Here is a 67561-nt window from a genome sequence, read left to right as displayed (position 1 = left end):
AGGAAGCTGAAAGGGAGTGGGACGAGATGATGTATGAGTTCTCGTTGGAGTATCCAGACTCGGACTTGGAAGAGGGTTGGTGGAGGACGAAGTGAGAAGCTGGCGATGTGTGGCAAGAGGTTTGGTCTACAGGTGCAGGATATGTTCTGCTTTCTTCTTGTCATTGCGACGACGGCGCCCACGAGTTAGCTTCCAGAAAGCATGTGACTAGAAACACAATAGATACGGGATGTCCACCCAAAGAGAACCAGAATTGACCTCAATTACGGCCAATATATCATCATACATCAGCTTCATCCAGACGTGACGTGAAAGCCAAGCACGATGTCATCATGTCCACGTTACTTACTAGAGGAGTTGAACTAGGATGAGTGATTCGTCGAAGGGGTAGGGGAACATGGTCGATGTCGGATGGAAAAGAAGTATGGGTGAATGGAGAGGGTACGGTGGTGAGGTGGAGGAAGTGAAGGAGGCTGGAATAGAGAGGACTTTATACGTGAAGAAACTTCAGGTACCGCCACGACATCAAGCTAGCAAGACAATAGTATGTCACTACATAAGTTAATCCAACGCCCATTATTCTTCAAACAAGCAGACATCCATCTAACCCGCCCGGCCATCACCTCGCATTTTCTCCTCCATCAACGAAACCATCCATCGTGCCTTACTACATCAACCTCTACTCCGCTTGCGGCGTCTTCTTAGACTTCTTAGACTCGTTTTTAGGCGCATCTACCGCCCTTCCATCCCACGTCAGAACTTGTAATCTCAAGTTTCCGTTCGCCTGTGAATCATACCAAGCTGCAAGCTCTTGTACTTTGCTTAGAGGCCTACGTTCTTTCAGTTCGTGTTTGGTGGGAGAGGCTTTTGAGTCAGCGGAGTCAGCGGAGGTGGTGGCGTTATCTGAGTGGTCGGATGGGGCTGTTACTGGTGATGATGGTTCTTCGTGAGTACTCGTGGTATCATCGGTGTCATCGGAGTTTTCGGATGCGGTCGTTACTGATGAAGATCCTTCATGAGTAATTCCAGTCTCATCGGAGTGATCGGATGGGGCTGTTGCTGGTGAATCTGGTTGTTCATGAGTAATTTCGGAGTCTTTGGGTGTCAGATTGGGGGATGATGGAGATTGAGACATAGTGTAGGTTAGGAGGATATGAAGATGCGTGGGTAGGTATATAAGCCAAGAAGCGGGAGATTGAGGAGCGAGACTTCTGGAAGAAGGTGGAGGTTTTGCTGGTAAGGTCAATGATGAGAAGAGACAGAAAGTTGAGAGGGAGAGGTAGTGACTGTCTAACAGTGGTTTCAGTAACATTGTTGCGTGTCAAAGCCTGAGACAAAGAACGACAAAGAACGAGAGGCGCGATGCAGAAGATCTAGGTCGCGGGTTAAGACAATGTGTCTTATTAACAATAACATTCGCATTAACAGTAACAGTAACAACAGCGGCTTTGTATACTGCTGCGCCGGGGTATAAATGAGGAAAAGGAAAACGTGAGCTTTTGATGCCAATGGCATCGTAAAAATACATAGTGTACAGATGTTGTTGCTCAAGCACCCTTCTCGTTCTTCTTGAAAAGATAGCGCAGCGCCTTGACGCGCTCCTTGATGGTCTTCGACTGGGTAACTTCGTAGAGGGGCTTGTGCTCCTCGAAGATGTCGTGCTCGCTTTCGTAGTCGACGTGCACGTAGGCTCGCTCAACATCGGCAAGACCTGTCGCGTGTTAGTATCGGGTAGTGGATGTGAGTGAGTGACTGAGACATACCTTCGAGCTTCCTCTGGAGGGTCTGCGAGACGTCGTGAGTAACCTTCAGCGGCAGACCCTCATCCATGACAATGTCCACCTCAACGTAGTAGTTCTGCCCAGCATGATACGCGCGGCAAGTGTCGACTCTCTGGATCCTGTCGTCATGCGTGACAACCATGTAAATCAACTTGCTGATGTAGTCCTTGGGTGCGGACTTGCCAACAAGCAGCCAAACATGGTCAAAGGCATTGGCAGCCCAAGAAACCAAGATTAAGAGACCGATGAGAATAGCACCGATAGGGTCGACATACCAGACGACGCGGCTTCCGACGATCGACATGGCAAGACCAAAGGCATTGACGACAATATCATTGCGATGGTCGATGAAGAAGACGTGGACAGCGGGGTAACGCCGATAGATGAAGCAGTAGACGCACAGGGAGCCTTTGCAGAAGATGGCTGTCGCAACGAAGGCGATGGGGATGATGTGGAGTTCTTCAGATTCCGTGGCACCGCCAGCCAAGGAACGCCCAGATTCGATCTTGTTACATGTCAATAGCTGAGCCGGCCACACGGGAAGGAGTACTTACGATGAGCTGGATGGCTACCGTTGTCATCAAACAGCAGAACATGATGATTCCGATCGTCTCGATACGTGTCCGCCCCACGGGGTACTTGTAAACGCTTGGCCGTGCTGCCATGCGCGATGTGATGAGCATAACCACCGACGAGACCAAGTCCATGAAGGCGTCCGCAGCTGTCGCGAACAGCGACAACGAACCCGTGGAGATGGCCGCGTACATCTGGATGATGAACAAGCAGAAGTTGACGATGAACGAAGCGTTCACGGCGAAGCGGACCTTGGGTCCATTCTCAACCATGTCAAGAGCAGCCAAGCGCTCTTCATCTCCGCTCTGGAGGAACTGATCGATCAAGGCATTCTGTCTTGTGTAGAACTTCTTCATGTGCCTGGGCTTGGCGAGTGGATAGTCACTCTTCATCTGTTTCTGGGTCACATCGTCGCGCATGTGTTTGCGGAGATCGAGTGGATCGTTGTGGACGGTGATGGTGACATCGTCCTTGGCTCCCCGCGACGATGCATTGTCTACAGATGACAGCCGCTCAATGGCATCTGTCCTATGCTCGGCGCCGACATTGGCCTGGTTTGACGAAGGCGTAGTGCCAGAGCCTACTGGAGCGCTTGTTTGCCCAGCAGCTTGGTCGTGTGATGGGCCATTAGGTGAAGCTAGACGGACGGTCAGACAAGAGAACCACGGGCTTGGGTTGCCTGAGACATACTGTGAAGATCGGAAGTCATGGTGTCCGGACAATGGGCTGAGGGACGCGTATGTGTGTGTGTGGGCGATCTCTAGGATCTGCTACGGTGTGCGAGTTACGAAGTGGGTGATATATGCCTCAGCTCAGGGCATGCAATGTAATAAAGCACCGCTGCGAACGCCACCGCGGCGTATTTCCCGCCCTCCTCCGCACGAGTTTCTTTCTCTGAACCCTGAAGTCATAGTGGAATGGCCAGATCGTTTACTCGGTGCCACAATGTGTGAATACTGCGCGTTGGTGCAGGTGTAGGAATGCTGGGCACGGAGCATGAAACTCGCTAAGCATTTCCAACGGCTCGCTAGTACGTGATGGGTTAGCCGTGATACCTGTTATGGTATAGCTTGATGAGCTTGGCCTTATCTTGATACCTTATAAGGCTTGGCTGTCTGCATGCGCGGAGGCGTGGTGAAAATGCCCGCGCACGCGTGTACAACGTGGAGACGTTAGCGGCGATCTAAACTGACCGGAACTTTTACGATGCTAAGACGCGTTGGAAAGCTTGTCATCTGTGGACGAACGCGTCCCCACACACCCATCTCCATTCTTGAAGTGGGCTTGATGGAATTGTTGTTGGTGCGGTGGTTTGATGACTCGGAGGACGCGTCGCAAGTTCTCCAGGGTTGGCTATTCTTTCCCTCCGGCTAAAATCGTCACACGCCTGACAGATAGCGCAGCCTTGGAACGCAGTGATCGCCGCGGCAGGATTGCATCGGCTGCAGCGTGGGGCCATAGTGGACGCCATCTATATCCCCACGACGACTTTCTTTTACATCTCCAGGTTTCAAAACTCACCGAGTCGGCCCATGCCAAGCTTATCACGACGGCACGAAACTAAGCCGAGCTTGGCCCACACACGTCAACGCAATCGCGAAACGGCCCATTGGCCAACGACATCGGCATGCTGAGCCACTTCGAACTCCATCTGCACCAGATGGCAGCAGTCAAGCCTCACCCCTAATGCTTCGCACCTCCACACTTCGTCAGCTGTCCCACTCGCTTGGCCCACTCGCCGGAAACGAGACTTGAGCCGCATCACATCCCCACCCCTTCGCAGATCGAGCGTGCCTGCCAAGCATCTACGCGCATGACAGCCGTCTCCAATGAGCTTCGAAGGCTGGGCGCAGGCAATTCCAGTTCCTGCCTGGAAACCTCATGGCAATGCTTCTTTCGTTTTCGGCGCAAGGCTGGCTGGTCCTGACACCGTCTGGACCTCCGCGTTTGCTGCTTGGAGCACCTATCACTGCAGGCGATAGCTGAGGCACAGGCCACTTGTATCGAGGTCCCACTATCGTCTTCAGGTGTTCTGGAGACGTGCAGATCTGCATGATGCGGTTAGTGTCTCTTATCCTACTGGCCCTTAAAGCAATACATAGTCTGGAGTGCCGAGCCTGCTGCCCATATTCACAACATCACTTCTGTGCGTTTTCAGTTCTTGTTACTCTTTGAGAGAGTGTGTTGACTTCCTTTCTTTCTTCGTCTCTTTCTTCTTGTTCATCGTCGCCGGCGACGGGACTGCTGGCAAGTCTGGGATTATTCCACACATTCCTTGAACTAAACATACATTCTTTGTAATCTTCGCAATGTCCGACACGGAGAAGCCTCAGTGCGGCAGCGAGGCGGATGCTGCCGTCTATGACTTTCCTCTGCACGTTGCTGCAGTTTGTAAGTACATCCAAGCCGGTCATAGTACATCACTAACGTCTTCTTAGTCATTGTGTTCTTCGCTTCCATCTTCGGTGCTGGATTTCCAGTAGTGGCAAAGAAAGTCAAGTGGATGAAGATCCCACCGAAGGTCTTCTTCTTCTGCAAGCACTTTGGTACTGGTGTTCTAATCGCTACTGCCTTCGTCCATCTACTGCCGACCGCCTTTGCGTCGCTCAACGACCCATGCCTGCCGGATCTATTCACCGACGATTACCCTGCTCTACCAGGTGTGATCATGATGGGTTCGCTCTTCATTCTCTTCACGATTGAGATGTGGCTTCACGCGAAGACTGGCGGTCACAGCCACGGTGGCGCAACAGGAGAGGCATTCAACGGCGCACAGCACTCTCACCCGTCCACCACCGGCATCCAGGCAGCCTTCAACAACCCCATCCGACGAGTCGAGAGCTACGATTCGCAGAAGACAATGCTTGCTCAGCGCGACGAGAAGCGAGGATGGGTCGAGGAGTCAACTTACCCCGTGGACAACTTCCCGTTCCCCAAGAGCGGCAGCGACGAGCTCGAAGCCAAGTCCGAGATGCCCCCATGGTTCATCGTCTTCTACGAGCAATACGTGCGCCAGCGCGACGAGATGCTTGCCACGATCAACCGCGCCATGCCTCCTATGCCATCCTACCAGCAGCAACAGGCTCCTCATCAACCGGAGGCCAACTCATACTTTGACGACGACGTCGAGGCGGCTGTCGATCCTCTTGTCCTCAAGAAGCAGTCCATGCAGATCACGCTCATTGAGGGTGGTATTCTGTTCCACTCCGTCTTTGTCGGCATGACCATTTCCATCACAGCCGAGGGTTTCATCATCCTGCTCATCGCCATCGTCTTCCATCAGATGTTCGAGGGTCTCGGTCTCGGCACGCGTATCGCGGATGTTCCTTACCCCAAGAACAGCTGGAAGCCCTGGGCTCTCGTTGTTGCTTTCGGTACCACCGCGCCCATTGGCCAGGCTATCGGACTCATTACTCGTGGATCTTACGACCCCAACTCGGCATTTGGTCTGATCATCGTCGGAGTCTTCAACGCCATCTCGTCTGGTCTTCTCATCTACGCTGCGCTCGTAGATCTGTTGGCCGAGGACTTCCTCTCTGAGGAGGCTCAGCACACAATGACCGGCAGCACCAAGACTTATGCGTTCATCTACGTCCTCATGGGCGCAGCTGGTATGTCCATTGTCGGAGCCTTTGCCTAAGCGCGCTCGTCATGGGCTACTCTCTTCGAGTACTCATTGACCTTCAGCGTCGCCAAGCTCTCCTGCACTACGCGCGACGCTTTTCCTTCATGTCTAGACAAGATCTGCTACAACAGCCTGGCAGAACGATCAACTGTACGAGTATGGGAACAACACTAGGCGTCATAACGTATATGACGGCACATGTTAAACTGAAACAAGAATTACTTAAATGGGGCAGCCGTTCATTCTTTACGTGGTCATCTCTTCTTTTTAGTGCATAATGTCATGTTCACCCGTTGCCTATCATCATCATCATCATGTCTCAACTTTCACTGTATCTTTGTCGGTAGATTCCAATGTGTTGCTAGACTATAGATATCACGAATTCATGACTCTGATAAGGCGCTAAGCTAGAGATCTTGCGTGCATGCGATCTATGGTGATCAGGTTCGCGCTAAAACCTCAAGGGTGACTTTCATGTGAAGTACGCCCAACAAATCTCGTGACGTCCTCTCGCTGCCTTCGCTGACTTCGCTGAACATTTGAATCCGGGGATAAAGGGCGCGGCGCCTTCTACGCGCATGTGCTCGCGACGAGCCGAATCGGCAGAGGTCCGCCTCTGAAGAAGAATAGAGTGTCGAAGCAGAGGTTCCTTTCGAAAGCCAAGAATCCGGCAGAGCTTCGCTGTCGGCTTCAGAAAGCAGAAGTCGGCGCTACTCTCATTGTGCCCTACAACAGTGCGATGACCTATCGCTTTATACCCAATCTTCCACGGATTCCACGGCCTCAGCATACTAATCATGCAAGTAAGAAATGCACTTGCCGAAGCAGCGACAAACCACTTGCGACCGGAATCCGCAAAGACCGAAGGTACGTTTGTCACGGGATTTGCAATGGCGTTGTTGGCGGTTTGCTCGCCCTGTAATGCGGGTATGGCTTGGCTGGGTCAAGACGTCGCGGCAAGGTGTGAGCTGCACTGGGCAAGCGCGCTTTCGGCTGGATTTTCGACGGCGGATATGCTTGGCTGCGGTGTGGTATGCGTGGATGTGCGTTTCGATGCGTGGTGGTGTTGACGACGATGAGGGGCAGGCCCTGGCAGGGGGTGAAACGCGTCTCGAGACGTTGGGGCGCGTGGCGTTGCAGGGTGAGACGGGATGGGCGATATATGCGACGGAACTTTGCGATGTGAATTATTGTGTGTATTCGACTGAGAATGTGCTAAGAGTCCGAAGAACGGCCAGCGACCGAGTCGCTAGGAACGAGATGAACGCCTGGAAATGCTACGACCCACCATCGACACGACGCGCCGCTCAAATCAAGTTACCCCGAGCGTCCTGCTCCCGCTCAATCGCTTCGAACAGACTCTTGAAGTTACCCGCGCCAAACCCATCAAAGTTGTTCCTCTGGATAATCTCAATGAACACCGTCGGCCGGTCCATCAAATGCTTTGTGAAAAGCTGCAACAGGTAACCGCCCTCATCAAAGTCGATCAGGATATCCAAGCTCTTTAGCACCTCAAAGTCCTCGTTAAGCTTGAGCCCCGACTTCTTGAGCCGCATCTTCATAGAATCATAGTACGTCTCAGGCACCTTGATGAACTCGACGCCGCGAGCTTTCAGGTTGGTAATATCGCGAACAATATTATCAGTCCGTAGCGCAATATGCTGAACACCAGGACCACCGTAAAAGTCAACATACTCCTCAATCTGGCTCTGCTTTTTACCCTTGGCCGGCTCATTGATAGGCATCTTGACGACATCGTTCGGCGAACTCATAACAATACTCTTAAGCGCCGAGTACTCCGTGCAAATATCCTTGTCGTCGACGCTCCAGAAGCGGTGGAAACCAAGCACCTTCTCGTAGTACTCGCACGCGCTTTCCATCTCGTCCCAGTCTTGGTTGCCGACGCAGTGGTCGATGGCTTCGAGCTTGACTTGGGGTAGGTACTTTTGGAGGGGGTCGGCGGATGTGGATTCGGGGCGGTAGCCCGGGAGGAAAATGCCGGCGTAATTGTTCTTTTGGATGAGCGTGTGGGTTGTGTCGCCGTACGTGCGGATGGTGGCGAGGCGGACGGTGCCGTGGCTGTCGGAGATGTCGTGGGGGGCTGAGATGGTGGCGGCGCCTGATGAGACGGCCGCGGAGTATATGGCATCTACGTTGTCGACTTCGAAAGCGACATCTGGGATGACAAGTCAGTAAGGATGCTGAACGACGATAGGGGATAATATCCTACCTTTGACGGCATCACCGTGGCGCTCTTGGTGCTCATGGATCTCTCGCAGAAGCTGCTCATCTTCTTTGCTGAATCTTGAGCCCTGCTCTAGGCACCTCAAGGGCGATGTGAGGATGAAGGTCACCCTGCCGTTCCGGATGACATGGGATGCGGTCGTTCTTGAGCCAGTCTCTAGTCCGCGGTATGCAACACGCTCAAAGCCCATACGTGATACGTAAAACGAAGCTGCTTGTTTGGCGTTACCGACATACCAGTGTACATGATGATAGCCTTGGTATGAAGAGACATCCGAAGGGGTGGCAGCAGATTGCCGTGGCGATGCCGGTGGGGAGATAGCAGCGGGCGCCATTGTGAAAGTGATTCGTGAACAGGAATGAGCAGTTGATTAACTCAGATATAGTTGAAAGTACTCAGATCTCTGGCTAGCAAGTAATAAAGCAGTGCTGTAAAGTGTAGTGAACTGCCCACTAGGCACCGATGCGCAGCCATTCTTTATCTTCTACCGTTCTGCATCCACTTCCCTTCTCGAACCGATATCCGTTCACTCTTGCTAGCAATTACCATATTCAATCCAGGTAGCGTCATTTACTTGGTTATGCCGAGCTCACGTGCACTGGCCGCCAGAAGAAAGCAAGTGTTGTCCGCCGCTTTCCGCCAATGAATGATCCGCCTGCATCCGCCGTAAGAACGACGCGTCGCGGTCGTGTGGTTGTAGCAAGCTCTCGGCAAGCGATTTGCGTCAGATCGCGATTATGATGTTTGGGACTAGTTGCTCATACTGGAAACGAGGCTGTGTGGTTGTGATGTACGATGTTGCGTGTAGGAAGAGTGTTGGCCGGCCGCCTTGTTGTTGCGGCTTTGCGGGCCAGCCGGCAATTCCCTGGCGAGGCTGCCCTCACTGAACTCACAACCATGCGACTTCACCACCACCAAATATACTATGTTCATTTCTCATCTGACTTGATGCGATTTATCGCCCTTGAAGTTTAGCTTGTTTAAAACTAAAAATTAACATGGACATAGAGAATCATCGAATGGTGTTCACGTCCATCCGTGCATAGGCCGAGCCAGACAGCCTCTCGCGAGCCGCCTTCCGCAGCCTACCTGAACTTTGCCGTGGAATTCCGCAGCTTAAGCCGAGTGAAAGAACGTGACATGCAACACCGCGATGATCAGAATGACTTTCACGTGAAGAACTTGCATGTTCTCTCGCTGAGTCCACATGCCAACCTTCTTCAACCATCTTCAAAAAGATTTCAGTTCCTACGTGGCCAAATCACTGCTTCAAGAAAGCCATCTATCCCACGACCAAACCCAACACAACCATGGCAGTCACCCTCCCCAACACCTCGTTATCAGCAAACGACGCACGCATCCTCAACGCGCTCTTCGACCCAGAAACCCTCCCTTCCTCCGTCGGCCAACAAAAAGACATATCCTCATCAATCGACCCATCACTACCCGCCCATCCCATTCTTCCAGACACACAGCTCACCGCACTCGAGCGCCAACAAAGCGACATCATAGGCCGCATATCAAGCACATCAAGCGTCAGCGACATAGACTCTGCAATCGAAGAGCTGAATGCGGTGGTAGAGCAGTGGCCGGCGTATGCGGGTGCGTGGGTGAACCGTGCCATGGTACGGCGAATGAAGCTTGAGGCTACTTTGGAAGAAGGGAAGACTATCTTCGCGACTACGACCGAGACATCGGGGTCAAACACTGAGGCTGTGTTCTCTGATCTCGCGCAGGCGATTAAGCTCTCCTCCGCAGCTTCCTCATCGACACAAGCCGTATCGCCGCATGCTGCGAAGATCCTACGGACAGCATATTCGCACCGCGCGTATCTTTATCTCAAAGCTGTGGAATCGGAAGTGCGGTTATATGGCATGACGAAGTCGGAGTTGGAAGAGCAAGCGAGTAAAGACTTTGCGGCTGCGGCAAGGTATGGAGATGAAGTTGCGAGAGAGATGAGTGTGAGGACGAATCCGTATAAGAAGATGTGTGGGGTTATTGTGAGGGATGCGCTGAGAGAGGAGATGGGTATGAATGCTTCGGGTTGATAGATTCAATTGCGATGGATTATCGCGTGGCTCATTCACTGCGCCACATGTTATGGTTTGCTGCTAGAGACACGATCTATTAACCTATCTTATTCGCTCTTGAAAAGAAGCTAGCCTCCTCCGAGCTGAGGCGCTACGCTATCGGTAAGCGCCCGGGACATGTTTCTGCAAGCAAACATCGATCTTATCTTTGTATGCGATGCGGCACGGTTTCGCGAATCTTAAGCGGCACATCATCGCCCGCCGATAAGGCTTTGTCTGCATACTCAGTCCACGAACATTCCCCTATCGCTACCATACAACTCAGCATACCATTTTTGCATGTCTATCCACGCAACATGTCCCTCGCAACTACCATAGTCGTGTTCGTCACTTGCATGGCACCGCTATCCCTGGTCTACTTCGTCATAAATGGAATCTACATGCTCCAACTCGACAAGACTACCTACATCAGCGAAGATCCAGAGATCCATGCACCGGCGCAGTTCAAAAGCTACATCGTACTAGGCGTGGCATGCGTGGTAGCTTGTGCACTGCTGTCCGTATGTCTTGCGTCGTTTGGCGGAAGGAAAAGAGCCGAGGAATATGCGCGCCAAAAGACCATGTCCGGGGACGTGAGACAACGCGACGATGGAGGAATGGAGTGGTTCAATATCGATTTACTGAAGGACGATGTGGATTTGGGTGATGAGGAGGTGCAGCGATTCCACTTCTTCGACGTTGACGACGAAATTGGCGATATCAGTCTTAAGAGCGGAAGTAGAGAAGACAACATTGGAAAGAAGTCTTCAGGAAGCGCAAGTGGTTTTGGATAGTGCATGTTGACCTGAAGTCGGTGCGAGATGGGCTGGGCAAGGTGGCAACAAGACCGAGAGAAATCAATGGATAACTCAGGAGCAAATCGTATATCGAGGTCACTAACACTCGCTCTCACTATCCGCCGCATAACCCTCCTCATCCACCAGCCCATCCCATCCGTGAAACTCCTCGCACGTTTCCGTCTTCGTAGCGCATTGAGGAACGATGTAATTGCATGCTTGGAGCGCGTCACTGACGCAGCTATCGTGGTTATCGACGCGCATGTGGTAGATAGACATGAAGGCAAGAAGCCCTATGATTTTGAAGGGCTTACGGATACGCAGGAGAATGAGACCGGAGCAGGATAGCGCTAGGAGGGCGAAATCGAGGGATGGGTATGAGGACATGTTTGATTGTGGGGTTTGGAGGTGGAGTCTTGGGTTTTGGAGGTGCTGTAATAGTATGGTATTTTTTTTACTGTGATCTGAAGTTTGCTGCTCCTCTTCGAGGTTTGATACCTGCTGGTACAGAATACACGAGAAAGCTCCGATGCAGATATTGTGTATCTTATGCTCTTCCTAAAGATTGTCTACACGACCTCTTCAATAAGAGCGAGAATGATCTCCAGGTAGACTCCTTACACCAGTGTACTTCTTCATATCTCTACCACACCCATCTCGTCCACCACCCCTACATAGGCAAATTCCAAATAAAATCCAACGTCCCATCATCAAACCCCTGAAACCCGCCCTGCAGTCCCCCATCCAGCCCAAACGGCGCCATCGCCGGATCAAAAGGCAGTGCCAACCAATCGTCATCCGGCATATCAGGCATGAGCCCCGTTACATTCTCCGCTAAGCTCGACAAGCTAGACTGGCCCGCGTTGTGGTTGTTCAAGAACGCCATGCCTTCTGTTGCAGATGCCGATGCGGCGTGAGAAGTATTATGGGACGTATTATGGGGGGTGGAAGTGGCGCGCGAGGGCAGGCGAGGTGGGCGGGATGACACGACGAAGGATTCGCGGAGGCGGGCGACGTGGAGGTCGAGGAGGGTGGCGTAGCGGGATGCGAGGTGCATGTCGTCGAGGGTACCTGGGATGTTGTGTTAGTGACCGCAGAGCGAGATGCGCGTTTGTTGTGAAAGGTAGACTTACTAGCACGAAGAGCCCTGATCGCCGCATCCAGGATATCCAGACAGCTCTGCAACTTCGCATTCCTACTACCCAGACTCAGTCCTTTGATCAAGTATATCGAGCTAGTTGTTATCCGCAAGAAGATCCTGACAGGCGAGTACCGCAGCGCCCCTGTTTCAGAAAGCTGGCAAACCTTTTGCAAGATCTGACAACTTCCGTCGACGACTTCTTGGATGAAGTCGTAATCTCGCGGCTCCAGATTGAAGGGGAGATTGTCTTCCTGTGGCACATCGGGATCCGTTTCTGCGAGTGTACGTTCGACGACGGCTTGCATACCGAGGGAATTAGTGTATATGCGGACGTATTGGTATTCGATGTGGAGCATGTCGTGGAGGCCGACTTTGAGTTTGCAAGGATCGAGATACTTCTTCCGCCATGATACGAGCAGTGGCTGGAAGTGTTCGAGCAGCCCGATGTAGCGACCGGTGCGTAGTAAACTTCGTGTCGTGGCGGTGTTTGGGTAGATGGTGTCTGAGATTGAGCGAGCGAGCTTGGTGAGTTCGACCCAGGCGCTCATGAAGGACTGCCACTGCTCGACTGCACCGGTTGCGGAGTCGACTGGTATCTTCTCCATCAGAGCATGATTAAGACTCTGCGGGATCATTGATGTGCAACCCAGCCTCCATGACAGCTGTTCGAGCAAAACGTATAGTAGCTTCCGAGCCCGAATCCTCCGTAAGATGAGATACTCCGTCGTAAACTTTGGGTAAGAGACTTGGTCCTTGTCGATTCTAGCGTTGTCTTCGAAGAGACCCAGTTCTTGTGCCAGTGACAGCGCGCAGCCCATCAACATCCATGACATGCGATCAGAACGTTTCGCAGGCTCAATGACATCTTCAAGCCATCGGTTGGATGTTACATCCCCTTCCAACAGCTTCGCGCCTTCCTCTGTGGTGTTGTTCGCGCCGATCATGAGCTCGCAATCCCAGCCATCAGCAGCAGTGGGGAAATGCAGCGCGCGAGGATGCCATTCGGATAGCAAGAGAAGAGCCTCTATAGATCCGATGGTCCGACTCTGTGCTTTCGACGGCTTGACTTGTCCGAGCATAATCTTCATGATGAAGCGCTGGCATTGCTCCCAAAGCCTGTCATGCACAAAGTAACCTCTGGATGCGCCGCCTACACCAGGAAGAATGTTGTACCTAGATGAAATCATGAGTATGGTAGTGCACAAGAATGGATCCAACGCAATGAGCGTGTAGTGATTCTCATGATGAGAGTAAAATTCTCCCAGTATCGGCGACAACGGCGAGCAGTTCTTGAAGAACAGATCAACGTAGGTAACCGCCTCATGCGCGGAGAACCAGCCCATCTGCACGAACCGGCATGACGTCCATGTCTTCAGCGTCTCTGGTGACGGGGTGGACATCTGCACCGGCTGCGCTCTGAAGGTATGGAACGGCGACGACGGAACACCCTCATAGCCCGATGGCCCCGACCTAGGAGTCTCATAGGCTTGCGACCCCGACTGTTCCTGGCTATCGATAGCATCGCGATGATGCGCAGCTTCAAAAAGCAGATTCAACGCATCGCTCCCACTCGACACCACGGTCCGCATAACCGAATGCGCAAGATCCGGCTGGCTCGACGAGATCCTTCTCAGATGCCCATGAGGTGACTGAAATTCAGTGCGATTCGTACCATTGACATGCGGACTAGTCCCCGGCGTGAAACCATGCGTCGATATGGACGACCTATGAGCTGGCGAGGGCTGCACATTTGGCGCAGGATTTGACTGAGGGCGATCATGAACAGCCTCATCGTCTTCCTCGCCCTCGCGCGCCGCTTCCCCCGGTTTACGTCTCTTAACCCAGCTTCTCTCGGAGCGAAACACACACTCGCGCATCTCGCGCTTGCATCGCTGACATGGTGGCTTTAGTTCACCACCATCTGGCCCGGTTCCCAAGATGCACTTAGCCTTGCGTTGCCGGCAGTTGATGCAAGCCTTGTATGCGCGCTTGAAGTCCTCGGGGTGGGTCCGCTTTTTGCTCGCAGACGCCGAGTTGGCATCTTGTTGGCCTGTGCCAGTAGCGGAGTCGTCCATGGTAATGGGATAAAAGTTATAGATGATAGGGTGATACAACGGATGGCGCAGGAATTGGTGGTGGGCGGAAGCCCGGGTATGACTGGGTTTTGCGCCTCGGGTATCGGCGGTCTGGTGGCGGGCTTATTCTGCAGCCGCCTGCGCCCTACGAGGTAAGAATGACGGACATTGTCTGCGACGCAGCTTCCATGATGTGTTGAGAAGCTTCGTTCTGTCTTGGTATTTGCGCACGATAGGAAATTGTTTGTATTGAAGGCCCCAGTCGCTGCTGCATTGCGATGGCACTCGTGTAGTGACCGGCTATTGGTGGGGATATGAGCAAGCATTGGGAAGGTGCAAGCATGCATTCGGTAATCACTATCGATTGTAAATCATTTACCATGAGGTGCTATCGGGAGCTTACTTACTAGGCTGTACCCGTAACGCCGCTTGTCTGCGCCAAAGCAAGTCCTGGTCGATTCTCAGTATCCTCATCTCGTTATTAGCCACAACTCGTCCGATCGCTCAATCTCAGAGGCTTTGATCCGCGCGAGGATGATTCCATATCAGGGAGGCAGTATTGCTACACCTAGAGAGTGAGGAGGTGTTAAGGGCGACATTATAATGATGTATAGCTAGTGTGTAAGCAGTAGAAATTAGATAGTTTAGAGTGCAATAAAAAAGCAGTTAGAAATTTACAGTACATTATATATACAAGAGCATTAAAGGGCGCTTAAAGGGCTACAATAGATAGTGCTGTAGTCGCGATATATGCGATAAACGGTTGTATGGTAGCGATGCTACACCTATCGATATCTCTTCGCACATGGGAACGAGCTTTAGTTATACAAACCTTCTGGAAAAGCGTAACATACTCTTAGCTAAGCGCCCGCATGCTAGCATGTTTCTTGGAAGTGTATGCAACTTCTATCACCCTGCTTTCCTGCCATCCGACTCAGCAATTGGAAGTGTCGAATCACCCAAACCCCAACCATCCACTCGCAGAGTCTTGTCCACAGCCGGAAGTTCAGACTCGCCACGCGCTTCTTGACCCATACTACAGGCCACGGGGAGATCCGCACCATATTGTAAACCCTGCGCCGTGTTCAAGATCCCTGCTCTTCGTTTGTAAAACAGGAATAATCCCAGTGCGATGAGACCGACACCGAATATAGCACCAATCACTGCTCCTGCTATAGCGCCAGAGCTCAGTCCATTTTGAGGAGAAGGAACGGAAGGCGTTGACCTTGATGATTGCGTTTCAGTGGCAGTGGGTAGAGCTGGACTTTGGAAAGGACGAAGAGACGTTGACTGTGATGAGCGATCCGAAGTACGGAGGCTAGACGTTGAGCTTCTGGCTCCTGTGCTAGTGTTGGATGGCACGCTAACTCTAGTGCTAGACGTATCAGGTACAGCAGTAGCTGGTCGCGGTGGCGTAGGTAGAGGTACAGTAGTAGCTGGCTGCGGTGGTGTAGGGAGGTTTTGAGTCGTAGTATCTTCAAGACCGGAGTCTCTGCATTGAGCTTGATTAGCAGCATCAGTGAAGCAATCCATGCTCGACGGGCAGCAGAGCCATCCATCGAAGCCACATGGGTTTTTGCAGTCACGTTTCTTCAGCACATGGATGGGTGTTTCAATACGTAGCGCTGTGGCGACAGCGCATGCGAGTGGACCAAGTGAGACGAGAAATTGGAGAAACTGCATTTTGGTGCCGGGAAAGGGTCAGGAGAAGAACTTCGAAGTCCTTGTAGAGCGGCCTCGATAGAGATCGATCAAGGCTGAGATACGCTATTCTGTGTCGAGCTATGTCTTGCATACCTGCCAACTTGGCACCTCAAGGCTGAGGCAAGGCTGAAGAGACAGTCATATTATGGCGGGGAGAAGGGCGGCATGTCGAAGCTCTCGAGGGCTTCTCCGCGCACTTGGCGAGCTGTTCAAACCACCCATATCTCGTGATACTGTTCCTCTGGTACCGTTCCTTTTGTTCCATCGACTAACCTCTCCATCCCTCAAACCATCAAGACCGTCGCGACAACAACACCAACTCCCACAACCCCATACCAACTCCTCTCTACCCTTCCACCCAAGCCCGTCGTCGTCGAAACCTGCGCACCAGACGCATCAGCCAAACCCGTCGACGCCGTCGACAGTGCTCTGGTAGTCGATGCCGTCTCCTCCGCAATACTCGCATCAGACTCGGCCGTCGACTCTGCGCTGATAGTCGATGCAGTCGACTCCGCAATACTCGCATCAGAACCTTGCGTAATGCTAGAAGACAACATGCCAGTCAATGCGGTAGTTCCACTCGCGTCTCCACCATCCGCCTCAGACGACGAGCTTTCCAGGACTGTAACCTGCGTCGGCGTCGGCATTATTGTTGTTACTGGGACGGACTGCATGCTGACCACCAGCGTCAATGTTGAATTGACAGAGTTGAGATCAGGAACAGAGCAAAGCGCTTGATTATTCTCGTCCGTCATGCAGATTTCTTCGGCGGTACAGCACAGTTGGGCGGCGTAACCGCATGCTGTGCCGCTGTCGCATGTTTGCGCTGATGCGACGCAGTAGTAGTAGTAGCAAGCGAGAAGAATGGGGATTGGGATGGTGAAGCGCATGATGAGTACTAGTCGCTGGATTGTGGTGGTTTGGGTAGGAAGGTGGTGTCGCGTGTAGGTCTTTCGCGGGTTGTTGTTTGTTGGGGGTAGGTAACAGAATGCGGCCGAATCCTTCAGTCGGCCAGACTAACCTCATCTGCTGTTTCTCGTATTTGATATCTCTCGTATCCCAATCGCATAGTTAGCCATATTTGAAGATCTCTTCTGGATCACGCCAAATACTAGCAAATAAACATCCTGTTGTGATGAGAATCGAACAGGATACTTCATGATCACTATCTCCCTCCGCTCCACCACCATCTCACGCCAACGCCTCCTCCTTCCTCTGCGCTTTCCTCTCCTCAATCGCCTCTCTCCATTCTCTTCCCTTCACAGCAGTCAACCACGTCGCCCCCGCCCCCGCCACCAGAAATCCCGCGCTGATGGTCGAAAACCAACCCACGCCAATCGCCCTAACAGCAGGAAGGCAAGCAGCGGACCCCGCCGCCGCAAACATATACCGCATAAAATAATTCCCCGCCACAACCTCCGCACTCCGCCCCTGCATAACATCAAGACAATACGTATTCAGTGACGGAAAACAAAACAACTGAGCCACACCCTGCAGAAACATCATAACAACCGGCAGCGCGATGCCTCCCACCCTTTTCTCGACGCTCCACCCGTAGATGAGCATGCAAGCGGGAATGACGCCGCCGAGGAAGAAGACGCAGGACCGGAGTCTGTCTTCGGAGACGCGGTGGCCGCGGCGCTGGATGTATTTCTTGACGATGTGGTCGGCGTAGCGGCCGCCGAAGAAGGTGCCGAGGAGGTAGCCGCAGCCGGGCGCGATGTAGAAGAGGCCGGATTGGAGGGGGGATTGGAGGTTGAAGCGCGGGTTTAGGACGTAGCGGATTGGGGTTAGGAGGGAGTACATATTCCACACCAGGGAACTGGATGCTAGCGCTGTGAGAAGGATATTGGGATACCGGTATAGTTTGATGACGCGGAAAGGGTTGAGCCACTGCCACATTTTGTGTGCGCGTTCTTTGGTGGGGAGGCCGACGAGTTCGTCGGCGCGTTTCTTGTGGATGGTTTCGGGTTGCAGGAAGAAGCAGAAGAGGGTTGCAGCGCCGGCCAGGGCGGTTTGTAGCCAAAAGATGTCGCGCCAGGAACGGAATGTGACGATGATGCCGCCGATGAAGGGGCCGAGGGCGGGGCCGATGAGGGTGCCGCTGAGGAACCAGCCTAGGGCTGTTGCGCGCTCGGTCTGCGTGAGTGTTAGTAGGGGAGGTGGTGATGGTGATGGGGTAGGTGGTGTGGTGTGTGAGAGTGTGATCTGGACGTATCATACGCAACTCTCCAAGTCGACCTGGAAGTCACCATCCATGTTTAAGAAAGGGCATACATACCGGTTTATACACATCCCCAATAACCGCACTCCCAATCACCAAAAACGCCGTCCCCTGAAACGCAGTCAAAATCCTAAACACAAAAAAACTCGCCAAATTCGGCGCCAACGCCGTCCCAATCGAAAACGCAGTAAACAACCCCGCGCTCACAACACTAACCCACTTCCTGCCATAGATATTCCCATACGGACCATAGAAACAAGGCGACAAGCCCATAAACAACATATACAAAGCGTTGGAAACATTGATAATACTGCCATCCGTATCAAACGTCTCCGCAACTTCAGGAACAGCAGACAACACCGTGGTACTCGAGATAGGAGCCAGGAAACTGCAAAAAGAGACTACGGCTACAATGACCATTTTGCGGCGCTCGGTGAATTTGTTGTAGATGACGTCGTTGTCGCCCGTGGCGATGTATTGGACGTTGGCCATGTCGTGGTGGCTGACGGAAGAGACTGTGCGTTGGAGTTGGAGATGGTCTTGGTTGTTTTCATTGATGCTGCGTGGTTGGGGGATGATGGAGGCGTATTCGGTCGTCTTTTCAGGTTCGGCAAAGGAGGTGTTGGGGGGTAAGGGTTGGCCAGCGGGTGCTGAGGAGGATGTGGAAGAGGGTGCCATTTTGTGTACTCATAGAAGGCGAGATTGTAGAATATCAGTCGAGGAGGGTTGAAGAGTCTGGAAGGGACTCGTGCTGCTGGTTAGAGTGTTTGCAGCGACATTCGAGTTTGTTGGAGAATGGAGAGGAGAGATTGCAAGTGACGAGAGACGTTAGATATGTTCACGATTAGAGTACATGTTGGGTTATCTTCGTGCATTAGCGCTCCTGCAACGGCTTCATATCCGCGGGTGGAGACTTGTCGCTGCCCAAGGAGAGACTTTTCCGTGAAGATTTTCGCGTATATGGCGTCGAGAGGTTATATCCGGTGAGTGGAGTAGCCGACATGGGTGTCGGGCTAAGAATGTCCGGTCGGAAACTTTGCCGCCGACGATGGAAATGCTCCGAAGGATGCTGCATCCGCGTACCAAGTATGTTCTCGAAGATGTCGATGCACGACTAGAGTAGTTGTAAGATAGTGCACGCCTTATGAGTGCTAGCCAATACTGACCTCGGCACATGACTCCTTGGCACACCAGACTTTCACATGCATGATGCAGACGACCACGTCGAGTGAGCTCAGGCGAAGAGCCCGCAAATATATACGTGTATTCGTAAGCCATGCGACAGGCCAGATTTGTACGGTGAAAGATTCTAGATAACCCAAACGTGGATCTTGCGGTGAGATCTCGTGTCCTGAACGCCGATGATGCAGTTGCGCTTTTCAAGCAAAGTAACCTTCTCCCAGTTCATATACTGAGCTTGTCCAGACTCAGGCGGTCGGCGCTTCTGTGTCGCTTGACCATGCCCAGCTTGTAGAACTTCTCCTCGCCCGTCGCTGTTCGCCCGCCGATGTACCACTTCTCGGCGCCCATGGCCTCGTGGAAGCCTTCAGATGAGCTATCGGAGCCCCGTCTGCCTCGACGCGACGCGCCTGGTATTGGGAAGGCTTGGGCTTTCGGTGATGTGGAGCGGTTGTAGGGGGCGGTGTGCTGTCGGGTGGGTTGGAAGTGGCCTGTCGCTTGGACGGATACGGTTGTCGCACCGGGCGACGGTGAACGCGTCTTTGTGGTGATGGTCCGCGACGACGCGGCTGTTGTGTCGACAGTGTTGTTTTGTTGTGAAGTGGTGTTTTGCGAGTACGAGGCCACAGACGCTGCTTGGGAGGCCGTGGTCTTCTGGAGGCTGGGCTGTTGCGCGCGGAAGGCGGCGAGGAAGCCGCCGAAGAATGGGCGGTTGGTGGTCATGGTGGTGGTGGGGGGTGTCTGATCTGGTGAGGGTCGCTGGTGGCTCTGGGGCATAAGATGGCGTCTATAAACGTCGAATGCTAGCGGCGGTGTAGAGGTGTGTGGTGTGTTGGCGGCTCCGCAACGGCGTTTCGTGCAGCGACCAAATAACAACAGCACAGGCGGCGCTCCGACTGCGCCGTCAAGCTCGGGCACTGCGACGTTTTCTATTCCATGCGCTGATCCAAGGGGGAGCCGCGGAACAGGGGCGGGTCGTGAGTGATGGTTGGTGATGGTTGGCGATTATCGGCGCGAATGTGCGTGTGACGTAGGCGAGCTGCAGCTGGGGCGGGCGTCTACGCGTCTATACGTGAGGGTATGCGGTGCCGTTGATGTCAGCGGGGTAGGCGGCGACGAGGTCTATTATAGGAGACTGGGGAGATGGCGGGGGGAAGGAGGTTTGGCAGGTTTGGCGCATCGGACCGTTGCTGGAGAGGAACATGTCGGAACCCGCGACGCACCTGACGAGCTGCCAGTGCGCCTCCCCCGAGCCTTGACCGAGGCCATCCCCAATGCCTACCCTACTAACAACCACCATTCCAAGATAGCGGAGCCATCGACTTCACCCACGATGCGCTGTTTGGCCTGGCTGTCTGGGTCTCGCTTCGCCATGGTGTGCAGCTCTGACAGATCCACGGCCGCTGAATGGCCGCCCACATCGCGACGGCCACCTACGCCGCCAACCACGCACATCTCCAGAACTCGTTCGCATGCCGTTATCCCGCTTGGCCTTATCGAGGCAAATCATCGTGCACCATCAAGTAACGCCCAGTAGTGGACCACCATGCTCGATATGCGATCGCGATGCCATGTTGCGTCGCCGGCTATTATCTGCCGCATTCTCTTAGAGGTATGACGCATCTTGGGTCAGCTCCGAGTGGTTCCGATAGCCCGGAACACCCACGAGGAACATGCGCTTTGCAACATGTCGCATCTCATACGACGCACGACGGTTGAGCTAACCCTCGTCATGTCTATCCATATCCACCAAAACGCGGGGTAGTCCGAGAATTAGCCCGTCGTCCCCAGATCTGGATATCACATAAAGAGTGACACGGCATTCTTCATGGCGCCGGTGCTCACACCTTCGTTGACATGTGCGAACGCATATGATCGGCATAGCATCGTCACGTGTTAGAGAGCCGCTTGGTGACGTAGCCATGTGTAGACTCTCTCTGACCACAGCCGGCAGATAGGTCGAGCATAGCGGCACATCGATGCACGACAGATATTCATCAGCCTCTCAGAATCATCTCATTGTACACGAGCGTCATGGCAAGCCAAATGCTTCTGCCATGTGCTCCCAAGGCAACCAATCAGCCCCGTCAGCCTTGTGCACGGGCCTCTCGTCCCCTCTATCAGGCAACCCTTTGAGTGGCGCAACTATCATCAACACCCTCCTCCTACTGATTTCTTGCGACTGCTTTCTTGAAACTTTGTGTAGCTATTCCGAGACTTCAGTCATCGTACGACATCTTCTCACTAAATCGCTATCACTATGGCGACCTTCTCCCTCCTGCCCACCGAGCTCGTGGAGTACATCGTAGCCTATCTCGCTCAACACGATATATACGCTGTTTGCCGAGTCAACAAAAGCCTCTCCAATCTAGCCATATCATTCCTGTACCGCCATGTTGATCTCTTCATACCGCCTGGCAACAAACTCCCCAGGATCGATCGCTTCTGCCTAAACATCATCAGCGACAGCCGCAAAGCCAACAATGTCGAGTCAGTCCGCCTCGGACTATCCCCAAGCGAAGATGTCAAACAGGGTCAGCGGTGGCTGGCACCGGACAAGACCTTTGACGATAAACAGATGTTTCGGAAAGCTATGGTCGCGTTGAGTGATGAGACGTTGGTGGCTGCCGGAGACTATCTGAGAGACGCCATCTACATGCGCGAGTACTCTGCCTATGCAGCGCTCGCCCTTCTCGTCCTTCCAAACCTCCGTCGACTCGACGTAGCAGACTACAAGCAGGCCACCTTCGACCACCTCCACAATGTCCTCCGCAATCTCGACCCCGGAACTTTGTGGAACCGGCGCTATCCATCGCAAGTCCTTCTTGATCGCCTCTCATCCATCAAAGAAGTATCCCTCATGGTTGATCGCAAGACTGGAGTTTGGTATCCAGGAGACAACAACCGCAATCCAATCGGCCACTTTCTGAACATCCCGGGCATCGAGAAACTCGTACTTTTCAATCTAGGCGGCCAGTCGCATGCACATGGTGTGGCTATATCGCACTCACTGATAGCTTTTCCGACAGCTACTAACATCACTACGTTGGTCTTCCGACACTCCGGTGCCTTTAACCGGGGTCTGAAGTCGTTGTTCCAATGCACGCCAAAGCTACGGTCTCTTACGTACGATTCCTACTTCAACGCCCAAGCACAAACTACCCAGCGAGGTGATCTACTCATGGTCGACGCTTGGAACGAGCACCTCAGGCCCCTGCAATCCACCCTGGAAGTCCTAGTCCTCACCGCGGAATACTCCGACCCAGACGCCTTCTTCTTCGCCCAACCCCGCATCGGCGATCGACTCTGCGGCTTCCTTGATCTCACCGACTTCACCGAACTACATACCCTTGAGGTCGCCTTCCCCTTCCTCACTGGCGATGTCGACTTCTCCATCACCAAGGACATCTACCCTCTCTTCCCGCCAAACCTACGCCACCTCACGCTACGCCCCGATCTCTCGCACGCCCAACTCCCCTTCCCCTTCGACTCCTCCATCCTACCCAACGGCCTCACATTTGAAGAGTCAAAACAGGAAGCGCAGTGCCTGATGAACGCCCGCATGGACGTATCCTACATGTTCCAAGCCTCCCTCTCCCTCCTCGAATTCTGGCCAACTCTAGAATCCATGTCCGTCTGGCAGCCTGCCGATCCGTCGCTCGAGTGGTTCGACGGCCAGATTGAGGACTTTGCGACGACGTGTCGGAATAAGAATATTACGGGGAGGCTGCTGAAGCCCATGTTGCTGAGGTGGAAGAAGGCCGAGCATTGGGATTTGATGAGGGAGACGACGCTTTATGATCGGGGTGATCCGCAGTTGGGGGTTGTGGATAGGCTTTGGAGGGGGGAGTGGGAGGGGAGGCCGCTGGGGATGGGGTGTCAGTATCATTTGGGTGCGCTGGCGAAGGGGAAGGTTAGGTTGCGGAGGTAGGGCTTTGATGGACGATTCGAGACATGTGGCTGGTACATCTTTCTCGCACTTTCTTCGGCAGAGGTATTTCGCTTTCTGGGTCTTTCCAATACAGTCCAAGACAAGCTCTCACACAACTTCGGTTGCTCTCACGCAAACTTTTGCCACATAAAAGCTCTCACCCCAACGCACTCCAACACACTCCACCCATCTCCCAACCACCACCACTATCAGCAAGACAAAACGACCATGGCAACCGACTACCACCCCTCCGAATTTGGCCCAACCCCATACCTCCCCTTAACCGTCTTTACCCTCTTCCTCCTAGGCTTTCTTACACATTGCATAGTCCTCATCAGTAAATGCTGGCATGGAAATGTGGACAAAAGATCGGTCGTCAATGTTCTGATATACGGTGTCTGGTCTTATGTTGTTGGGAAAGGGATTTGGGATGTGGCGTGGTTGCAGGTGGATTTGGAAAGGTGTTTGAGGCCGCCGCCGAGGAAGCCGATGGAGATGGCTTGGATTCATGACGAGGAGTAGGGGGAGGGATGGGGGAGGGAAGGGGGATGTGGGAGAAGGGAGCGTGGGGAGGATGGAGAGGATGGGGGTGATGTGTATGTTGGCGTGGGTGCGTTGGAGACGAAGTAGTGTTCTGTGAATGACACTTAAGGACAGGCTCTTAATTGTGTGATATATCGAATCTGTGCGCGCGCGAGGCAGCATCATCTTGCACGTTTATGTTCTATTAGTATTGTAGGTACATGACTAGAAGCGTCTAACATACACACTCAGCGGGTTCATCTTTCCTAAGCCTGTCTCACACGTTCTTAGACACACCACTGTCTGAGGCGAGCTGTCTTACTATGTTTCTTGTGAGCGGAAGATGATCTTTCTGCATGTCTTAATTCTTAATGTTTCTCGAGACATATATGCCAGTGCGGTTTTGCGACATGTCGACACAATCTCAGTCGATGTTTTACATCCATCACGATGAGCAAGCCCCGCCAGTCTTCTAGACAAGATGGCAACTACAAAAGCAAGCGCTCGACCAGGTATCTCCGTCTTACACATCCGTCATCGCAGCGTCAAACATCCGCATCGAACGTCCATACAAGAACGAAGAACCCATTAACGTATCTTACACATCCAACCGAACCTAGCACATAATGCCATCCTACCAGCACATCCTCCAACAGCTCCCCTCACTCATTGCGACCATTCTGCTCGCTTTGATCTTCCGGAAGGTGTTCTACAAGTACCTCAATACTGCTAGGAAGCGCAGGTTCGCTGTCAAAGTCGTTGCGGCTCATGTTGCTATCACGTTTCTCATGTATATCGTCGGTAGGAATATAGTGATGGTGGCGGAGATGCAGAATCGGCTCGAGGTAAAGGGTGTATTAGGGAATTGGAGGTAGTAGAGGTAGTAGGGGGATTTGTGGGGGAGGTCCAGATAACGGGGCTTGAAGAGGGATCGCAGATGTGTAGGAAAGGGTGTAGAGAAGAAGCGGTGGTTGTTCGAGAGGATTAGAGAGATAACAGGAAGAGTTCAGACCGAACGCGCGAAAGAAGTCAAAGTTACTTTGTACTAGTTGCCTTCCCCTCAGCAAGAATGCGAACATGCGTCATACTCTCTCCTGCTTGTGCGACGCCCCTAATCGCCTTCACGTACCCCAGATCGCCCTCAACACTCGCATCCAAAGGCCCCAATATCCCATCTCACAACTCAGCAACATCTGCTCCGTCTCAGCTAACTGAACGCGCAGTTTTCCTACTTCTAGCATCCCGTGAGCAAAGGCGTAGATGGTGATCGCCATGACACAGGTGCCATTGAGCGCACCCTGATTCGGCCCCTCGTCCCGCAGCCGATAGAGGTAGATGAATGCGAAGAAGTAGACGAATAGAGAGACAAGTACGGCATAATCGAGGAATAGATGGAAGAGTTGGGTGGTTGTCATTTTGTATCGTGTTTTGGTTGGGGTTGCGGAAGAATTTAGATACCTAGGTACCTAGGTATGCGAGATTGAATAGCCCGGGCTGTAGAGACGGGCGGTCGTGATGATGGTGGTATTATGCCGGGCGCTCACGAACTACCCCTTTTAATGCGTGCGACAGTGATGCAAAGTTTGCTAAGTCATTGTTGGCGGTGTCGTAGGATACCCGCGAAGCGGTTGTGAGCCGTTCCGGCGTTTGTAGAGTGTCAACTTTGAGCGGATATCTTTGATGGGAACAAGGAGATGTTGTTTTCTTGAGAACCACAATGTCTGACAAGGCGGATATGCACGGTAGTTTGCTTCCGAAAAGTAGCTACCAGGTGGAAACTACCTAATGCATCGCAACTGGAAACGAGTTGCAGCAAGCGTCGGATTGACGCCGTGTTCACACAAACGAGTTCTTGGTCGTCAGTCCTAAACGCGACCGTCACTACGAAGCCACATAACCGCCCACCTTGATTCTCTACCTACCGAGTATATCAAAAGCTTATTCGACATGTTCAACACAATTATTTAGTCCCTGTGGTACTTCTCCTTATTCTCCTATTGAACTTCCATTAGCTTCCGCCGCTCTTCTTCGCACATCCTACACCTAATCCCATTCTCATACTTGTGATGACATCTCGTGATTTCCCTATCCGACCACGCCAACTGGTGCCGTAGCTCCGTGTCTTCCGATAAGTCACCTACATAAACGCAGATAGCGAGAGCAGATGCAACAGTAGCAAAGACCCATACTACATCACGTTCCTGAATAGCTTTTTCGTAAAGAGAGATGAGCATGACGAAGACAAGGAGGAGCCAGAGGAGGACGATGGTTTGGAGGAGCTGCCAGATGAGGTGTGTGGTGGGCATCATGTTGTTGGTTGGCTGGATGGGTGGTGGGAACGGTGGTGGTTTCACTGGGTGCAAGGGATAGTTGGATGGGTGGATGGCGGTTTGTGGTGGTGGTTAAAATGAAGATGAAATGTTCGTGTTCGACGGTCTTTATGGATGTGACGACAAGGGAAGGGGTTTGCTGGCGTCTCTTTCGCAATGGTGTAAGGTATTGTTCAGCTTCACCACTGTACGGCCTAGCAATCCGTCGATCTTCCAGGTTGAGCGTTATTCTTTGAAAAGAACAAGAGATCAAGGTTCTCTCGCTAGCTAGAATCGCTTTCTGGTGCAACAACGCGCGCTAGATTGCTCCCAGAGGTATCTGCAATACAAATCGCTCAAAGCGAAGGTGTTTGCGAATGACCGAGAACAAGACATCGCAAACTGTGGACTGATTCTAAATCTATACCATTGTCTCAGTGTCCACCCGTCAGCATCATCCATCTCCCTCTCTCCCGTCGAAGCCAAGTACCCACCCACACGTTCATCTCACCTACTCAAACACACCACACACCAAAGTCCCATCCGAAATGTCAGATACAACCATCCACTTCCTGATCTACCTCATGTTCGCCCTAGCCACACTTTCCAGAACCGTCAGACAAGCTATCTCCAACGGCCACACTTACCAACAGACTATGCAGAACCTCAGAATAGACTTACCCTATGTCGTGGCATGTGCCCCAGCGTTTGTTCTGTGCTACGTTATCACTATTGCTGTCAAGAGAGCAGTGGGTGAAGAGAATATGGGACTGAGCATGATGCGTTGGTTGTAAGATGAGGGGGGAGGTGGTGGCATGTCGGATGCTATGGAGGACCGTGAGATGGAGGATGTTTACGGAGGACGATATCGGCGAGACGACTGGAGAATGAGACTTTGCAAAGTCATACGGCGGTTTACGTATGCAAAGGTCGAGTCTATAGCGAAGTTGAGACGGATTGAGACAGTTTTGGGGTTCTGCTGTGCCTTGCCGTCTCTATGTAATACACTGGTCTGTGATGAGAGTCTCTGGTTGGAATCAGTTCGTAGCTCGAATGTATACGCTGAATGAGTTGTGTCATGTCACGATGAGACTCCGACACATCGTTTCGTCCTACATCGGAGCGAGGAGAAGCTTCTGGTGATGCGGGAATTGCTGTGGAATTTCAGAATAACTTCTAAAGCAGTTGCGTTCTTTGATCTCTCTTGCTCAATTGAAGTATGTAGCAAACCCAAACTCACCATTCTTAGGTATATCCACACAGTGCGCGCGAGTAGATCCGCATCACACAACGCAGATTTCGCTACATCATGTCATCATATGCTATCACCGGACTGATTGCTCTGGCAGTCTATTGCGCCCCCTTCGCTATCCTCTCAATCATCATCTATCCCGCACCCATTACACCAGATCCGAAGTACGCTAGGTTTGCCTTCATAAGCACATCCGTCCTCGCCGTCCTCGCAGCCTACCAACTCTATACCACCAATCAATCCTTCCAAGCATGCAACCTCACCTTCCATACATGCGAAGACCATCTCAATAACGCCACACAACACAACGCCATATTGCAAAGCAAGCTAGAGAACAGGCCCATGAAAGGCGTCGCCGCTCTGAGGGCTGAACTGAGCAAATGCGAGATGGAGAAGAGCGGGCTGAGATGGTTTCGTGATGATTGCCGTGCGCATTGCGAGGAGCATGGGCGGGATGTTCCGTGGGATATTGGGATGAAGGTAGATGGCTTGTTTTGGGGGATGAGGGAAGTGGCGTTGACGGGTGGGGAGGAGGATGGAAAGGACGAGAAGGTCGGATAGCGGGGAAATGCGGGGATGAGATGATAGGGATTGGGTGGGCGAGTCAGGATGTTGTGTAGGCAAGGAGATAGGTGAGATATAGAACTTATGCTTGATTAGAAGAGCTATATTGTTTTCTGCACTGACGTCGCTCATCCGGACGTTGTAGAAGAGAGGCTACTATCTCAACGTAGTTCTTTGTTATGGTTCCCTGCTTCGTACTTTGTAGCAAGATAATTACTCGGGCAGCCACCAGTACTTCTGAAGTGAGCAGAGGATGCGGAAAGGAACGACCATTAAGTTCGAATGGCTGAGTTGATCTCCTGCACTTTGCATCCCGTCGGAGGAGAGGATGAGGTGGAATAGGAGAGGAACGTCGGAAAGTCATGATGAGGATAAGAGGAGGCTGAGTGAACTTCCATTTTGTCCTGCGTTCGGATGGAAAGAAGGTCCTGGTAACGCGTGAATTCTTCTAGAACGCTGGAGGAGCCTGTCGCGTTCTTTATTCTCTGGGGCTTGGACTAAGTGTATAGCAAACTCAAATTCACGAGTGAATCTATATCAGTAGAAGAAGAAGAAAATAACCGGAACCCCTATCACGCAACGCATACCGCCCCATCATGTCACGGTGGCTCGAACTAGCCGCGTCAACACTGCGATTCGAAATAGCCGCGTCTATCATTCTAGTCCTCTTGATCATCGTCTTCATCCCCCACCACTTCGAACTCAATCGGCTCCTCTTACTATGGCTCCCCATCATCGCCGCACTTACCGCCATCGAGCTCTATTGGAACGACCAGGCCCTGCTAGCACACAGCCAAGCCCTCCACACATGCAAGCACGCCCTTAACATGACCCTGCAGGGAGGGGTAGTACAAGCGCACAGATACAATTACCATATGGCTGCTGTCAGAGCTAATTTGGACGAATGTCTCAAAGAGAGAGATGTGCTGAGACGGAACGAGAAGGACTGCGACGCGCGTTCCAGGGCGCACGAGGAAAGCGTGCAGTGGATAGATAAGATGGTAAGTGGTTTGAAGGGACAGATGAGGGAAGAGGTTTGTGCGGTTAGGGAGGAGGGAAAGGTAGAGAAGGGAGAGTAGTGGGAGTGGAGGGTGGGGTGTGTGGAGATGGATGTTAGAGTAGTGCGAAGGTGACGCGATGGAGGCATCTCGCCACACAATGTTAGAATTCGGCGGTGGCTTGGAGATGGCGTATGAAAACATTAGAGCATTTCCAGACTTCATAAAGGTCCAAAAACGTAGCCTGCAACGTAGAAGAATGGTCACGATGAAGGTGAATGTTGCCATCTTGCACGTGCCCTCGCGTGTTGTTAGCGCGAATGGCGCGTCATAGCGACTTGCATCCCGCGTTACCTGGCCCGAACACTTACATTAACATCCGCAATGACGGATATCTGGAGCGGAGATATTCTGCTACCCGACGGCAATGTTATTAGGGGTACTGAGTGTCATCAGCCGAGAAGATACAGTCGCTAATGCCCTACAGACGTCGGCCTCGCGTCGCAAAATGTCGCGTCTTCCCCAGCCCTCCCCGCGACGGCTCTGCGCTTCCTCACCACCGTCGATACCGCCAAGATACCGCTATACCTTGCCGCCGGCCCCAGTCTAGACGTATGGACGACAGAGGAAGCTACCCAGGCTTGGTTTGAGGCAGTCCTGCTGAGTAAGCCTACGTTGGCGGACGCGCCCAACACTGCCACGAAGAAATGGTGGGACCTGGCGCGATCACAGTCGCCAATTGGTTTTCTTGTACAAGTGCAAAGGGTTGAGGAAGACGGGCGGAAGCCCAGAGTGACCGAGATCCTCTTCTACGGCACCGTCGCTCCTCCTACCACAGCTGGGCTACCCACACCACCATCCTCGTCCCCATACGTCGACAACGCGCACGCCGAGACACTCCCTGAGCTTCGAGTTCACGCACTACCTCTTTCGTCCGATCTTCTAGATGTCACCAGCATCGACCTGCCCATGGATGCCGAGCCTCAATTCCTTGCGCCGCAGCATGATTTCCACAACCCCCCAACATCACCAAAGCGAACGAGAGACATATTTGAAGAAGCGACCATAGCCAACAAGAAGGCACGAGGAAGGGGCGGAAGAGCAGTGTCGGCAGCAGCAGCCCGCGTGAGCGAGTCTCAGCAGGCATACACCCACCGGAAGTCATCGCTTTCTATCGATTTGAAAGCCTCGTCTTTGTCCGACTCCAGGCCAACGTCTGCTTCTGACCACCCAGCTCGCCCTACTTCACGCCCACTCTCCCGATCACCGAGCATAACCTACGATTCACGACCCCTCAGCCGAAAGGGTCAATCCGACGCGCATGCCAGGCGATCGAACCTGTCACAGGTCGCTACAGTACCCATACAGCCTGAAGAGCCAACGACTGAGTCGCGAAACAAAGATGCACTGGTCAAGGTGGTCATGGCAGCGATGCGCATGCATGGCTTGCAGCAGCGGAAACAGAACAGGTCTCGCCGCGCCTCCATGGCTGGTGCCGAGGAGAGTCAGCAGCGGAGTGAAGAAGCAGCCGCTGAAGAGGCTGCGAAGGACGACGAGTACAAGCTGATATACCACCAAACCTTTAAAGGTGCACAACTGGCACTGGTAAGACACATGAGCCGACATCTAAGACCTTCGCTGACAACTTTACAGAGGAAGCACATGTCCGAGAAACCGCTACATGCCACCCCCGACCGAATGCGCGACATCGTCGAAAAGCTACTGGCTCTCTTTCTCTCCGACCCGCTTGCGGAACCTCCGCCCCCCGAGATACCCGCGGACCCAGTTGCCACACCTGGTAGTAGACCTAGATTCGTGATCCCTGGATCCACACATGGCCATGCCAGCCCATTCGACTTGCCTAGTACACAACGACGTCCTGGTATGATGAGATCTGTTACTGATAGCCATGTTTATACGGGATCGCCAGTGAGCAAGAAGAGGGTTACCACGGGCGAGACGTTGACCGTGCCTACGTGAGGTGTTGTGCGAGGTGCCAATACTGGATACGAGGACGACCTCATCACTGTCGGCCATGTGATTCACTCCCATCGGGACTAAATACGAACCGTGGACGCGTCACTGGGGTTCTGCAGTTGATCTATTCTTGCATGTTTCCTTTCTTGGCACCTGTTGCCACGCTTGTCACCATCAGTAAGCACGGTGGAACATTCACCAACCCTCCCAAAGCGGCAATTGTTAGAGGACATGCCGCAATGCCGTAGCCGTCGTACAGCGATGATCTACGTGCCCTTGCAGCGAAGTATTGCGCATACGAGTGGCGTCAGGAACCGCGAAAACCGATCTCGACCCGGATCAGTTGCCTCAGATACCTCGAAGCACCGTGGCTATGTAACGTCACATCAGCTGCATCATCATGAAAGCGACACACGTTTTATGCTGCCACGATCGCCCCACACATGATGGGTAAACCTATAAAGCCCCCTCGTCGCCTGGTGGGAGAGGAAACCAACACCAACAAGACCAACAAACTTCGCAAACACCCATCCCAAACACTCAACATGCTCTCAAAGATCACCGCCCTCGCTCTCCTCGCACCCGGCGCATCCGCAACGGCCCTCCCCCGTAGCGCAGACTGGACCTGGTCCGTCACCGACTTCAGCAGCGTTTGCTCTGCATCAGCATGCCGCTACTCCTTCAATGTCACCACGCCCACCGGTCCCTCCGGCCAACCAGCCTTCAATGCGGAGTTCCGCTCCGGCACTAGTCTCCAGGGTGGCTACAAATCTTGCGGTGTAGTTGGGATTGATGTACCGGGCGATGTGCAGACGCAGGAGTTCAACCGCGGGAGTGATGTCGGTGCGACTGTTAGTGTGCAGTACACGTTTACGCAGTGAGTATACCCTATGGGAGGAGGTAGGGGGGTTGAGGATGGTGAGAGCTGACAAGTGATAGGGGTGAAGTGAGGTACACGTACACGGGTAACGAGACTGTTAAGCATACTGGATTGGGTCCGGCTGTGGGGTTCAGCATTGTTCCTACGGAGGTGACTGCTGTGGCTTAGGGCTGTTAGGAGGTCACTGGACACGGACGTACAACCCCGGTTTCTCGGCAAGATATTCATAGGAAGCAAAGCTGTGGTCCCGTCCACCACCGAGGAGTAGCTTGATTACATGGCGGTGGTTGGAACATCTGATACGTTCAACAACATGTTCTTATGTCTACGTCACCTATATACTTCCTAGAACCAAGTCAAGCGCGGACCCTCATAAGAGCAGGTCCACTATTCACAGAACCTAGCGCGTCCATCTCTACCATCCTGCCTTTTTCCGTGCTCTTCTATTGATCTGTTCAGCGTGCGTTCTGCTACCCTCTTCCCGAACCCGTTCCTTCCACATCCCCGAAAACATTGACAGTCAACGTTCCGCCCTGCATCGTGTTGATGTACATGCTCCCACCCCGGTGTATGTGAATGTTATTCTGCGTTGAACGAATTTGGTCAGCAGCTCCCTCATCGGTCTCCGCTTCCTCTGGCTCCTCGCCGTGCTCTTCATGTTCATCCTCCTCATCGTCATCGTCGTTGCTGTCCTCGGCATCTTCAAATCTCCCCACATCATCAACGCAACCCTCGCCATCTCCGCCCATGTATTCAGCAACCATGCTATGACCTACACCCTCTCGCAGCTCAACAGCATCATCTCCATCATCTCCATCAGCTCCCCGGGCTGCCGCATTGGTGTTCGCAAAATAACGGACCCCCAGATACAACAGTGCGAACACCACCGCTAGAATATTCGCTGCCAACCAAGATGGGAATAGACCAAAAACTCCCAACTCCAGGAATGCAATGGTACAGTAGATTTTGATGATCATGGACTTTTTTTCAGCAGCGTGGCGGGCAGCTGGTGTGTTGGGGGGAATGTTTTGGTCGGGCATGATCTGGATGGTGGAGGTTTTGGGTTGGGGTGAGTGGGTAGTTTGGAGATGAAGCGATTCGGGATGGTTGGTGAGATGATGGTTTCGGGTTGCTGGAAACGAAGAGTGGAGCGGAAAGTGAAATATGGCGAGGATTGATGTTTGCTGTAAGGGAATGGTTGGCAATGTTGCTTTGTTGCTTGTGCAGAGAAAGATCTAGTATTTGCGTTTATTTATTGTGCTGCCCGACTATTAGATACAAAAGAAAGCGCGAGCTACTAGTGCCTTCCCATGTGCTTCGTACGGTAATCTCAAATGCAATTTGTTCCTTTCCATCCCTGTCAATGTCTACCAACTTTTGTCCCAATCCCCTGTCCCTCCCTCAGCATCCACGTTTGTGATAATATGCCCGAATATACCTCGGTACTCCGTCGTAATGTGCTAAAGTAGTAATAATACAAAATTAGTGTATGTGTCGACTGTAGTTCGTACGGACCTAACTTACCTGTATGGTATAAAAAGAAGCCAACAACCCTTCACAGATGATATCCCAGCGGACTCCTTGACACCGGCCTCTCTTTGCCCTGAATTTCAGTCACAGTCAAGGTAACAGTGGTGTGGACCGTAGTCGCATACGGCGTCTCGGACGTCGTTACCGTTGTCGACATGTCCGTGTCTACCTTCACTCCTTTGATCCCAAATCCTAGGGCATGAATGAGTGCAAGGCATGCGACCCGACCAAGTAACTTCATCCTCTTATCCTCTTCGTGTAGCGTCTCGTGTAGTACCGTACAGATGAGCAGGACCGATGCCAGGACCACTGCCATAATAAAGACTCTTGATATCATCCACCATGCGACTCCGAGTATTGTGTTTCGGACCCACGATTCGAAGTACATCGTATTCTTATTCTTTCCGCCGTCTGCGGCACTAGCCACGTGGTAGAACGTGCAATTCGAGATCTGAATGGGTACTTCGCCAGGGGAGGGCATAAGCTTGAGGGCGGAGGTTGCAGATGCGGTTATCCATGTGAAGGCGGAGGAAGAGGCGAGAAGGGCGAACAGTACGAATATGGTGAACAGGACGAGGAAAAGCTTCCTTGCCGACGGAAGTCTAACGTTCGTGGCACGAAAGGGAAAGCTAGGACGAAGGGCAACGTCGGCATTGTCTTCCATCGTGAATGGCAAGATGCGGTGTGCGAGGAAGGGCAGGTGGGCTGACGTTGGGTAAATGATGATGATGGCGATGTGATGAATGGGTAGGACTATGTGTTGGCGAAACTGGGTCCCATGGAGAACGAGCGGAACTATTTATAGCGTGTATATACAGTAAACAGACACGCGAGAACGTAGGGCGAGTGCCGTTGCTAGGAAAGAGGAGAATGTCTTACATTTATCTGCTGGCCGTCATCGCACGCGTGTGCCCGGAGATACGCGCATTTGGTTTCAGATGAGTCGTGAGGTTCTAAAGATAATGCGCAGAATGAATGATGTGTGCCGAATGTCTAAGGTGATATGCTCTGTGTATTTTAAATTCATCGAGTTTGTGTTGCAAGCAACAGTATATATATATAAGAATAAGTATAAGATGCAGGGCCCCTGCAGCCTGCTTGCAATTAGATAGTAAATTTTGTAGGGCTTAACGCGCTAAGCCTCTAGCTAATATTTTAACATTTTTAATTTTTTGCTAAAGGGACACTTTGGTACTGTGTGATATGCTCTGTGATGGGTCTAATGCATGTAGCCGTGGAAGGCTAGCATGCTACGTGCCTGCATACTCAGGCACGGAGGGCGTTCTCGGCTAGAATAGACGCAGCGGCAGTAGTGACTCGCGCAAATGGCAAATACAAGTTTATACCAAGTTCTCCAGTCATTCCGAGATGTGTCGTATCTTCTCCACGTGAGATGCAAGCGCTCCTGCTAGCTGGGTCGGCGGATGCAGCGACACGGCCGTGCGGTGATAGGAAGGAAGCCTTTCCGGGGGTCCGTAGCGGTTCATATATGGCAAGAAAGAACATGATATGAAGTCTATGTGTATAGCTACGCGAAACGATGCTGAGCCAGGCCGGCTTGTGGCGATGTCGGGGGCACCGCGGGGGTGCGGGGAGATGGCTACGCGAACACCGGCACTGCTGACTAATCATGTCCCACACACGCCGCTTGACGCGTCGCGTCTTCTGCATCTCACTCATCACGTCCTTGGCATCAGCACACGCGCTTTCGGCGACATCGCACTATGACTAGCCCGGCATCATTAGCAGCGCAGGGTCTATTACTCTTGGGTCATATGCGACACGTCGTGGTATTTGCCTCCCGAGGTCGTCCATCGCGCATTTGGCGATGTGTGAGACCTCCATGCGGCTTCCTCAACTACGTTCATCACGGACTCGCGATTAAGAGAGATCTGGTCAACAAGTTTCATATTCACCAGTGTCTACCTAGATATGCATCGATGCGTTACCGCATACAAGGGAGAGATAACACACCGAAAGTAAACAATCCAGATGCCTACATAACATTGCCTCAGCATGTCGTCGAGTATCGTCCTCTGTACTAATGTCGCCTGCAACGCGCCTGCTCTATCTTCCCTTCTCGAGGCCTTCCAGCGAATATGGCACAACAACATCCAATCACCCAACTAAGTGCGCAGCTTAGTACTCGACATACCACGCGCGATGCAACCTTACATTATCCAACCGGCCCTGCACCGCTCCGCAAGTAACAGTCTTATCACCCTTTTGAGGATCGGCCGCGAAGTCCAGTTCTAGACCACCTCCGCACTTGAGAAACCCAGGACTGTTAGCGCTGGATTCGAAAGAACAGTCTTCCTCGCCATCGATCTTAAGAGGCCACTTCTTGCCCGCCGTCACGTAAGGTGGATCGTGGATATTGGCGTCGTTCTGATACATGTCCTTCTCAAATTTTTCTTCGTCAATGACAGCATCCTTGAAGCGGCCATCGTCGACACAAAGTTTGACTGGTACACCTAGCGGGCCCTGGTAGATCTGCCACCACTTGCTAGCACCGTAGCCAGCCAGCAAGATCTGGATCGAATGGGTGGCCTTCGGCTTTGGTGGAGTCGGAGCTGGAGCAGGTTTAGGTGGGTAATCGATCTTGAGCTTCTCTTTCACTTTCGCCATGATCGCCTTCGCCATCTCACGGTAGCCGCTCTCGGTGGGGTGAAAGGGTCGAAGAGTCAACCCGGGGTAGTTTTGCTGATACGGGCCGATCATGTCGAGCCACTGCAGGTTATCCGGGTCATCTGCGACGGCTACATCGTTGCCCGACTGGAGCGCAGAAGTTAGGTTGAACTCGATCTCGCGAGGGTCGTCGGTAAATCTACCGGTCTCGAGCCAGTGCTCGAATTCAGCTTGCGTCGGCTGGCGTCCTTCCTCTGCGTTACCATCGCCATCGTCTATACCTCCCACCATTTCGCCCTGCCAACTGAAGATACCACTCGGAGACATGTTCCAAAGATACACATTGTCGCCAAAGTATTGGTCATACAGCGTATGACCAGGCTGGCAGAACCGGTGACCTTCAAGATGCTGGTCGGTATCGACAAAGGTCGCCCGTTCCGGATGGAAGCTGCCCTTGACTCCATCCTCAATTGCCTTGTTCAAATAGCGAATAAGCGCATTAATGCGCTTCCGCAAAGCAAGGGTAAGCCTTGGACGATCACTCGACCGCAGACCAAAGCTCACATTACTACACCAATCGCCCTCGCCACCCTCGTCGTAGAAGAACTGGAAGTATCCAACCACGAAGAGCCGGAACTTGGGATTCTTCTTGATCTTGGGATGGTCAAAGACTTGATTGACGATCCACCGCGCGTCTTGGAAAAGCTGGTCGCGTCCAGTACCGAGGATGTACTGCTTCGTAGCCTCGAGTTCCTTGAAACATTGACCGTTCTGATCGGGGTACTCGGGACCGTAATCTGCACCTTGCGGCGCAAATATACACGCATATGCGACGCGAGCGAAATTTGCGTTGTTGCCGCCAGCCTGCAACACGATCATGTCGACGTTGTCAGGGACGTCGTTGAGTTGGATATGGCCCAGATGCGGTTCGGCGTCGATCTGTCGCCAGCGGGTGCCTGAACAAGACTGGAAGTGGAACTCTTGCTCGCGGCCTTCGGGGATCCAGGAGTTGTCGTGGCTTATCTGTGGGGCGTACGCATGATTTATTCGGAGGCAGTGGTCTATGTTTCCGTCGTAATCGGTGGTTCCGAAGAAGCCGTATGAGACGCCGCTCTATTCCAGTTCAGCAAATGTCTTCGACGATGCGACCGCGCGTTTAGGTACTTACTGCCCAAGAGTCGCCGAGACCAGACCAAACGTACTTGGTGGAAGCCACATTGACTTCGGCTTCGGCTACCACTGTTGTGTTCTCATAGAGATCTGGAGTCGGGCCATCGAGAGGTGCTGCATATAGTGTAGTAGCCATGGAGCCTGTCAATAGAAGAAGGAATAGCCAATGCATTTTGGCGAGGACTTCGAGTTTAATCGGATGGTCGTCCACGCGTCTTGTTGAACATCTAATGGCTCAGTTTAATACTAACAAGTAGACTAAAGTGCTGTCAATACTTGGAGTAGTGAGGGGTGAGTACTCTTTAGTATCGAAATTGTGGGTCAACCTAATTGCATTAGTGAAGGAGTCCAGTCGACACCACCAGCAGAGTGCTTCGCCGCACGGATCAAGACCATACTCAAGGCCCAAGCACGCTTGAGACGTCGACATAGCTTTCGATCCTACACAAGCATTGAGTGATACAAGGCCATGAAGATGACAATGAAATTCTTCAACTACTTGAAGCGGACGACGATATCGTGAAAACTGCAAAGTACCTGATCCGCCATCGATCACCGCTATTACAGCCGAATGCAGCCTGACGCAAAAGACAAAGATATGAGAAAAGCGGGCCTCACTGCATCTCCTTCCCCACCGCTTCCCCGACCTGATCGAACGGTCCAAAAGGATGCTGCTTACGCTTGAAGCCAATCTTCACGCGACCAACACGCTGCATCTTGTCTTCGAACTGGGTCCCCATCCGTAACACAGTCTCTCTGTACATCGTCGCGGTGGTCCAGTCGTAAGAACAGCCGATGATGCGCTTCATGCCGCCTTCAGAGCCAGCCATGAGAAAGCACACGGGTGGACGCTCGGCGAGGAAGAGCGTTGCAGTCATGTTGCCGGTGTCGACGAGTGTGAAGACGCGTTGTTCGCCTGGTCCAGCAGTCTTCGCTCGTTGTACGAGAGCTGCGACAGCAGGGTCGGAAGTCGGGTCAACGGGGACGCACTCGCCGTGAATGTTGCGATGATGCCTCGACAACGGGCTAGCTGCTGCCTATGAATTGCGACGACAAGATTAGCACGACGTCATTAACAGGACGAGAGCATACATACGGTCCACTTCATGCGCCCAAGCCTGCCACCAAAGATCTGGCTCTCGATCGTGTCTAGGTCCATGTAACCTTCGAAGCCAAAGAACCAGCATTGCTGTTCCCAGAACTTGCCAAGGAAGAGAAGGCGAAGAAGCCATGGTGATAGGCCCATGACCACCAAGGAGTATAGTAGCAGGACGATGCCGATAGTGTTTGTGATTCCGGGAATAGCTACGAGTACGCATGCAGCGATGAATATGATACCGCTGAGGCGAAGCATTCCCTTCGCGAGGAAGCGCTTCCAGGAGTCACGCCGAGTGTGAGCGACAGGTGTGAAAGACTTCCACCGAACGTTCGCAGCCCGACAACCATCAAGGATGATGCTATCGTCTTCTCCAACACCGGCGATGCCGACATCTTGTGGCAGTATGTCCCAGAGCTTGGCGTTGTATGCATCGTCCATGGAATGCCAGGGCTGGTCTGGATGTTTGGGCAACATGCAGATCAGGCGCTCGAGAAGCTGATCGCTGCCGTTCGCAAGAGAAAGTCTGAGAAACATCAGTAACGAACCAAGAAATTGTATTCAACGTAAGACATACCGGGCGAACGCTTGGAAAGCAGAGTCCGTGCGATCAATTTGTGGTCTGACACGAAGCAAGCCCATCAATGCGTAGCTGTGATCTCCGGGAAGATGCTCAGTGGTGTCGCGGTTATGCAAGCATTCCAGAGCAAGCGTGACCAGCTCGAGCTGGCTGAGGATCAAGTTCCCCTCGTAATGGTCGATGAGCTGCGCGGATTAGCTGTCATGTGTATGTCGGTGTTGGAGGTCATCTTACCTGTCGCGCGATGTGCGCATCATTCTGCCAGACTCGTGCAGCGAACTGGTTCTTTGGCACCTGAAGTGGTTGCGACAGATCGCTGTCGCGCACGTAGACGCAGATGTCTTTACCAGCGGGCGCCAAGAGGACTTCGGGGAACGTCCACACTCGGTAGCCCCATTGCTGAAGCATGAGATCAGGTGTGTTGATCTCATAGCGGTTGTTTGCTGGAGGGCACACAGCGATTGCGAGAGATTGCGCGCCTCGGATGACGTCGCATATGCGGTAGACCTCCGAGAGTCGTTAGCGAGGCTTCGATCTCGTCGAATGAATAGTGCACTTACATCTTCTTCCAGCTGGTTGTCGGGCATGCAAGAGCATCCCACCCAATACGCAATAACGCCAGCATTGCGCGCCGCGACGTCAGCCATTTGATGTAGAACTCCAAAATCCTCGGGCGTGTTGAACTGCTCAGCTGTATACGCGATGAAGACGTACGAGAGGTCATGAGCATCATGTTGAGCCAGCCTGCGGATGTCAGAGATGAGATAGAGGTACAACATTATTGACCTACCAATCGTCAACCTTAGTGATGATGGCCGGCCTTCCTTCCTCTCGCAAGAAGCAGAGATATCGAGGACGCAACACACGTTCGGCAACAGGATTGGCTTGGCTCGAAGCATGACCTTGGGGCCTGTGCATCTCGATCGCGTTCTTGGCAACCTTGGGATATCCGAAGTACTGGTATGGCAGGCCATCGTAGCTTCCACCGTTGCGAGACGCGATCTCAGCGGGGCTTGGACTGGAAATCTAGACGCGTCGTCAGCTGGGTGATCAAATTGCGGATGGAATGGACTCACAAAGATCGTGATGAAGCAGGATGCGACGAACCACTTGAGACAAAGCATCGGCATGTCTTCACTAGGGATGTGACCGCCATGGCGCGAGAAGTCGATGTGATTGAACGGCCAATTCGCTAATCGCATGTAGATAGGCGCGACGTTGCGGACGAAGGTTCGCCTGTAGGTAGATCCTGTATTATTCTCGTAGATATCATCGACAGCTTGTACGACAAGCTTGGAGACCTTTCCATCCCAAGATGAGATGTAGCGGTCGTCGTAGTCACCAGTCCATTCGCGGTCAAAGATGTCTCGATGTCGGTGCTGGCTAAGCTTCTGGTACGCAAGACCGGGCTTGCGGTAGAAGTTGGGGCGCTCCCACTTCATCGTAGTCCACGGGGAGAAGATGTGTGCGTATCCCTTGGGTGCGATCAATCCGTTGCGCTGAATTGCGTTAGCAGATCCCAGTACATGGGGTTCCAGCCCACATACCTCTATCACTGACTGTCCTAGACGCCTCTGGTTGGTTTCATGGTCGTCTTGGGAGGCAGGGGGATGTCCATATGGTGCGACTTCGCGGACAGACGCCTGAGCGTCATTGCCTATCATCTTCGCCATCGCGTGAGTAATGCTAGGCAAAGCAAGCACACAGTCGATTTATGAAGCTTGACTGCTGGTTGGAATGCTGGAGCGGCGGTTGTTGATACTGTTGATGTGGCTGATGATAATATTCAACTGGTGCCTGTGCATCTATGAGAAAGGCATGGAGAACGGAGAAGCGGAACGTACTTGCGACGCGAGCGTGGGCTGAGGGTGTGGGACTGGTTGGTGCTGCACGAAAACTGCAGGCTTCAGAGTAGTGTTGTTTGGGTCGTAACCACCTCCGTGATGCGATTGTGTCTGATGAATGAGGTCAGGCGGGTATCATAAATCATCAGGACAAGAGCAAATACGTACCGGATAAGATTGCTGATACGACGGTGCTTGTACAAAGGTGCCACTGCCGGGATCAAAGCCACCTCCGTGTCTTCCAGAAAGATTTGGAGGGTAAGCCTTGAGATGGTTAGCGGGTGATCGACGTGGAGGCCGAAGAGTCTTTGTACCATTCAACGTCGGTTTGTGAAACTGAGCGGCGGTAGTTTTGAACCTACACTTTGGAGACCTTGAGGCCGGCGATCGTGTCTAGTCTTATCAGGTCCAGGTCCGTTAATAGAATATGGTCGGGTGGCACGAGGGTAAAGCGCCTGCCTGAACGCGCGCGTTGCTGGAGTCGTTGCTTTTGACTCTATCCTAGACTTCAGCTCAACCTTCACCTTTCTTGGATTGGCCATTCTCTCGCATTCGGACCCTCTAACTTCCACTTCACGATATCGTGGCGTTTGCTGTGGACCCTGTATGCAGGAGACATATCCGGAATGGGTCGAGGCCCTATCGATGCGGCCTTCAGTACTACATGGTGGTGACCCTCCATGTAGACATCAGTCGTCGGACTGGGTGGTATCCATGCTTTGGCTTTGTTGGCACGGTGGGCAACCTCGGGGACTTTGCATATTCGCCTACCCTAGTACGCTGGTGTGGCTTGAAGCATTGTTCATGCGTACGGTACGCGGTGCTTGCCGCTCGCCATACAAACGGTGAACAACATGAGGCCATTCGTTGAAGTTCAGCTTCTCAAAAAGGTAGGTACCCTTAACATCCACTACAAACGTTCGCGGAAGGTTGTTGTATTTTTCGAAGCCATGCGTGCATCTAATGGGTATAGCAGCGACATTCGCCCGGCGGAGAGGTCTGAGGGACGTACTGTCCTTGGTGCGCTTGAATACCGACGTGCTGTAAAATTGAACTTGACAGGTACCGCTTTTCGCATTCTCGCGTACAGTACCACTTCGAGGGGCTCGGCTGTTTACCAGCTGCCATCTTGGCATCCTCAGCCTTGCGCCACCAATAGCGTAGCGCTGACGGCCTCTGCCGATAGGCTCGCTCGGACACTCCCTTCAGCTCTCGAAATTGCGTTTACCGCTTCGGACCAAAGCTGAAGAATGCCAAGTGCAGAACCGCTGGCCCGTGGCCGCATGCTCCTATGTATCACACCATGAGTGCGATGTTAGGCAGATTTTCGCTTGACAGGGTGCGCCGTGGCCGTATCGTCGAAACCTGTGGCGCTGGCTCTGCCCGCATGATTGACGAGGGCTGATAAACGAGCAGTGCAATCGGACAGACGCCCTGGTGTTGCCGCTATCAGTAAGTACTCATGCAACGTAGGCAAGTGCTGGAGTATTGAGAGCTCTCTGCAAGTCATAGTATTCGCACTTTCACTGTCGCATTTGACCGCAATGAGACCAATTAAGAAGACGCCTTTGTGTCGGCAACTGAATGCTGATCGCCAACCTTTTGACGAGTTCCGGAGGAGAGCTGTGGCAGCTGCGGCGAAGCAGCCGGACGCCGCTGGCATAACACTAGACCTTTGCGAATGGCTTGATGACGCTGATGAAGGAACTGAGACACTTGGCCTGAAATCCGTACCAGATCTCGAGACAGCGAGTAAAGGGATGGTTCGCGTGATGTGAGTAACTCTGTCAGAGGCATCCGAGATACTGATCAATCATAGAATTGCGCCTCGCGACACACCAACACCGGGAGCAGACGCGCTGGTGGAGCTTTTCGATTCGTGCAGTATTCCAAGCGCCTTTGTGGACGAGAGCCTGCGAGACGTTTCTCAATCTTTCGCAGCGCGCGAAGACGCCGATGGCACGACGTGGATCTGGTTCCATCTCTTGTGTAAGACGTTGGCAGTGATCGACAACAAGATCGCGCCGGGCCCAGGCTTCACGGAGGTCGAGGGCAAACAAGCTAAGAGCCGACAGGCTGCGCAAGCTCAAAGCCAGGCAAATTTCTCCTGGATCAAGACAGGCATCGTGTTAAAGATCCGGAAGCAATCAGACGACCCGCCTCCGCCTGTACGAACGTCGAGTTCTGACAGCGATAAGACGTTGGCTCCTACCCCGACCAAAGCCGCGGTAGAGCTGATATGTTTCGGCGCACCTAGCACCCTACGGGACCGCTTCCGGGCACTGACGAAGACGACATCATGCGAGGCATTGCTGGAAGATCCGCATATGCTGCTCGAGCTCGTGTTTGAGGAGATGTACAAGCTTCTGGACTGGACAGCCTGGGCTGTGTCAGATACGTTCGGGCCTTTGGAGGCGGTGCGTGCGCTCCTTGTTCGATTGAATGTCGTGCTAATGTACTGTCAGCAAACTTTGGGGATAGCCAGTAGGGTTGGGAAGGCGACAGAGGAACTGCCGAAGGACCTCTTCACTGGGCTCCACAACCTGGCCAAGCATGCCATATACCTCCACGAGAACTGTGAAGCAGCATTAGCCACACTGAACGATCTGTATACCCACCATACAACACTGATGGGCAATGACCCGAGCACCGACCCGAGCACCTTACGGAGACAAACCCGAGAGGCACTCAAATATCGACAGACTCTATTTGAATCAACGCAGCGACGGCTGGCAAGTCTCAATGCGCGGATCTCGAACATCATCGGCTTGTCGTTCAACATCGTCACGCAGGGCGATAGCAAGTTGATGCAGTCGGAGAACCAGAGTATGAAGACGATCGCGGTCATGACGCTATGGTTCATGCCGCTGGGCACGGTGGCTTCCATCTTTGGTAGCCAGTTCATGAAGCTGCAAGATGAGTGGCCGCATCATATTACCGTATCGCAGGACTTTTGGCTGATGTGGGGTATGTGAATTGCCACAGCCTGCTCGTAAGATGCGCGCTAATCCTTTGTCGCAGTCATCGCGGTTCCTTTGACCCTCGCGGTCCTGTTGAGTAAGTGCAACCCGGATCCGGGGCCGCTGAAGACGTGTACTGACCTAACCGGCAGTTTGGCGGGTGTGGTACATGGACGCAAGGCACAGATTGATAGACGGAGTAGAAAAGAAGCAGGGTGAGCATGGCTATATGGGATGGAAGTCGTTGCCTCAGACGTTGCGCAGAGGAAAGGCGAGCAAGAGCGTGCCCGATGTGTGAGCGCCTGGGTGGAAGGCCGATGACGTAATCTGGGCGGAGCGACCTCGGCAGCCGCCGCCGCGGCTCCATCGGCCCTTCCATCATGACCTTCTTGCTGTTGCTCCAACTGAGCCAGCGCGCAGCAGTGTAACAGATCCTGTATATACATCATGGATAGTTCCGCGCGAATTCCCCATAATAACCCCCCTCACATCATCCCATGATCCACCCCCAACCCCAACCCCACCATCGCCTCCCCATCCCTCTGCGCAATATCCACCGCCCCACTAACCTCAATAAAGTCCTCCAACTCCTCACTCGTAGTCTTCAGTTTCTCCTTGACAGCCGTCACCCCCTCCGTCCCCACAATATGCCTCGCAGGAGGATTATCATGCCCCCCAATCGCCGTAAGCGCATGCACAGTCTCCGCAATCAAATTACTCTTCACCCCCACCGGCAACGGCGCATACAAACTCGTCACCGTATCTGAACTCAACAAATCGCCCATGGTGGGTTCGGCGTCGGGGTTGGTGTCTGACATTACGCTTTCGTCTCCGGGGGATTTTGTTGTATTGGTTGTGTTTTCGTCGAAGGGGGGGTGGGCAGACGGGTTGTCGATTCTTTCTAGTTTGTCGAGGAGGCCGGAGAAGATTTCGCGGGCTAGGGGCGCGGGGTTCTCGCCTTGCAGGTATTCGGACATGGGGGGCACGGAGGTTATTCGGTTGGTGAGGACGTTGACTTCCATGTTGGCTTGGACGAGGGACATTTTTACGTTGAAGGGGGCGATTTCGTAGGCGAGGGACTGGGGGGTGTTAGATGGGGTGGTGGTAAGGGTTGGGGGTGGTGCTTGAGTACATCGCAGTAGCCTTCGACGGCCCATTGGGAGGAGCAGTACATTCCTAGGCCTGGGGTTCCAAGGTGGCCGGCTGCGAACAGTCAGATAAGGACGTCTTGATAAAGTGATGTTGACTCACTGATACCAGTTATCACGATGATGTGGCCATTCTTTCGTTCGCGCATGAACGGAAGTACGGCTTTGATGATGTTGACATTCGCGAAGAAGTTGATCTCGAAGATCTCATCGACCAGACTTCTTGTCCGGCTAGTCTGCGCAAGTTCTTCTACGGACCCGATCACAGCTGTACACATGGAATGTCAGTCACACCCAGGTAAGCAGGGCAGGGTCATAACCTTCACTAGCTGCGCACAACAACACGTCGATGCGCCCAAACGCCTCCACAGCCTCAGCAACAGCTGCTTGACATTGGCCGACCACCCTACAAAACAAAACCCGTCAGCAATGCGCAAAGCCCCACGATAAATACCGGTATCAAATACTCACCTACTATCTAGCCCAACTACCCTCAAATGCTCGCGCCATCGGTCCGTTTGCTTCACATCCTCCAAAAACGTCCGAAAATCCTCACTCTGCCCCTCTCTTTTCTCAAACTCCAGCGGCATGACGCCCGCAACAACATAATCGCCATGTTCCAGCACTTGCCGCGCTAACGCAATGGCAATAGGCGATGCGCCTCTTGTGATGAACCAAACGCGCGGAGCGTTGTGGGGCGGGAAATGCGGGGACTTTGGCCGTGGCGGCTTCGACGACGCAGAAGATAATGGCGCATTGCTTGTCATGTCGAGGTCGGAAGGAATGGTGTGTCCTTCATGTTGACTGGCGGGCGCGTGTTCATGCTGCGGCGATGGGATGCGCGGTGGAGACCGGGTATGTGGGGCTTGGAGGGCGCAACGCCGCTAGTGGTGAGCGTTAGCGTGGTCGAAAATGACTGAACGAGCAGAAACACCATCACGACTTTGCCAAGACTTTGAGATATTGCGCATTTGACAGTCAGAGCCAGCGGAGTCTTGAAAGGACATACATGGAGATACTGGAGATCTCTTTCCTGTCGTTGCTCTAATATCCAACCTCAATCCACCTACCGTACACCCACAAAAGCCGCCCTTTCACCTTCACTTCAGGTATGTCAACTCAGTCGTCATCGGCTGGCCATGAACTAGCCTCCTCGATTAAAACTCTTCTCGTTACTCCCAGCCCCCTGCCGCACAGATGAAGCAGAGTCTTCAGCTCCTTCGGTCTCAAATCCTTTTCTCCAACCTACACTCAAGTACTATACTCCATTTCCCCAATTCTTCAATCAATTCCCCAAAAGCACTTCTTTCCATAAATTCAAGAACCACACCACCCACATCATGAGTCTGCTACTAGACCAGTTCACCAACCACTGGACTGACCAGTTTCCGGACTACAGCAATCAAACCACCTACACTCTGCCTTCAGACGGCACTGTCCAGTTGGATCTGGCAAAGTGGTTGGCGAACGCCCAGGAAGAACTAAGAGTCGAAGAGGATCGCTGGCTCGCTGACGACTTCGACATCAACGAGCCTGCTCCGCGACCGGTCAAGATCCGAGCTAGAGACTCCGCGCAGTGGATCAAGAAAGACAACCGCAACTTCACTGGCCGTCGCAAGCGTAGACGTGAACTCCCTGTTCCGCGCGCCTTCAACAAGCCATTCACCCTCATGCAGCACCAACGCCATTCCATCCACCTCATGGGCAGGGTCCTCAACGTCCGCACCAATGGATCGCCCTTCACGCTCGTCCTTGATGACCTCAACCAGCGTGCCGACATCTTTATTAGCGAGATCACCCGCCGTGCCCTCTCTCGCAACGTCAACGTCGTCTTTGTCACATTCGAGTCTGGCCAGGCCATGGCACCAATCCGCACGGTCCAAGGCTTCGGCATGACGAGCGACGAGATCCTGAAGGCTTTGCGCAAAGCCATGGATGATGCCAAGGAGAGTATCGTCGTCATCGACAACCTCCACGAGCTCCTCTACACTTACGGCGTCGACATGACCGCGCTGTTCCAGCTCGTCGTCCACAAGTACGCTTCCACTCTCGTCGGCATCTACCACCAAGACCTGCTCGACAATCCCACAGAGTCACCATACGCCCCACAACCCCTGGAGCTGATCAAGTACATGGCCACCTCCATCATAACCTGCAAGTCCTTCGCCCACTGCCTCGCCGCCAAGGCCGCCGCAGAGCGCAGCCTGCCCGAGCCCACCTGGGGCATGCTGGAAGCCGCCGAAGGCATCATCCAAGACCTCGACGCCAACGACAACCGCGGCATCGTCATGGAAGCAGAGTTTCGCCGCAAGTCCGGCAAACCAGAGGGTGAGACCTACTTCCTCCGCACGCCTCGCCCGGAAGACTACCACGACCCCATGCCTGGCATCCCCAACGGCACTCTCAAGCAGGAGTACGTCATCCTCCTCGACATGCAGCCCGCATACGCCGGTAACGTGTCTGGCCTTATTCAAGATGCCGCCGAGAACCCCAACTCGACTTTCAACCTTGCTCTCACGGAGAAGCAGAAGCAGGCTCGTGAGGAGGTTGTGCTGCCTTACTTTGATGCGCAGAAGGGTGAGGGTGCTGGTGAGGGCGGTCGCATCCTGTATGACATGGGCTCTGAGGATGACTTTGATGAGGAGGAGGATGAGATCTGAGGAAGCTTGGATTGGTCCTTGGTTTAAGGTCATCGGCGCTGGTCGCAGGTTTGAGTTGAGCTTTTGAGATACCCTGTCTGGTAGGGCGACGGCGTTACGGCGATCATTGATGGGAGAACGAGATGCGCGATGTACAGGCAACGTGACATGAGCAGACTGAGAGGAAGCTCTCACCTTGGAGTGGGACAAGTTCTCACGGACGGATGGTTTTGCGTCTCCTTAAGATGCAGCAGTCGTACATGACGAATAACATGACAAAACTCATTGATACTGCGCTTTGCTTGATATCGGTGAAGTGGTACCCTGCCTACTAACCCAGCTCTTCAACCTCCATGTGCCGTGATTGAGCCTCGCGCATAGCACCTGCACCATGGTAGGGCCTCGCCCTCAGCCTTGGCGCCCAAACTCACCCAACTCACCAAATAATTCCCTTGCGCCAACCACACCCACACCCTCCACACCCCCCTCCACACCATGGCAGACAACGAGCGACCACGCGCAGCCTACAGCGACCCCTTCGAGCGCGAAACCCGTCGCGCACCACCCCGCGAAAGTCGCGATCGAGGCGGCACACCCACCGAGCGCCGCGGCAACCGCTCACGCAGTCCCCAAGAGCGCGGTAGCCGACGCGACAACCGCTACCGCTCGAGATCGCCGTTCCGAAAAGACGAGCGCGACGGTGGAGTAAGGGGAGGAAGAGGACGGGGACGTGGTCACGACCGCGGACGGGGCCGCGACGACAGAAGAGGAGGTGGAGGTGGACGAGACGAGCGCCCCAACTTCCGCGACCGCTCGCCCCAACCGCCCAAAGGCCCGCGAAGTGACAACGCGCCTCCTGCTCGCGGCGCAAGAGCGCCTCCTACCGGTCCCCGGTCCTCCACCGTCGACCCCATCAAGAAGGAAGAAGAAGGCACACCCGATGTCGAGATGAAGGACGAGCGCCAGAAGCCAGAGGATATGGACGACGATGAGTGGGAGATGCTCAAGATCATGGGGTTCGGCGGGTTCAAAAGCACGAAGAACACAAAGGTACCCGGGAACGATAAGAACTTTGGGGTGAGGAAGGATAAGCAGTTGCAGGCTAGGCAGTATATGAATCGGCAGGGTGGATTTAATAGGCCGTTGAGTCCTGGTAGGAGTTGAGGAGGCGGATAGAGAGTGAGACTTAGGATCACAGCGTTGGCAAGGATGGAGGAGACCGGGGGTTGGGGTCGGATATGGAGAGATCGAGGAGGAATGGCTCATTTGCAGAGGGTTTGTACACTACTTGGCGGTGTCTTTGGGGTTGTGACAGCTTTAGCCATCCACCTGAAGCACAACCGCGCAGAGCAGGACGCACTTATGCCGCCTTGGGTGACTGGTTGAGTTGTGAGATGCCATGGAAGGGTCTACATCTATGATCACGCGGCTTATGGTATGATGCCTTTTCTCCCTTTGTACTTCGCGCGGTTTCTTATCAGTCTGACCGAAGCAGAGGAATCTGCAATGCATCAAACCTGGTTGTGAGTAACAGGTACATTAGTCCAGGGAATTTGGCGGCATTCGAGCTCGGTAGACTGAGACAACTACGATATCAATATTCCGTCCGCCTCTTACCGCATTGTGGTGACACATTGAAACATAGATTCATATGCGCACTGATAGTACAGTTGGTGCCATTTTGCTAATTCATGATAGCAGACGAATACATTTGGGCGACGATGGGTGGGTGGGGGAGGCGGAGGGGAGGAGGCGGGGAGGAGGCGGGGAGGTGGAGGAGGTCTCTTTCCTCTACTTCTATCGACTCCAGCGAACAACATCAAAGCTATTGCAATCATACCGTATACCAAAGTACTATCTCAAAGACCCAGCCCAACCTAGGACCAGACCGCAGTCTGAGTCAAAGGCGCACTCTATTCTTTCCTCTACTTCTGTGCGTGTGTGGTTGAGTTTGAGTACCTAGGTAGGAGTTGAGCGGGTGTGGGTTTGGGACGACCTCGGCCAATCAACGCCCCAGGAAGTTGCGGATGCTCCGCGAAATGTGTCCCAATCCCCCGCAAAGCTCCAGCTCCAGCTCCAGCTTCACTCAACACCATGACGCGCGAATCTCGGCATGGCACCCTTTGGAAGGGGCTCACGTGTCTGTTCGCCCTTCAATTGCCCCTCGTGAGCGCGCAGGTCGCCGAAATCGAGAAAGCCACCAATGCGAGCTTGCTATGGGGTCCCTACCGCCCCAACCTCTACTTTGGCGTCCGGCCGCGCATTCCCAAGAGCTTGATGGGCGGTCTGATGTGGACGCGCGTTGAAGACTACCAAAGCGTGCAGCATAGTAGGTCTGCAATTCCAAGCCTGAGTAGAACTCATTGCTGACTGTGTAGACTTCCGACACACGTGCGAGCAACACGAGCTCGATGGCTACGGCTGGGACGAATACGATGTGCGCAGCGGCGGTCGACAAACGATCCACGACCCTGCGAATAAGATTGACATCACCACCGAGTTCATCAAATTCCCTGGCGGAGAGCATGGCGGCAGCTGGGGCGCGAGGATCAAAGGCACGCCACGAGAAGACGCTGGCCCAAACCTACGCACGACTGTCGTCTGGTACAACACGCTCGCTGGATTTGGCAACTTGGGCATTGAAGATGTCGACCCCGAAGAGCCTGGCATCGAGGGCGATGTAGTTCTGAAAGGGCAGACGAAGGAATTGGGCGAGTTCGAGCTCACTGTCACCAAGGGCACCGGCGAACATCCCATCACTGGACACCCAAGCTACGACGAGAAGCCTCTGGACCGGACACTGGCACACAGCGGACAGGTGCCTGAAGATGCGCTGTGGCAGGTCAAGGCCATGATGTTTGCGCACATGAAGGGCCAGATCGACGTCCTGGTCCCAAAGTACGGCGAGGACAACCCCCCACCGCCTGCGCAGGTCTACACCATCCAGCATCTGCCGGGTAAGGGCAACATGCACCTGGTTCAGAAGGTCTTTGAGGGTCCCTTCGAGTTCGACATCATCTTCTCATCTGCATCGGCGCCGGAGAAGATCACATCCGAGCATCTCACTGAGCAGATTGATTCAGTCACTTCCAGCTTCTCGACTCGCTTCACGGACATCTTCAAGCCGCAGACACCCTTTGTCAAGGAGCGCTACGAAGAGTTCGGCAAGTCGCTCTTCTCGAACCTTATCGGCGGCATCGGCTACTTCTTCGGTGACTCTCGCGTCGACCGATCCTACGACCCCGCCTACGAAGAGGATAGCGAAGGTTTCTGGGAGGAGGCGGCTGAGGCGCGAGCTAGGAACCCAGCTCAGCTGGAAGGACCGTCCGAGTTGTTCACTGCCATCCCGTCGCGACCTTTCTTCCCTCGTGGTTTCCTTTGGGATGAGGGCTTCCATCTGTTGCCTGTCATCGACTGGGATGCAGATCTCACACTTGACATTATTAAGAGCTGGTTCAAGCTGATGGATGATGACGGCTGGATTGGTCGCGAACAGATCCTCGGTCCTGAAGCTCGCAGCAAGGTGCCAGAGGAGTTCCAGATTCAATACCCTCACTACGCCAACCCACCCACGCTCTTCATGGTCATCACGTCTTTCCTCGACAAGCTCGATGCTATGAAGACTGACACTAGTAGCGAGAAGTTGCAGCAACAAAAGTCGTACTCGATGCAACTCTCGAACCGCGAGGCCGCCCTGGAATACCTCCGTTCGCTCTACCCACTCCTCAAGCGCAACTACTTCTGGTACCGAAAGACACAGGCTGGCGACATCAAGAGCTACGACCGAGAGGCGTTCTCCACCAAAGAGGGCTACAGGTGGCGCGGACGCACGCCTTCACACATCCTCACCTCTGGTCTCGACGACTACCCTCGCGCTCAGCCACCACACCCTGGTGAGCTGCACGTCGACCTGATCAGTTGGATGGGCATGATGACTCGCGCAATCAAGCGCATCGCAATCTACCTTGACGAGCAAGACGACGCCGCCGAATTCGCACGCTACGACGAAGCGATTGTCCGCAACATCGACGATCTCCACTGGTCAAAGAAAGACAAGACCTACTGCGACGCCACCATCGACGACTACGAAGAGCACTCGCTCGTTTGCCACAAGGGCTACATCTCTCTATTCCCCTTCCTGACGGGCTTGGTCGACAAGGACAGCGATAGACTAGGCGCTATACTCGACCTGATCGAGGACGAAGAGGAGCTCTGGAGCCCTTACGGCATCAGGAGTCTAAGCAAGAGCGATGAGTTCTACCACACGGCAGAAGACTACTGGCGCGGTCCCGTTTGGATGCCTATCAACTACCTCGCTGTTTCGCAACTACTCGTAAGTCTCCCGAACCTTTTCCTTCCCATGATGCAAGTATACTAATTGCGCGGTTCTAGAACGTCGCAACATCACCCGGCCCCCACCGCGCTCGCGCAACCAACATATACACTGAACTACGCAAGAACCTCGTCAATACTGTGTACGAGAGCTGGAAGGAGACGGGCTTTGCTTGGGAGCAATACAACCCTGAGACTGGCAAAGGGCAGCGTACGCAGCACTTCACTGGCTGGACTAGTTTGGTCGTTAAGATTATGGCTATGCCGGATTTGAGTGGAGGGGAGGAGCAGGTGAGGGATGAGTTGTAGATGGGTCTGGGATGGGGAGATGGGGTATCAAGAGAGGTGGGACTAGGGTCATGTCGTGGGCATGGACAAATCGACCAGGTGACGCGGTCAAGACGACTGCTCACGCATCGCGCGCATGTCTACGACCCTTCAATTCTACGTCCAACTGTGGAGGCTCCATGCCTAATTCGTTGAGACTGGGCAATTAACTGCTTGTACTTTGAGTGACGCCACGATCGCCATGGACGTCCAAGAACGAATGTTGACCTCGCGTACTGCGGTCGCTGTTCGATCGACCAAGGCATCTCGTTCTTCATAATGCAGCTGCCGTGCGGCGAGATCTAAGTTAAGCCGGAAGAGCAAAAAGAAAAGTGATCTTACAGATTCTGCGCAAGGCAGGCTTTGTAGCCGGTGGCGCAATACATACATGAACGCTACCAACGCGTACAGAAGCACTCATCTTCAGAAGCCCACTAGTCGACTACGAGATAGTCTGTGGTGTATCTAGCAGGCAGATCTAGAGTGCACGTCAACGCCGTGCAGAACACATTGGAGTGGCGACGGCATGCTTTCCTGTCGTGGAGAATTGCGCTTGCTTTTTACCGGTGTATCTGCGAGAACAGCGGCCCCCAGCGACGTGCATCCGTCATGCACAGCCAGCTCCGATGTTTTGCAGGCGCTGTCGTTTGTGGTGGTGTGGATTGTCGTCCTTTGCGCGAGAGCGGGAAGGATCGCCCCACCTTTGCACTCGGCAAGACCGAACCGCAGTTCTCCGTCGGGCCAGGGAGTCCTTCCGACCACTTCATCGCTCAAGAATATAGACTGCACTTCCAGGCCGCCCCCAGGACTGAGCCCTCTTGTTGCCAGACATCAACATCAGTGCTTCAAAGAATGAGAGGTGGTCCCCGAGCTCCGATTGCATCGTGCATGACAGCTTCGTATATGCGAGCTTTCGGCATCGGCCCGTTGCGCAGTCCGCAGATTAAGCTGCAGCCACTTCATCGACCCATTGTCCTAATTTCGTAAGCTACGTCCGGGCCAAGCGGCGTCGTTAACATCCTTAACAGCGTCGAGGGTTCTATCATGATAGGTACTAACTCGTGCGAACGAACTAGCATTAGCGTTGATTAAACGGTGTGCGTCATGTCAGGCGCCTGCACAACACGTATGACTTCGGGATAATTGCGCATACGATTCTTAAGTCATCGCTGGAAACTAGTAGACCATCTTGGGAGTGCCTAGTAAGCGACTGGAGAGGACGGAAACTGTGTCGTCACTACGTACCTGCTCGAGGCTGCATGAAGTTGCGGTCAGCATCTCAAGCGACGCGAAGGTCGAGGGCAAAGACGAGACCAATCATGTTTCAACGCAAGAGGCTTCAGCGCAATCCAGCATAGCATGCGATGGTGTGGTGTAGGGAAGGTCTCACGGACGGCTGCCGATGTCGCGATAGCAATATTTTCCATTGTGCGCATCAGTGCGAAGCCGACTCCAGAGTCCATTAGGGGCATAGTAGCAACACTACAGCGATGCCTACACCACCACGGCCTACTAGGTCTTGAGCTAGGACTTTCGTTGCCGGGCGCGCAGTGAAGCCGGTTGTTCGCTCCCGTCTTCGAGCAACCAGGACCGCTGCAGCAACTAATGAGCCGACATGCGAAATCGCATTAGAAGTTACCAATCGAGCTGACCGGTTTGAAAGCTTAGAAAAAGCATCGCGAGCTAGTTCTGAAACGGAAAAAGGGACTGTTAATGCGACGAGCCCTCTAGGTACCTTCGGGGTACATAAAGTACTGCAACTTCAGTACAGAGTCCTTATCCGCTCCAGGTCATTCTCGCTCAGCTCCTGAAGTGTCAAATCCAAAACGACTAAGGTCTTCTTCTCGATTTCTCTCGATTTCATCACTACCCAATTCAAGCCATTCAAGATGACTTCCTCCGACGGCATCCCACCCCCAGAAGTCCGCACCCGCATCCTCAACATGTCCTCGCGACGGGCCCTCATAAGCAACGAGCGCGGTACCAACCATCTGAGCCACTACGACAGCACAGTAACCTACGACGACCACTACTGGTACATCAAGCCGGGCAAAGACGAGAACGCCGGCCTCTACCTCATCGTAAGCGCCTACACGGGCCGCGCCCTCTGGGCAAACCACCGCAACGGCGCAAACGGCGGAAACGGCGAGGTAGGCACCTGCAGCCCGCCAGGTTCATACCCAGACCAATATTTCGACCTCGCACAGACCCAAGGCACGGGCGTGCGAAACAAGCAGTTCCGTCTGCACTCCCCTGCGGGAAATGGCAATGTCTTCTCGAGGACTCATAGTAAGCCTGAACTAGGTTGTTTGTCGGACTCGGACAAGATCTACGACGACCACTGGTTCACGTTCGAGATGGAGCCGTTGAAGTTCGTCAGGATCGACTATGACGAGCAGCATCCGGAGATCCTCACGTCGCCCCGCCCCAAGGAAATAGCCCAGCAAACAGCGATGAACCATTTGGATATTGAGACGACGCAGGAAGTGACGATTAGCAAGGAGACGGAAATCCAGTCGACCTTCACTTCGGAGGTTGGGCTTTCTGTCACGGCTTCGGTCGAGTTCAGTTGCGGGGTGCCGCTGATTGCGGAGGGCAAGGTGGGCCTTAGTACGACGCTAGATACGAGGATGTCGTGGGGCACTACGAATATCACGAAGCAGAAGTGGGAGGCGAAGGTGGTGCTCAAGTGCCCGCCCAAGTCGGCTACGATTTGCACGGCTTCGGTGGTGGAGACTAGGTTTCGCATGCCGTTTGTGTCATACTGGAAGACGGAGGAGGGGGGGAAGGAAGTGAAGCTCAAGGGCGTTTATGAGGGGCAGAGTTGTGCTAGTTTGAGCACTGTGTCTTCGTATGGCGACTACGTGGCCGAGAAGAAGAAGGCCGAGAACAAGTGATAGTTCATTGTATGCGAGGGGTGGTATAAGAAGGCTTCTAGGGTAGGAAATCAAGGACACTCATTTGCAACGTAGCGTTATGCATCACCCTCACGTACCTTACCCATGCCCATAACCTAGTTAAACCTCTCTTTGTATTCCGTCTCTACACCCTAAGCCTATCTACAACTTGTCTCTAACCTAATTAGCTCGGTAAGCATAGCTGCCGCAGTAAGCGGAGGTATGCATAGAGCAAGACGACTATCACGAGGCAGAAGTGGGAAGTTAAGATGCCTCTAAGATATCTACCTAGGTCTAATGTTAAGGCCGTTACTACGGTAGTAGAAACAAGAATGTGCATAGCTTTTGTGTTGTACTAGAAGACGAAGTCCGGTAAATAGGTCTAATTTAGTAGAACTTACGAATAGCAGAACTGTGCTAGCTTACATACGGACGATTCGCAGACGAATTACGAAGACCCCGAGAAGGACGAAAAGCCTAAGGGGCTGTTCTGAGCTAAGGGAGCATTCTGCCCTATTAAATAGCCTACTTGTCACCTTACTAAGGGTCGTCGCGTTAAGTGGTTAACTCTCGCCAGCGGATTGTCTTATCGCGATAGCTATTGCAGTAGATCGAGACTTGTCGATCGATCGATACGAACGGAAGATGATATGGAGTATCGTCGGCGGGTGTTGAGTAGCACGTGGTGGTGAGGTATAGAATGTATTAGGGACGACCTGCAACTACTAATAACACCCAGGAATTATCCTCCAGCCTCTGTGGCCCGACCTGCAAGACTTCTCATCCAAAGGGGGAGATAGAACAAGGAGGCGCTATGCACCCCCGATCTCTCCCGCTTCCTCCGCTTCAAATTTACATGCCCGGAGTGAAGGCGTACTTCTCAAAGTCAGAAGGAACATCAGTGTTGTCGTTCCAGGCCATGTCCATCAACGCATCCGCATCCGCCTGATCAATTCCCTTGACCTGGTAGTGCTTTCCGCCAAGGTACACACCGTCGGGCTGAGTGGAACCGGTGCACTTCCAAACATCATCAGCGGCATCAGCCTGCCTCTTAGAGTTGGAGTCGCTGCCGTCCGAACCAGGCTCAGTCCAGCTGAAACCGTGGAAGTTACCACCAGTGATGCATGTCGAGGTCTCAGTGATACGAAGCTTCTGGTCGATGTTACCGCACTGGAGCAGGCCATCGTCGTTGGACTCGGGGCCCTCGTCCCAGGCAATGAATCGCTTCTCGCCACACTCTTGGACTACGGGTAGTGTGTTAGTACGATGTGGTTTCCGCTTGAGGTCAGAGCATGTGTAGACGTACCTTCGAGCTTGCCGGACTGAACCGTGGTTACGCCCTTGGCGATGGCATCAGCAATGTCGGTTGCGTTGGCTGTGATGGACACGGCGCAGATGTTGTGGTCGATGTCCTTGAAGAAGAAGGCGCATCCGGAGCATCCGGGCTTGGTGTAGGTGTAGATGTTGTCAGCTGCGACGAGGCTGCTAAGGGTGCCAACGGCGGCGATGGTAGAGAGAGCGAAACGCATGGTGGATGGAGTTGGTTGTTTGAGTGAGTGGATTGAGGCGTTGAGTGTTCGTTGCAGGTCTGTAGTGATGGAAGCGAAGGAACTGTGGGTTGTACCGACTTTAAGGTGCGCAACCTCAGGGCTTATATGGTGGTCATGCCATCTTCACGATGCCATGCCAGCGGTTGATGCCGGCTACACCGTGCTGGCCGCTAGTAAGCACCGGATTACCACCTGAACTTTGCGACCACACCTTTCGACTTCACCGAAGGTTCTGGTGAAGCGGGAGATTTGTACCGACTTTTCGACCCGACCTGTAGGGTACGCGATCTGATGGGCGGTGCACCCACGAGCGCGGTCTTGGTGTACTGGTCGGATGACATCAGCACCGGCTTACGACCTAGGCGTTGCTGTTCGAACGCCAAAGCTAGACTCTGTGGGGCAGATCCGCAGTATCGAAATTGTGATCTTCTCAGTCATGCGATTGTTGCGCATGTTTCCCATCGAATGTTGTCGCGATGAAGTTGGGAATTGGAGGGGCGCTACGACACCGCCTTGCGCTCCATACTTTCGCCTGCGCTGCACTAAAGCTCAACGAAACCTTCTAGAAGCAGCAATCCGGTGAACGATGCGGTGAACCAACATGCGCGATGTGATGTATGTATATGGCGAGTACGTTGATGGTGAGTGTGAGGAATTGTACCAGCATTAGCTTGAGGACATGCGCGGCCCTCTCAGTCGCGACGCGTCTCAGGTGCCGAGGAGCTCTCGGCCTTGATGAAGGTGAGATCAATGAACGCGACGGGCTTACGACGGATGCTCTTCCTGCTGCGCCTTATTGTTGTGTAAATCGCCCGATCGCGACCATTGCGATGACCCAATGCTCACCTAGAAGAGGCTATTTTGCATTGTGGTGCTATACCGTAGGTGACATTCCGATGCTTCCGATACTTCGGCAACAGCCTACAAAACCTTCACGTCAACCTTCTTTGCTATCCCATTGGTACGGCGCGATGCAAAGATCTTCATGACTGTTCCCACAATTCATAATACCGCCCTTTCTTCTTACACAAGTCTTCGTGCGTTCCCCTCTCCACGATACTGCCCTCATGCAGCACCAAGATGGAGCTCGCATCTACGATCGTACTCAATCGATGCGCGATGACAATCACAATCCTTCCCTCTTTGAGCTTCTCTAGTGCTGTCTTGATATGCCTCTCTGTGACTGTGTCTACCGCACTCGTCGCCTCATCCAGCAGCACGATCGGTGCGTCCTTGAGGAGTGCCCTCGCAATCGCAAGTCTTTGCGCCTCGCCACCCGACAGCTTGACACCGCGCTCGCCGACATGCGTATTGTAGGCCTTGGGATAGCGCATGATGGTATCATGAATCGCGGCTGCGCGACAAGTCTCGTAAACCTCTTCGTCGGTCGCGGTGCTGCGTGCGTATCGCACGTTCTCTATGATTGTGGTGTTGAAGAACGTAGGTGCTTGCGGAACCACGCTTACGGCGTCGCGAAGTGACCCCAGTGTGACGTGTCGGATATTCTGGTTGGCGATGGCGATGCTACCGGATGTGACGTCGTGTAGACGTAGGAGGAGTTTTAGAATCGACGATTTGCCGGCCCCGGTCTGGCCTACGAGAGCGACGGTCTGACCTGGCGACGCCGTGAACGATACGTCGCGAAGTGCGTAGCGGCTGGGATCGTACTTAAAGGACACGTCTTCAAATCGAACTTCGCCATCCTGCACCGCGAGCGGGTAGGCTTCGGGTGCGTCCGTGACTGTTGGCTGGGTTTGCAGAAGGTGAAGAACTCGTTCCGCGTCCACAAAGTCACGCACCAACCAGCGGACATGTTCTGTCAGGAACTTCAGCGGGTAGATGATGGAGTCCCAGTATGTGAGAAAGAAGACGAAGTCTCCCGGGGATGCCGTGCCTGCAGCGATGCGCTGGAGGATGAGGTATGCCAAGGCGAAGAAGGTAGTCGGTACTAGTAGCTCAACAGCAGCCTTGATCAGCGCCTCTCGTACTTCGAAGCGTGTCCTTGCCTTCATATGGTCGCCTACAGCACTGGAAAGTACACTGGCCTCCCTCTTGAATTGGTTGAAGTACGCCACTGTTTGCCAACCTTGAATCGCTTGGTGCATCTTTCGTATTTGGATTCGCTCAGCCTTCGTCACTCTTCTCCGGAGCCCAGTTGTGAATCGCGACGACAAGGCTTCGGCAGCCAGGAAGGCGATTGATGCGCCAAGCAGGACCATGCCCACCGCCGGAGTAAACTTCCTGTAGAAGATCGTACAAGCAACGACGACGTCGATCAAGGTCGGCAAAATCTCGATGACAACCATCTCGAGGACGTTGCCCAGAGCTTCGCCCTGCTCAACTGCCTTCATGACCTCGGCTGAGTCTTGCGTAGAGTGGAAGTCGATCGACTGCGACATGACGTGGCTGAAAGCAGCGTTGGTCAACTGCTTGTACGAGAACTGCTTGATGGGTATCTTGGACAGCTCTTGAACGAAGATCAATCCCGACTCGCTGTTAAGGTGGTCCAGGAGAAGGAAGACGAGGAGTTCTCGGATGGGTATCGATCCGCGTGTGACTTTGTCCGCAATTACACTAAGGACGTATGGAATAGCGACTTGCAGGACGCGCTCCATTGCAATCGTGACGAGGCAGACGAGTAGACATATCTGTACTTTGACGTCTCGTTTGGGTATGACGTAAGGCAGGAAGATGGTAAAGTCTTTCAGGTAGCCAAGCCAACCTCCAGTCTGGCGCAACCGCTCGGCACGAGTCTCTTTCACATCTTCGTCCTCGTCTTCGTCGCTATCATCATCGCTGTCCTCGTCGTCGATCTTGAGGCAGTCTTCCTCCAGTCGCGGCGCAAATGCTGCCTCCAGCAGTGGGTCGGTGTCCTTGGAGCCCTGGCCGGGCGATCTCCAGAATTGGAGTGGCATCGTTTGGGGTCGAAAGGTCTTTGTGTGACACAATGTGCGATCACCGACCGCCTCTTGTATATTTACCTACGACGGCCATGTTGGTAGCGAAATATGAGTGACGATGAGTCACGCCAGCATCCCATCCATTGTGTCTGGATGCGACGCGCATAGAACTGCTTCCCGCAGACCAATCCAATCGTTGCTGTCGTTTGCCGGTAGTATTGTCAAGCGCCGCGTCCAAACGAATTGCGCCCTTTCGATCGCACTACCGTTAAGAGGGCACAGCCACGCTGCAGGTCCATACATTGACATCGAGGCACATCGAACGCAATAAGCTTGTGACTCAGGCCGTGGCGCAAGCACAGTCGGTGAAGTGGTATTCTTCGAGATGCGCGCATCAACGTCAGAATCGGACCGACTGAGAGCTGCCGGACATCGCAAAGCCCGGAGCCGCGGCGAAGTGGCGTATAGAAAAGGGCGTCGCAAGTGGCTGACCTGCATACCTGTCGTAGTTCAGTCTGCGGCGGCCGGCGGACCCTGGGGTATTTCCGATCCGGTAGGCCCGGTCCCGCGTGCAGGTGTGAGAGCTCCTCAACGTCATCCTCCAACACGACCTCGCATACTCCACGCGCATCGCGCAGCGCTATCTTCACGCCTCCAACGCACATGGTAAACTGGTCATCGAAGACAGCCTCAGCCCTGAATCTAATCAGCGGCTCGAATCCAATTGCGAGCGGCGCGATAGCCGATAATGCCGGTCTCGAGGTACGCGACGACGCGCCGCGTTTCGAGCTCCACGAAGTCGACGCCTAGACGCTCGCGTGCGTCCATAACAGCATCAACGGCCTTGTTTTGGCCTCAGCCAAACGAAGGCTTGATTCTTTGCGAAGCAGACACATAGAATTGGATACGGTAAGCAGGCGGGGTTAAGGACTGCGCGAAGCCCACTTAGCGCATCGGCGTTGTCTTTAGAAGAGCGACTTACTGCTCGTTAAGCGATAGACGTCGCGGCGAGTTCCTTTAGAGGCAAAAAAAGCGTAGGTTTATATAGGCGGTTTTCGAGAATAAGTAGAGTTAGACACTAAGAGGTATAGGTATAGATATAAACCTTCTATTAGAGTTAACTCTATTATATATAAAGTAATATTATATATAATACTAGAATACTCTATTACTCTATTATAGCTTCTAAAGCTGTAGCTTTTTATATTATATAGTAAAAAGTATATAGATTTTATCTTAAGTCTAATATATTTTTCTTTCTTAGTCTATTTATTAAACTATACCTTATCTATATTATAATATAAACTAGTAATACTAATAGTAGTATTAATACTACTTTTTTATAAATATTTAGCTATTAGAAATAGTATTTTATACTTATAGCTCTCTTTACTTTATACTAAGAATAATATATTTTATAAACTTATAAAACTTAAGTAATAGTATAAAAGAAAATTCTTCTTACTAGTACTATTATTCTACTACTAGATTTATATTATTTTATATATATAATCTATTATTATATTTAGAAGTATAGAAATAAATAGAAGATAAATTATTATATTATAAGCTTACTTAGAAAGCTTTCTTAAGTAGTAAAGCTTCTAAAAGCTTATTTTAATCTATACTAGTAAAATAATATATAATACTTTCTAAAAGTATCTAAAGATATATTTTATAATAAAGTATATATAGCGCTAGACACTTACTTAGTATATATATACTAATTATAATATTACTAAAAATTATTTTATTATTATTTTCTAGCTCTAAAATAACTAGACTAACTTAGTACTAGCTAACTTTATTAGAATTAATAATAATAAACTATTATTATATAAGTTATAGTATATACGTAATAATCTTATAGTGTAATATTACTAGTCTATAGTATAGTATTAGTAGATCTAGAAGTAATATTATTAGATAGCTAAGTAATATTAGCTACTATAAGTATAATATTAGTAAACCTAGTAGTAATATTAAATAGCTAATATTACCTATCTAAGAAAATATCTTAGAGCTACTAGGTCTAAGTAATTTTTAGTAAGAGTAATAAGTACTAATAAGAAATAAAGAGTAGCTCTAAAGTAGTAGCTCTAAGGCTTTTAAACTTTACTACCTAAGAGCCTAGATAAAATCTAAGTAGGCTATTTTATATAGAATTACTATATAAATTTAATACTTTACTTAGCTTATTAATAGCTACTTACGTTATAAAGTTATAGAGTAGAGAAGTTTAGAGCTAAATTTTAAAGTTCTTTACGTAATTACTATACTTACTACTAGTATAGCTTATATATAGCTAGAATTTAGCGCTTATAGCTAAATTTTAATATCTATAGCTAAATTTTAGACTTAAATTAAAGCTAAAATTAAGCGCTTATAGTTAGAATTAGTTACTAAATTAAGTACTTAAAATAAGTATCTCTATAGCTAGAGATTAGTGCTTCTATAGCAAAAAAAAGTACTTTTATAGCTAATTCTAATACTTATAGCTAAATTTTAATACTTATAGCTAAATTTTAGACTTAAATTAAAGCTAAAATTAAGTATTTATAGTTAGAATTAGTTACTAAATTAAGTATTTTAAATAAGCGCTTCTAGTATTAAATTTAGTACCTCTATAGCTATATATACTCTATTATACTTAGTATTAGTAGCTAGCTAACTTAGAATATTATTTCTCTAGCTCTAGAGTGCGCTAGCTCTACTTTCTCTTATTATATCTTACTACTTAATATCTTTACCTTTTTATCTACTTTCTTACTAAATTACACTTTAGGTACTTACTTTATCTTACTATAGTATACTATCTCTATATCTACTTACTTATACTTTTTTTTCTACTAGAATTATATTAACTAAGCGTACTTACTTTAAAATTAATATATTTTCTTTATAGATATAAGCTCTACTACTACTTTAACTTATTTTTCTACTACTTCTATACTTTTATAAAAAGCTTAGAGTACTTAATTTCTTTAAGCCTAGTAGTAGTGTAATAACTACTAGCTTTTCTATATACTAGAGTACTACTAGCTTTTCTAAATAATAGAGTACTACTAGCTCTTCTAAACTATAAAGTACTACTAGCTTTTATAAATACTAAAGTACTACTAGCTTTTCTAAACTATAAAGTACTACTAGCTTTTATAAATACTAGAGTACTTTACTTTCTACTATACTTTTCTACACTAGTACTATTACTATATACTATAGTAATCTATTACGTCTAGAAGTATAGAAATAAATAGAAGATAAATTATTATATTATAAGCTTACTTAGAAAGCTTTCTTAAGTAGTAAAGCTTCTAAAAGCTTATCTTAATCTATACTAGTATAATTATATACTATACTCTTAAGAAGTATCTAGAAGTATATTCTATAATATACTTTCTAAGTAGCCTATAAGAGTAGACTACGTAGTTATAATAAGCTTTCTTATTATAGCTAAGAATACTAATTACGTACTTATTAGAGTATATATAGCGCTAAGAGCTTACTTAGTATATACGCGCTAATTATAATATTACTAAAAATTATTTAATTAGCTAAACGCTGTTAGATAAGTAACTACTAATTAATACAAGGTGTAAGAAATAGTAGAGTAATAGTATATTATCTAGTAAGAATAGACGAATTGTTACCTTCTAGGTAATAATTCTCTAGATCTACTTATACTTGCGCTAGGTTAGGTTACATAACGTTATCTAACTATCTAGAATATAGGTTTCTAATAATATCTCTCTTCTTAGCTCTAATTCTCTAGAGTTAGATAGAATAGATTATTCTAGGCTAAGGTAGGCTATCTTATAGATTATTGTTATTTAGTAATTAAGGCGTACGTTAGTAGATATAGAATACGCTATCTTATAAGAAAGTTATTTTTTAGACTTATCTTTACCTTTACTTAGTAATTTTCTTACTTACTACTAAAATAGGTAATAATAGAATATTATAGCAAACACTACTACCTACGCTAGTAGCTAGCGTCTTAGTAGCATTATATTAAGATCTTTTAGATTTCTTAACTATTACTTCTACACTAACTAATAATAATTAGGTAAGTACTTCTAATCTTTATATTTTCTGCTAGCAGCCTAGATAGCCTATAATAGCCTATTATAGGCTATTATAGAGTATTATAGGTTACTAAGATATAACTAAGCTAATATAATACTAGTAGACAACTATCTATATTACACTATTTGTCTTACTTACGTTTACGCTTACTCTTAATAACTCTATCTTATCTAGCCTCTAGAAGACCTATCTAAGGCTATTATAGCCTAGAATAGCCTACTATAGACTCTACTAATATTTTAAATACCTTTATAGAATATAGTAAGTAGGCTATAAACTCTTATTACTACTATGTTGTATTCTTCTCTACTAGCAGCGTTAAGTACTTTAGAAAAGTTAGCTATTACTTTATCTATCTACTAGATAAGAATAAGATTCTAGAATACGCTAAGTATATTAGTCTTCTAAGTAGCTAGTTCTACGTTATAAATAGTAAGACCTACTATTAGTCTAAGTGCCTTAGGTGCTAGATTCTTAACTAAGATTACTATATAGTAAGTTATAATACTCTATAATAAGCTATTATAACCTATACTAATCTATTATGTAGTTCTCTTAAGTAGAATTAGGTAATAGTTACTTTAATTACACTATTAGTAATCTTCTGTAGAAGATTAATTAAGGTACTATTACTATCTATAACTATAACCTGCTCTATTAAGTTAATAATTAGAGCGCTTAGATTATGCCTTCTACTAATACTAATAGCACTAAGGTTCTAGCTCTAGCTTAGTAGATTAAATCTATTTGTAATTATACTACTTAAGAGATTTAGAGCTTTACTAATAAACTTCTAAAGATAGCTGTAGCCTTTAAGAAGATTATTAAGAAGTAAGTAGCTATTCTAGGCTATTATAGGCTATTCTAATCTCTAATAGGTAATATTATCTTTATATAGAGAAGCTCTTTCTTTATAATAGCGAAACTTATTATTATTAGTCTACTATGTCTTTAGTTTACCTCTCTACTTCTAGTTACTCTAAGAAGTTAGTTCTAGCCTCTAATTAAGTTTGCGTAGCTAAGTAGAAGCGTACCTTTAATAATATAATAGAGAATAGTTCTAAGAAAGTAAGTCTTCTTTATACTAGGCTATTATAGGCTATTCTAATCTATAATAGTATATAGTTATTAATTCTAAGAAGGTTTAGCTTAAGAAGATTATATTAGATAAGGCTACTAAAATCTGCACTCTTAAGAATAGTAGAGTTAATACTATCTAAGGTTAGAAGAGTGTCTTTACTAAGAAAATTAAGGTAGCTAACGCAATCTATAATAATACTAAGAATAGGTAGAATACTCTGTAATAGGCTATTCTAGGTTATTCTAGCAGCATATAGCTTAATTTTAGAGTATTAGGTACTAGTTTAGGTATTTAGTAGTAAATCTAGCAGAAAAGTAGCCTTTAAGTATAATATTTAGAACTCTTAGCTTATCTTAGGTTATTCTAACCTATAATAGGCTTTAATAGCTTGTTCTCTAGCATATATCTAGCTTAGTAAGAATTGCTAAAGTCTTACAAAATCTATTTTCTAAGTAACTTATAGAAATATAATATTTTGTCTTAAAGTCTAAGATCTATAGAAAACTAATAGAAGTAAAGCTTTATAACATAGAATAGGTTATAATAACTTATAATAGGTAGTATATAATTATTATAAGAATAGCTAAGGTAAGCTATTAGGCTATAGTACTATTAAACACTATATTAAAAAACCTAAATTAGAAAAAAACTAGTAAAGGTATACTTAGTTTTGTTCTCTAAGCATTATCTTAACTTATCTCTCTTCTTTTTAGAAGGCTGTCTATAGCTCTACTTAGGTTTTTTCTTTTTAGACTAATATTAGAGCTATATACTCTTATTATTCTAAAACTTTTATAGCGCCTCTACGCTAATCTCTAGTTCTAGTTTCTAAGAGTTCTCTTTATTAGAGTAGCCTTACTATTTAATAAGATACTTCTACTAATTATTCTTATTACGCCTTTAATCTAAGATTTAGTTAACATTATATACGTTATTACTAAATCTGCGTATAGTGTTAACACTTTGTATTAGTAGGTATAATAATTATCTAGTAGGCTTATATAGTTCTAGAAGTAATGCGTAAAAGACTAGATAGACTATCTTTAGTTTAGGTATATTAATCTTAAACGTAGATAGGCTAATCTAGACTATTATACGCCTAGAGCCTATATACTTCTAATCTAGCTTCTTCTTTAGCCTAGTAGAACGCATATACTAATTAGAGATTAAAACTTAATTTTCTATCTTAAATAAAAGAGGTATTCTCTTCTTATTAGTATATGCTTTCTAATAGGTATTAGCTGTAATAATTTTTTTCTTATACTTAGCTTATAAGCTAAGTACTTTTATAGTAGTAGAAAGCTCTATAGAGCTTTCTCTATTACTCTAGACTATACTAGACTAGTCTACTTCTTTTAGGTTTGCACTATAATAGGCTTAAAAGAAAGTTATACTAGTAGTTACGTAGATGCTGTTATTGTACGTAAATTCTCTAATAGACATCTATAGAGCCTAGTTATTCTATTCTAGCGTATAGTAACACTATAGATACTATTCTAGTATTTAGTTCTACTACTTAGTTTAACTATCTGTCTAGAGATAGAATATAAACGTAAGAACTCTTCTAGAGTTTAAATAGTGTTAAAAGGTATTCTAATACTTTATATTTATTAGTAGGCCTTTGTCTAAGATAACCTGCTTTAGAACACTATATAGGTAGATAATCTTATATATCTAGGCCTAGGTAAGGTCTAAGCTATTCTAATTACCTCTTACTAGAATATAATAGGCTATCTTAGTAAGTCTGTATATAATAACTAGTATTATGTTATAGACTTAGCCTTATATAGTACTAGAGAGAAGCTCTATAATAAAATCTATAGTAGCTTTCTTTTAGAGTTAATCTAGAGAAAGTAGAGGTTCTAGTAGGCTATATAGTTTATAGTAAGCTAGCGTTGCCTTATAGTAGGCTAAGTAGTTATAGTAATACTTAGTAACGTTCTTTCTTATACCTTTCTAGATATATTAACGTTAGAGCTTTTCTAATATACGTTTTACTCTAAAATATTCTACTAGTAGGTTATTATAGTACTCTATAAGTACCTTTAACTTACTTTCTATATTAGTAAGCTTCTAGAGGTAACTATAACCTATAATAGATTCTAATAGGTCTATCTATTCTATGTTCGAGTCTAATTCTTCTAAGAAGAATTTACTAGCCTTATTAGAGGTATTCTAATCTTTTATAAGCTCTTGCTCTCTTAGTTTAGTTTAATTAACTTACTTAAACTTATTAAGCGCTTTGCTTAATTTATTTAGTAGTTCTAACCTAGAACTAGACTTTATTAGCGTAGCTATAGCTAAGAAGGCCTTCTTACTCTTATTAAGAATAATATCTTTTATAGGCTGTATAAAGGCTTTATTATACTTCTAGGCTAGCTTCTATAACTTAGCTATATAATTAAAGTAGTGTAATAGACTATCTACTAGATTAGTGCTTCTAGAATAATAAATTAAGTTAAAATTATATTGCGTAAGTACTAGATAAGACTAAACTTAATAATAGTTAAGAGCCTTAGTTTCTATAAACTACTTAAGGTTTGTATAATTAGTAAAGATCTTAAAATAGATACTCTTAAGGTAATATTACTAATATTCTAAACTTTTAATAATAGCTAATAGTTCTTAGTTATATATATTATAATTATACTCTACTATAATAAGCTTACGTAAATAGAAGTTAACTAGGTACTAGTTATCTAGCTTAGGTAATTCTGTAATATATTAGCTTAGAATACCTAATATTATACCTCTAGATATATTAACTTTAACCTTTATCTTATAATCTCTTTTAAAGTAAGCTAAGATTAGTTTCTTTAAGAAAGAGTTCTTAAGCTTATAGAAAGCCTTTCTAGCAGCTTTACTAATATCTAGAGACTAGCTCTTCTCTCTCTATATAGCGTAGCTACCTTTAGCTACGCTTAGGCTTTTCTAGATTAAAATAGTT

General features: G+C 50.5%; 22 protein-coding genes across 22 annotated transcripts in view; 12 read left to right on the top strand and 10 right to left on the bottom strand.

Annotated features, from left to right (window-relative positions):
- J4E83_009110 (uncharacterized protein) overlaps window positions 1-95 on the top strand; it is a gene marked incomplete at both ends in the record, with an annotated part of 630 nt that extends 535 nt beyond the window's left edge. Inside the window, one exon of the mRNA XM_049336002.1 lies at window positions 1-95. This exon is cut by the window's left edge and continues 535 nt beyond it. Within this exon, the coding sequence (XP_049184818.1) occupies window positions 1-95 (95 nt within the window).
- Window positions 96-1547: 1452 nt separating this feature from the next.
- Window positions 1548-3063, bottom strand: J4E83_009109 (uncharacterized protein; the record flags this gene model as incomplete). Its single annotated transcript, XM_049336001.1, has 4 exons — window positions 1548-1711; window positions 1764-2286; window positions 2336-2991; window positions 3045-3063. 4 exons carry the CDS (start codon window positions 3061-3063, stop codon window positions 1548-1550), a joined length of 1362 nt encoding a protein of 453 aa, XP_049184817.1.
- A 1600-nt stretch (window positions 3064-4663) lies between these two features.
- J4E83_009108 (uncharacterized protein) lies at window positions 4664-5994 on the top strand (the record flags this gene model as incomplete). Its single annotated transcript, XM_049336000.1, has 2 exons — window positions 4664-4745; window positions 4793-5994. 2 exons carry the CDS (start codon window positions 4664-4666, stop codon window positions 5992-5994), a joined length of 1284 nt encoding a protein of 427 aa, XP_049184816.1.
- A 1292-nt stretch (window positions 5995-7286) lies between these two features.
- On the bottom strand, window positions 7287-8558 carry J4E83_009107 (uncharacterized protein; the record flags this gene model as incomplete). Its single annotated transcript, XM_049335999.1, has 2 exons — window positions 7287-8155; window positions 8210-8558. The coding sequence occupies 2 exons, from the start codon at window positions 8556-8558 to the stop codon at window positions 7287-7289; spliced, it is 1218 nt and encodes a 405-aa protein (XP_049184815.1).
- A 976-nt stretch (window positions 8559-9534) lies between these two features.
- J4E83_009106 (uncharacterized protein) lies at window positions 9535-10272 on the top strand (the record flags this gene model as incomplete). Its single annotated transcript, XM_049335998.1, has 1 exon — window positions 9535-10272. One exon carries the CDS (start codon window positions 9535-9537, stop codon window positions 10270-10272), a length of 738 nt encoding a protein of 245 aa, XP_049184814.1.
- A 377-nt stretch (window positions 10273-10649) lies between these two features.
- On the top strand, window positions 10650-11087 carry J4E83_009105 (uncharacterized protein; the record flags this gene model as incomplete). The annotated part of the gene is made up of 1 exon (XM_049335997.1): window positions 10650-11087. The coding sequence occupies one exon, from the start codon at window positions 10650-10652 to the stop codon at window positions 11085-11087; it is 438 nt and encodes a 145-aa protein (XP_049184813.1).
- A 1237-nt stretch (window positions 11088-12324) lies between these two features.
- On the bottom strand, window positions 12325-13631 carry J4E83_009104 (uncharacterized protein; the record flags this gene model as incomplete). The annotated part of the gene is made up of 3 exons (XM_049335996.1): window positions 12325-12348; window positions 12396-13347; window positions 13405-13631. 3 exons carry the CDS (start codon window positions 13629-13631, stop codon window positions 12325-12327), a joined length of 1203 nt encoding a protein of 400 aa, XP_049184812.1.
- Window positions 13632-17201: 3570 nt separating this feature from the next.
- On the bottom strand, window positions 17202-18912 carry J4E83_009103 (uncharacterized protein; the record flags this gene model as incomplete). The annotated part of the gene is made up of 2 exons (XM_049335995.1): window positions 17202-18149; window positions 18646-18912. The coding sequence occupies 2 exons, from the start codon at window positions 18910-18912 to the stop codon at window positions 17202-17204; spliced, it is 1215 nt and encodes a 404-aa protein (XP_049184811.1).
- Window positions 18913-19638: 726 nt separating this feature from the next.
- J4E83_009102 (uncharacterized protein) lies at window positions 19639-20136 on the bottom strand (the record flags this gene model as incomplete). Its single annotated transcript, XM_049335994.1, has 1 exon — window positions 19639-20136. The coding sequence occupies one exon, from the start codon at window positions 20134-20136 to the stop codon at window positions 19639-19641; it is 498 nt and encodes a 165-aa protein (XP_049184810.1).
- A 1537-nt stretch (window positions 20137-21673) lies between these two features.
- On the top strand, window positions 21674-23344 carry J4E83_009101 (uncharacterized protein; the record flags this gene model as incomplete). Its single annotated transcript, XM_049335993.1, has 1 exon — window positions 21674-23344. One exon carries the CDS (start codon window positions 21674-21676, stop codon window positions 23342-23344), a length of 1671 nt encoding a protein of 556 aa, XP_049184809.1.
- Window positions 23345-29373: 6029 nt separating this feature from the next.
- J4E83_009100 (uncharacterized protein) lies at window positions 29374-30969 on the top strand (the record flags this gene model as incomplete). Its single annotated transcript, XM_049335992.1, has 3 exons — window positions 29374-29428; window positions 29477-30594; window positions 30643-30969. 3 exons carry the CDS (start codon window positions 29374-29376, stop codon window positions 30967-30969), a joined length of 1500 nt encoding a protein of 499 aa, XP_049184808.1.
- A 542-nt stretch (window positions 30970-31511) lies between these two features.
- J4E83_009099 (uncharacterized protein) lies at window positions 31512-32014 on the top strand (the record flags this gene model as incomplete). The annotated part of the gene is made up of 2 exons (XM_049335991.1): window positions 31512-31843; window positions 31906-32014. 2 exons carry the CDS (start codon window positions 31512-31514, stop codon window positions 32012-32014), a joined length of 441 nt encoding a protein of 146 aa, XP_049184807.1.
- A 3501-nt stretch (window positions 32015-35515) lies between these two features.
- J4E83_009098 (uncharacterized protein) lies at window positions 35516-37310 on the bottom strand (the record flags this gene model as incomplete). Its single annotated transcript, XM_049335990.1, has 2 exons — window positions 35516-37117; window positions 37173-37310. The coding sequence occupies 2 exons, from the start codon at window positions 37308-37310 to the stop codon at window positions 35516-35518; spliced, it is 1740 nt and encodes a 579-aa protein (XP_049184806.1).
- Window positions 37311-37788: 478 nt separating this feature from the next.
- J4E83_009097 (uncharacterized protein) lies at window positions 37789-40292 on the bottom strand (the record flags this gene model as incomplete). Its single annotated transcript, XM_049335989.1, has 7 exons — window positions 37789-38211; window positions 38271-38796; window positions 38848-39035; window positions 39085-39357; window positions 39411-39594; window positions 39641-39876; window positions 39927-40292. The coding sequence occupies 7 exons, from the start codon at window positions 40290-40292 to the stop codon at window positions 37789-37791; spliced, it is 2196 nt and encodes a 731-aa protein (XP_049184805.1).
- Window positions 40293-42238: 1946 nt separating this feature from the next.
- On the top strand, window positions 42239-43952 carry J4E83_009096 (uncharacterized protein; the record flags this gene model as incomplete). The annotated part of the gene is made up of 4 exons (XM_049335988.1): window positions 42239-42468; window positions 42514-43661; window positions 43716-43751; window positions 43858-43952. 4 exons carry the CDS (start codon window positions 42239-42241, stop codon window positions 43950-43952), a joined length of 1509 nt encoding a protein of 502 aa, XP_049184804.1.
- Window positions 43953-44368: 416 nt separating this feature from the next.
- Window positions 44369-45392, bottom strand: J4E83_009095 (uncharacterized protein; the record flags this gene model as incomplete). Its single annotated transcript, XM_049335987.1, has 6 exons — window positions 44369-44417; window positions 44471-44733; window positions 44787-44857; window positions 44906-45070; window positions 45123-45208; window positions 45274-45392. 6 exons carry the CDS (start codon window positions 45390-45392, stop codon window positions 44369-44371), a joined length of 753 nt encoding a protein of 250 aa, XP_049184803.1.
- Window positions 45393-46142: 750 nt separating this feature from the next.
- On the top strand, window positions 46143-47462 carry J4E83_009094 (uncharacterized protein; the record flags this gene model as incomplete). The annotated part of the gene is made up of 1 exon (XM_049335986.1): window positions 46143-47462. The coding sequence occupies one exon, from the start codon at window positions 46143-46145 to the stop codon at window positions 47460-47462; it is 1320 nt and encodes a 439-aa protein (XP_049184802.1).
- A 474-nt stretch (window positions 47463-47936) lies between these two features.
- J4E83_009093 (uncharacterized protein) lies at window positions 47937-48605 on the top strand (the record flags this gene model as incomplete). Its single annotated transcript, XM_049335985.1, has 1 exon — window positions 47937-48605. One exon carries the CDS (start codon window positions 47937-47939, stop codon window positions 48603-48605), a length of 669 nt encoding a protein of 222 aa, XP_049184801.1.
- A 930-nt stretch (window positions 48606-49535) lies between these two features.
- J4E83_009092 (uncharacterized protein) lies at window positions 49536-52082 on the top strand (the record flags this gene model as incomplete). Its single annotated transcript, XM_049335984.1, has 3 exons — window positions 49536-49770; window positions 49820-51774; window positions 51834-52082. The coding sequence occupies 3 exons, from the start codon at window positions 49536-49538 to the stop codon at window positions 52080-52082; spliced, it is 2439 nt and encodes an 812-aa protein (XP_049184800.1).
- A 1907-nt stretch (window positions 52083-53989) lies between these two features.
- Window positions 53990-54997, top strand: J4E83_009091 (uncharacterized protein; the record flags this gene model as incomplete). The annotated part of the gene is made up of 1 exon (XM_049335983.1): window positions 53990-54997. One exon carries the CDS (start codon window positions 53990-53992, stop codon window positions 54995-54997), a length of 1008 nt encoding a protein of 335 aa, XP_049184799.1.
- Window positions 54998-55849: 852 nt separating this feature from the next.
- On the bottom strand, window positions 55850-56526 carry J4E83_009090 (uncharacterized protein; the record flags this gene model as incomplete). Its single annotated transcript, XM_049335982.1, has 3 exons — window positions 55850-56241; window positions 56304-56468; window positions 56523-56526. The coding sequence occupies 3 exons, from the start codon at window positions 56524-56526 to the stop codon at window positions 55850-55852; spliced, it is 561 nt and encodes a 186-aa protein (XP_049184798.1).
- A 1004-nt stretch (window positions 56527-57530) lies between these two features.
- On the bottom strand, window positions 57531-59528 carry J4E83_009089 (uncharacterized protein; the record flags this gene model as incomplete). The annotated part of the gene is made up of 1 exon (XM_049335981.1): window positions 57531-59528. A coding segment is annotated over one exon (1998 nt), but the record flags the coding sequence as incomplete, so codon positions are not given.
- Between the last annotated feature and the right edge of the window lie 8033 nt (window positions 59529-67561).

Source organism: Alternaria metachromatica (genome assembly GCF_023757995.1).
Source record: "Alternaria metachromatica strain BMP 0045 chromosome Unknown scaffold_30, whole genome shotgun sequence".
NCBI lineage: Eukaryota > Fungi > Ascomycota > Dothideomycetes > Pleosporales > Pleosporaceae > Alternaria > Alternaria metachromatica.
The sequence above is the reverse complement of the archived record's forward strand: the minus strand, read 5'-3'. Positions and strand labels throughout refer to the sequence as shown.